The 72,089-nt window shown below is 42.6% G+C and overlaps 2 protein-coding genes across 3 annotated transcripts; both read right to left on the bottom strand.

Moving 5' to 3' along the window:
- Positions 1 to 36,178: 36,178 nt before the first annotated feature.
- Positions 36,179 to 45,655, bottom strand: LOC120058096 (nectin-1-like). Its single transcript, XM_039006571.1, has 3 exons — positions 45,601 to 45,655; positions 43,020 to 43,367; positions 36,179 to 36,516 (listed from the first exon to the last, which is right to left on the bottom strand). The coding sequence occupies exons 1-3, from the start codon at positions 45,653 to 45,655 to the stop codon at positions 36,179 to 36,181; spliced, it is 741 nt and encodes a 246-aa protein (XP_038862499.1).
- A 15,854-nt stretch (positions 45,656 to 61,509) lies between these two features.
- Positions 61,510 to 62,997, bottom strand: LOC120057967 (gap junction alpha-8 protein-like). Of its 2 annotated transcripts, none has more exons than XM_039006449.1 (2): positions 61,888 to 62,997; positions 61,510 to 61,596 (listed from the first exon to the last, which is right to left on the bottom strand). In XM_039006449.1, exons 1-2 carry the CDS (start codon positions 62,995 to 62,997, stop codon positions 61,510 to 61,512), a joined length of 1,197 nt encoding a protein of 398 aa, XP_038862377.1. The 2 variants fall into 2 exon arrangements, with proteins under 2 accessions (XP_038862377.1, XP_038862378.1); XM_039006450.1 differs by having other exon boundaries at positions 61,510 to 61,608; positions 61,909 to 62,997.
- Between the last annotated feature and the right edge of the window lie 9,092 nt (positions 62,998 to 72,089).

Below are 72,089 nucleotides of genomic sequence, written 5' to 3'. Positions count from 1 at the left end.
TATCTAAGGCGTGAATGGGGAAAGGCACATCCACGGGAACAATGGGGATCCCTAAACTATGGGCTAACGCTCTATTAATAAATGCAAAAAAATTCCGAAAACCAGTATATACAAAAATAATATAAAAGGGTACATAACCCGCCGCACACCAGAACATGACTTGCACAAAACATACAACAAACAATCACCGAACAAGACATGAGGGGAAACAGAGGGTTAAATACACAACATGTAATTGATGGGATTGAAACCAAGTGTGATGGAAGACAAGACAAAACCAATGGAAAATGAAAAATGGATCAGCGATGGCTAGAAGGTCTTGACTTCGACCGCCGAACACCGCCCGAACAAAGAGAGGGACTAACTTCCACGGAAGTCGTGACAGAATGTAAACTTCTGACCCACTGGGAATGTGATGAAATAAATAAATCATTCTCTCTACTTTTATTCTGACATTTCACATTCTTAAAATGAAGTGGTGATCCTAACTGACCTAAAACAGGGAATTTTTACGAAGATTAAATGTCAAGAATTGAAAAACTGAGTTTAAATGTAATTGACTAAGGTGTATGTAAACTTCCGGCTTCAACTGTGAACAATCAATGTTACAATTTTCTCAAGGCTTATTAAGAATCCGTCTTTAACCTGTCTCCTCCCCTTCATGTATACTGACTGAAGTTGATTTAACAAGTGACACCAACAATGGATCACAGCTTTCACCTGGATTCAACTGGTCAGTCTGTCATATTTCTAATGTTTTGTACAATCAATGTATATGTTTTTGGAATCGCCACCAAGTTTTTTTATTTCAGCTGTTCAGAAATATGAGGCAGAGACATAGGCTAAATCATCATGATCAAAATTGGTCGATTGTTTAGAAGAGGGTGAGTAGCCTAAAGCGTAGAGGAAGGAGAGCAACTTGAATGTGTGTGTAAAATATCGCATGGGCAGAACGTGATTTGTATCCTAAGTCTGGTTTCCACTAGTTACTACAGCCACAAAATGTGCTTGTTGGTCTTAATTTAAGCTTAGTTTTAAGCATAAGGTCAGCAATATGGTTAAGGTTAGGGTTAAGGTTCGGTTTAAAATCACATTATGACTTTGTTGCTGTTTTAATTAGTGACGACCCTATAGTTTTGAGAAATAACTTCCAGAGGGGTGTGACGGGGTATAAAACTCCGTATTCATATTCTGGCCTTTTAGAAAACGCAGAGGCTGCGCGACCTCTAATCGCCCCAACCCCAGGATAACTTTCTGAAACCCTTAACATTCTGTACATTTTCAAGACAACATAAACCTAAGCAGGAGGCTGCGTAAAGTGTTTAGTTTGTGAAAGAAACAAATGTACAGAACATAATGAGTTTTAGAAAACGGGAAAAGGCATCCTGCTGGTGGGACAAACACAACTCACACAGCCACTTCGTTTAGTAATGATCTAGTGCTGAATGGAAAGGGATAGAGGATACCTAGTCAGTTAGTACCACAACTGAATGCATTCAACCGAAATGTGTCTTCCTCATTTAACCCAACCCATCTGAATTAAGCTACTGACCTCTCCGTGCCTATCACAATGACTTGTCTGTTCCGGTATTCGTTTCCTGCAGAAACAAGGTAACATGAATTAGTCATATGATTGAAACTATAACTCCTAATCAGCTACAAACACAATATTAGACCACAGTGCTTTAGGCAATGCAGATGTGATTGAACTGAGCTGAGGTACACTACTTTGAGCTACTCACCTACACAGCCAGACCATACAGCAGATGTTAATGCAGAGAACCACTCCTCCAATAGCAGATGGAATTGTGAAGAGCATTAACCTCCGTATGCCATGTTCAGCATGATTTGTGTTAAGACAGAAACAATTGTGGTTTTCAGGAGAGTTGACAAGTCTAAAACCAGTGTTATATTCCTTTGCTTTATAACAATATAGTAAAAACAATGGGAGATAATAACAAAATAATAACATTCAGTATTGATTGTTTGCAATAATTATCACAATTGACATTTTTGTTTCTGGTCAAAATTCAACTTCAGAAATGTGCATATTTATATCTGGCATTACAGAGTACAGTTTCTTCTCCACATGTTACAGTATAAACAAAACATTACTTCCATTACCTGTGAGGTTATTAGTGATGGTCATATTCCACTCCATTGTCCGTACACCACTTTGATCATCTGTTATTTGACAGCTGTAGCTCCCGGTGTCATTTAGCTGTACATTAAAGATAGTCAGCTTCGTAGATGGATCAACACTCATCCTGTCAGAGGTGAATTTTCTTTCAGTTTTATTCAGTGTGTCACTATGAGAGAAAATGAGAACGGTGTCCTTCTTCCAGATGTATGATGCATTCGTCTCTGAGTTATTGCAAACCAAAGTAACAATTTCTCCCAAAGAAGCTGATTTATTTTTCTGATATTTTGTTGAGTCACCTGCTGACTCTATGGGACAGAAAACAAGAAAGACAATGTTGTAAGTACTTTACTTTAAAGGACAGTGTGAGATTTTTTTTATCCTTTTAAGAAATAAGAATGCAAACCGAACACAGGCAGGCAGGCACACACATACATACATACATACTGTACTATGGTCATCCACTGTAACTTACCTGTACAGACAAGGACCAGCATGATGACAACAGACACTAGGTCCCAGGACAGGAGAGTTTCCATGACGACCTTGGACGTGACTGACTGACAGAGAGAGAAATGGACAGAGTGGAGTGGAACTTTAGAGTCAGAGATTAGTTTCACATGTCGTTAGTCTGAGGAGGAGGGAGAACAGAGGAAGTGGTCGTATGAGAGAGAAGCACAGAAGTGAGTTTCTCTGAAACATCAAAGCCATTGAACTTCGAGACATCACACATACCCACTGAGCATTTTATTACTGAGTGATTTACTGTGTGCTCACATTTCTATTTCAAGATGACTTTCACATCCTAAACGTCCAAATTAATTATTTACAACTGTATCAATGATAAATGTCCATTGGGGGGTGGTGTCCATCGGTGGGGAACAGACACTGCCTAGTGCAGGCCTGGGCAACTCCAGTCCTCGGGGGCCTGATTAGTGTCACACTTTTGCCCCAGCCCCAGCTAACACACCTGACTCCAATAATCAACTAATCATGATCTTCAGTTAAAATTTCAATTTGTTTAAATCAGGTGTGTTTGCTAGGGATGGGGGAAACGTCTGACACCAATCAGGCCCCTGAGGACTGGAATTGTCCAGGCCGGAGCTCGAAGCATAAGAATTTCACTATACCCTGCAATTACATCTGCGACCCTGTGCATGTGACTAATAAACAAATCTAATCTAATATCTGTTAAGAAGCGGGGTAACTGTTGAGATTCGTACCACTGTTGTCTCGCTCCCAAAACCAACGTCTTAACCATTAGACCAAGACGCAAGTGCTACACCATGCCAGTGGTCTGCTCAGAAACCACAGATGGTGCTTATCCATCTAGACTTACCCCGACACAAGGATGTTGTCACGATCGTCGTAGTGAGGAGACCAAAGCGCAGCGTGATGTGAATACATCTTATTTAATGACAACGAAAGAACACCGAAACAAACTATTACAAACTATACAAAATAACAAACGAATGTGACGCTAATAATAACGAGTGCAGACATGCAACATCAACATAGACAATCACCCACAAACCAAACTGGAAACAGGCAACCTAAATAGGATCCCCAATCAGAGACAACGATAAACAGCTGCCTCTGATTGGGAACCAATCCAGGCCACCATAGACCTATGTATGCCTAGACTACACACACAACCTAGATATACAAAAACCCTAGACCAGACAAAAACACACATACCACCCTCGTCATACCCTGACCTAACCAAAATAATAAAGAAAACAAAGATAACTAAGGTCTCAGCGGACCCTCGCAGCAGGCCCCGGACTGAAGACCCTCGTAGAGGGTGCCTCTCGATTGAGGGGCGCCTCTGGACTGAGGGGCGTCTCTGGACTGAGGGGCTGTGATTCTGGCAGCTCCGGAGTGAAGGGCGACTCTGGCGGCTCCGGAGTGACGGGCGGATCTGGCAGCTCCGGACTGACGGGCGGCTCTGGCAGCTCCGGACTGACGGGCGGCTCTGGCAGCTCCGGACTGACGGGCGGCTCTGGCAGCTCCGGACTGACGGGCGGCTCTGGACTGACGGGCGGCTCTGGCAGCTCCGGACTGGAGGGAGAACCTGGAGGGAGGAGACGGAGAGACAGCCTGGTGCGGGGGATGCCACAGGGCCCACCAGGCTGGAGAGACCTACAGGAGGCTTGGTACGTGGAGGAGGCACCGGATAGACCGGGCTGTGGGGGACCACTGGAGCTCTGGTGCGCAGCCTTGGCACCACTCCTTCAGGCTGGATGACCACTTTAGCCCGGACCCTCCAGAGTGCAGGCACAGATCGAACCGGGTGTTGGGGGAGCACTGGAGATCTGGTGCATACCACACGCACCTCTCCCTTAGGCTCATTGCCCACATTCGCCCGGCACGGGCGGAGGGCAGGCATAGGGCGAACTGCACCCTCCCACCGCCCTGGAGACACAGTACGCAGCGGAAGCGCAGGTTACCCGGGACCGAAACGGCGCACCGGAGACCAAACGGGCTGCGCAGGCACAATCCGCCCTGGCTGGATGCCCACTCTCGCATGGCACTTGCGGGGGGCTGGCATATAGCACTCCAGGCTATGAGCGCGCACTGGCGACACCGTGTGCTTCATCGCATAACACGGTGTCTGACCAGTGCCACGCCGCGTCCGGTAAGCACGGGGAGTTGGCTCAGGTCTCTCGCCTGACTCCGCCAATCACCCCGTGTGTCCCCCCCAAAAAATGTGGGGCTGCCTCTCGTGCCTGTTGTGCTAACTCCTCATAGTGTCTTCGCTCAGCCTTCGCTGCCTCCAATTCCTCCTACGGACGGCGATACTCCCCAGCCTGTGCCCAGGGTCCCTTGCCGTCCAAAATCTCCTCCCATGTCCATGATTCCAGATAACGCTGCTGCTCCTTACCACGCTGCTTGGTACGTTTGTGGTGGGTGATTCTGTCACGATCGTCATAGTGAGGAGACCAAAGCGCAGCGTGATGTGAATACATCTTATTTAATGACAACCAAAGAACACCGAAACAAACTATTACAAACTATACAAAATAACATAGAACGTGATGCTAATAATAACGAGTGCAGACATGCAACATCAACATAGACAATCACCCACAAACCAAACTGGAAAATGGCAACCTAAATAGGATCCCCAATCAGAGACAACGATAAACAGCTGCCTCTGATTGGGAACCAATCCAGGCCACCATAGACCTACGTATGCCTAGACTACACACACAACCTAGACATACAAAAACCCTAGACCAGACAAAAACACACATACCACCCTCGTCACACCCTGACCTAACCAAAATAATAAAGAAAACAAAGAAAACTAAGGTCAGGGCGTGACAAATGTCACCAGAATTTAATGTTAATGATAGCTCCAGTGTTATTATGTTTCCATCAGGAGTGTGACACCAAAGACTTGTGGCAAGCAGAATCAACAACCTCTACATCATTCAAGACTGTTGCTTTTTTGAGAACGTGGTCAAATTCAGTTAGACGACATTGTTATGTAAATGCCAGCTGAAATGTACCCAGGTCTTGCCTTGGCTCCAAGTCTGAGCAGGTCCGCCGAAGCCATGGCCCAGTGAGACACGGGTACCGGCCCACGTAGATGGAAACAGAAAAGTCAGAGCCTTTTGAGAAAAACATTGTGGTAAATCATCAGTGGAAATGCACCAAGAGAGTGCAGGAGTCTGGCCTAGTGAATAACGGGGATTTGAGCCCTGTCTTGGCCACTCTGCCTGAGCCATAGAAATAGATTATATTAAATGTTTTATTATCTAAAGCCCTTCTATCTAACCTCTCTGTATTTCTCACTGTCATTTCATAAACGAAACCACATAACGTATTGCAACTCTAAGGGGTCTGACACCCCAGAACATACTACACTCTGAACTACCTCAGTGTAGAATGTAGTACATGACATTAACATCAGTTTCACATTGACTCAATCACATTAAATCACTTGGTGTTTTTCAATGCTTTTGACCATTTAGTTGAGTTTATTTGTCTTTACATTTGGGATGAAATTATCAACTTAAGAGTCTACCTATTTGTTCATGCGATCCATGGGTAACTATACGTTTTGTTAGTTTATGTGTGTACTTTCCCATATAACTGTTGACAACTGTATGTGAGACTAAGATACAGAGGGTATGAGACAATCATGCATAGAGTGGGAGGCATCAAACTGATACAGGATGTGTGGTTTCAGAGAGAGGGGGGTTTGTGTGGTTTTAGACAGATTTTCCCTCTTGTACTCGTTATAACACTGTACATAGACATAATATGACATTTGAAATGTTTCTATTCTTTGAAACTTTTGTAACTGTAGCGTTTACTGCTCATTTTTGATTGTTATTTCACTTTTGTTAATTATCTATTTCACTTTATTTGGAAATGTAAACATATGTTTCACATGCCAATAAAGCCCTTTGAATGTAATTTAATTCAGAGAGAGAGAGGAGAGAGGTCATGAGCAGATGAGCTCCAACATTTTTCAGCACGTTTGAAAAAAATAGCTATTTTTTACTTTCAAAAGCCAAGAAGAAAAATGCATTACAATAATATACACTGCTCAAAAAAATAAAGGGAACACTTAAACAACACAATGTAACTCCAAGTCAATCACACTTCTGTCAAATCAAACTGTCCACTTAGGAAGCAACACTGATTGACAATAAATTTCACATGCTGTTGTGCAAATGGAATAGACAAAAGGTGGAAATTATAGGCAATTAGCAAGACACCCCCAAAAAAGGAGTGATTCTGCAGGTGGTGACCACAGACCACTTCTCAGTTCCTATGCTTCCTGGCTGATGTTTTGGTCACTTTTGAATGCTGGCGGTGCTCTCACTCTAGTGGTAGCATGAGACGGAGTCTACAACCCACACAAGTGGCTCAGGTAGTGCATTTCATCCAGGATGGCACATCAATGCGAGCTGTGGCAAAAAGGTTTGCTGTGTCTGTCAGCGTAGTGTCCAGAGCATGGAGGCGCTACCAGGAGACAGGCCAGTACATCAGGAGACGTGGAGGAGGCCGTAGGAGGGCAACAACCCAGCAGCAGGACCGCTACCTCCGCCTTTGTGCAAGGAGGTGCACTGCCAGCACCCTGCAAAATGACCTCCAGCAGGCCACAAATGTGCATGTGTCTGCTCAAACGGTCAGAAACAGACTCCATGAGGGTGGTATGAGGGCCCGACGTCCACAGGTGGGGGTTGTGCTTACAGCCCAACACCGTGCAGGACGTTTGGCATTTGCCAGAGAACACCAAGATTGGAAAATTCGCCACTAGCGCCCTGTGCTCTTCACAGATGAAAGCAGGTTCACACTGAGCACATGAGCACATGTGACAGACGTGACAGAGTCTGGAGACGCCGTGGAGAACATTCTGCTGCCTGCAACATCCTCCAGCATGACCGGTTTGGCAATGGGTCAGTCATGGTGTGGGGTGGCATTCTTTGTGGGGCCGCACAGCCCTCCATGTGCTCGCCAGAGGTAGCCTGACTGCCATTAGGTACCGAGATGAGATCCTCAGACCCCTTGTGAGACCATATGCTGACACATGCACATTTGTGGCCTGCTGGAGGTCATTTTGCAGGGCGCTGGCAGTGCACCTCCTTGCACAAAGGCGGAGGTAGCGGTCCTGCTGCTGGGTTGCTGCCCTCCTACGGCCTCCTCCACGTCTCCTGATGTACTGGCCTGTCTCCTGGTAGCGCCTCCATGTTCTGGACACTACGCTGACAGACACAGCAAACCTTTTTGCCACAGCTCGCATTGATGTGCCATCCTGGATGAACTGCACTACCTGAGCCACTTGTGTGGGTTGTAGACTCCGTCTCATGCTACCACTAGAGTGAGAGCACCGCCAGCATTCAAAAGTGACCAAAACATCAGCCAGGAAGCATAGGAACTGAGAAGTGGTCTGTGGTCACCACCTGCAGAATCACTCCTTTTTTGGGGGTGTCTTGCTAATTGCCTATAATTTCCACCTTTTGTCTATTCCATTTGCACAACAGCATGTGAAATTTATTGTCAATCAGTGTTGCTTCCTAAGTGGACAGTTTGATTTGACAGAAGTGTGATTGACTTGGAGTTACATTGTGTTGTTTAAGTGTTCCCTTTATTTTTTTGAGCAGTGTATTTTACTATGCTAAGGCTACCAAACTTCATAGGACAAAGAGATACAACTTCATCTCTCTCTCTCTCTCTGCCTCTCTGCTAAAACACAATTTCTGAAATCTTCAAGCACTATTTACATAGCCTCTGACTCCTCTCGCAAAATGAAACATTCACCTCAAAACAGTTTTACCTATGTTCAAAATAAAACACTGCTCTCAAATTATAAACAAAGTGATCAAAATGATATGCACTCTCAAGCTGTCACGACTTCTACCGAAGTCGTTGCCTCTCCTTGTTCGGGCGGTGCTCTGCGGTCGACGTCACCGGTCTTCTAGCCATCATTTATCTATTTTTCATTTTCCATTGGTTTTGTCTTGACTTTAGCTAAGGACGTGAGGATTTATGTTTCCTCCTGCTCGGTGTGCGCCCAGTGCAAGGCTCCTAGACACCTGCCCAGAGGTAAGCTACAACCTTTTTCGAAGTCCTGTCGTCTCCTCCCTTTGCCCGGTCTCCCTATGGCCTTACAAACTGCAGAGGCCCTGTTTACACACGTTTTCCGGCACTATGGGGTGCCTGAGGATATAGTGTCTGATCGGGGTCCCCAGTTCACATCAAGGGTCTGGAAGGCGTTCATGGAACGTCTGGGGGTCTCGGTTAGTCTTACCTCAGGTTTTCACCGCGAGAGTAATGGGCAGGTGGAGAGAGTTAACCAGGATGTGGGTAGGTTTCTGCGGTTTTATTGCCAGGACCGGCCGGAGGAGTGGGCGAAGTTCGTGCCCTGGGCAGAGATGGCCCAGAACTCGCTACGTCACTCCTCCACTAACCTTACTCCCTTTCAATGTGTATTAGGGTATCAGCCGGTTCTGGCTCCTTGGCATCAGAGTCAGACCGAGGCTCCTGCGGTGGACAATTGGTTTCGGCGCGCTGAGGAAACCTGGGAGGCAGCCCACGTCCACCTTCAGCGCGCCATAAGGCGCCAGAAAATTGGCGCAGACCGTCGCCGCAGTGAGGCCCCGGTGTTCGCACCAGGGGACAGGGTCTGGCTCTCGACCCGAAACCTGCCCCTCCGCCTGCTCTGCCGGAAGCTGGGTCCGCGGTTTGTGGGGCCGTTTAAAGTCCTGAGGAGAGTGAACGAGGTATGTTATAGGTTACAACTGCCCACTAATTACCGTATGAACCCCTCGTTCCATGTGTCTCTCCTCAGGCCGGTGGTGGCTGGCCCGCTCCAGGAGGCTGAAGTGCGTGATGTTCCTCTGCCTCCTCTTGACATCGAGGGGGTCCCGGCGTACTCTGTTCGATCCATTTTGGATTCGAGACGTCGGGCGAGGGGCCTTCAGTACTTCGTGGACTGGGAGGGGTACGGGCCGGAGGAGAGATGCTGGGTTCCGGTGGAGGACGTGTTAGATCCTTCCATGTTAAAAGAATTCCACCGTCTCCATCCAGATCGCCCTGCACCTCGCCCTCCGGGTCGTCCCCGAGGCCGGTGTCGACGCGCTGCTGGAGCCGCGCGTCAGGGGGGGGGGGTACTGTCACGACTTCTGCCGAAGTCGTTGCCTCTCCTTGTTCGGGCGGTGCTCGGCGGTCGACGTCACCGGTCTTCTAGCCATCATTGATCTATTTTTCATTTTCCATTGGTTTTGTCTTGTCTTCCCACACACCTGGTTTCAATCCCATTCATTACCTGTTGTGTATTTAACCCTCTGTTTCCCCTCATGTCTTTGTCAGAGATTGTTTTATGTCAGTGTTGTTTCTTGTTGTATAGGTGCGCGACGGGTCCTCGTACCCATGTTTATTTTATGTATGTACATTTTAGTGTTTGGAGCATGTCAAGTGCACATATATTAAAAGACTCCATTTACACTCCGTTTGACTCTCCTGCGCCTGACTTCCCTGCCACCTATACACACGACTCTGACAGAATCTCTGACCAAAAATATGAAGTCAGCAGGAGGAGACACTTCGCTCATGGAGGTAGAGGAACGCGTCATGGAACAAGCGGAGGAGATTGACAGTCTGAGCGCCGCCATGGATCGCATTGTCCAGAATATGGACCGCTGGGAGAGACAGGGAGTTTTTCCAGCGCCTCCACCACCACAACCGGGATTTCCTTTGAACGCTTTTTCTCCTTCTGAACTTAACAAGATCCATTTATCCCTACCCACGGGATACAACGGAGATACTGCCAGCTGCCAGGGTTTTCTCCTAAAACTGAACTTGTATCTGGCCACGTTCTCCCCAGTACCATCGGACCGTGAGAAGAGTTGCGCCCTCGTCTCATGCCTCACCGGGAAAGCCCTGGAGTGGGCCAGCGCTGTGTGTAGAGAGGAGGATGCGGCGTTGGACCATTTTAAGGAGTTCACCCGCCATTTCCGGATGGTATTTGACCACCCATCCAAAGGCAGAGCGGCGGGTGAGCTCCTCTATCATCTGAGGCAGGAGACGAGGAGTGCACAGGAGTTTGCTTTGGAGTTTAGGACCCTGGCTGCCGGCGCTGGATGGAGCGACAGGGCCCTGATCGACCATTACCGTTGTAGTCTACGCGAGGACGTCCGTCGGGAGCTGGCCTGTAGAGACACCACCCTCACCTTTGACCAGCTGGTGGACATGTCCATCAGGCTGGACAACATGCTGGCTACTCGTGGACGTCTCGATCGGGGTCTGGTTGTTCCATCCTCCCGCACCCTCTCTCCCGAACCTATGGAATTGGGAGGGATGGTGCGCAGGGAGACCGGAGGGGGTTCCCGCTCGAGCACCATCTATGGTCGCAGAGGGCACACTGCTGGTCGGTGCCGGGTTGGTTCCTCTGGGAATAGAGAAGGCAGGCAGGGCAGTCTGGCATCACCCCAGGTGAGTAGGCACCATTCTCATCCAGAGCCCTCTGTTGCACTAATGTTTGTCTCTGTCACTTTTCCTGATTTTTTTTCCCTTCATTCCCAGTATAAGGCGCTAGTAGATTCAGGCGCAGCTAGGAATTTCATAAATAAAAGTTTATCTCATAGTTTAGGGATCCCTATTGTTTCTGTGGATATGCCTTTCCCTATTCATGCCTTAGATAGTCGACCATTAGGGTCAGGGTTTATCAGGGAGGTCACCGCGCCTTTGTGTATGATAACACAGGAGGGTCACAAGGAGAAGATTAGTATTTTCCTTATTGATTCTCCTGCGTATTCTGTGGTGCTAGGCCTACCCTGGTTAGCTTGTCATAACCGCACTGTTTCTTGGCCACAGAGGGCTCTCACGGGGTGGTCGCGAGAGTGCTCAGGTAGGTGTTTAGGGGTTTCCGTTGGTGCTACTACGGTGGAAAGTCCAGACCAGGTCTCCACTGTGCGCATTCCCCCAGAATATGCCGATCTGGCTCTCGCCTTCTGTAAAAAGAAGGCGACTCAATTACCACCCCATCGACGGGGGGATTGTGCGATAGATCTCCTGGTAGACGCTGCATATCCCAGGAGTCACGTGTATCCCCTGTCGCAAGCGGAGACGGTGGCTATGGATACATATGTCTCTGAATCCCTGCGTCAGGGGTTCATTCAGCCATCCATTTCACCTGTCTCTTCGAGTTTCTTTTTTGTGAAGAAGAAGGATGGCGGTTTACGCCCGTGCATTGATTATCGAGGTCTCAATAAAATCACGGTGAAATATAGTTACCCGCTACCTCTGATAAATACAGTTATTGAGTCAATGCACGGGGCACGCTTCTTCACAAAATTGGATCTCAGGAGTGCGTACAATCTGGTGCGTATTCGGAAGGGTGATGAGTGGAAGACGGCATTTAGCACCACCTCAGGTCATTATGAGTACCTTGTCATGCCATATGCCCCCCCCCCCTTAAAAGATTTAGATGCACTATTGTAAAGTGGCTGTTCCACTGGATGTCATAAGGTGAATGCACCAATTTGTAAGTCGCTCTGGATAAGAGCGTCTGCTAAATGACTTAAATGTAAATGTAATGAATGCTCCATCAGTCTTCCAATCATTTGTAGATGAGATCTTCAGGGACCTGCACGGGCAGGGTGTAGTGGTGTATATCGATGATATTCTGATATACTCCGCTACACGCGCCGAGCATGTGTCCCTAGTGCGCAGGGTGCTTGGTCGCCTGTTGGAGCATGATCTATATGTCAAGGCTGAGAAATGCTTGTTCTTCCAACAATCCATCTCCTTCCTAGGGCATCGGATTTCCACTTCAGGAGTGGAAATGGAGAGCGACCGCATTACAGCCGTGCGTAATTGGCCGACTCCAACCACGGTAAAGGAGGTGCAGCGTTTTTTAGGGTTTGCCAAATACTACCGGAGGTTTATCCGGGGTTTTGGTCAGGTTGCTGCTCCCATTACCTCACTGCTAAAGGGGGGCCCGGTGCGCTTGCAGTGGTCGGCTGAGGCGAACAGGGCTTTTGGACACCTGAAGACTCTGTTTACCTCGGTGCCTGTGTTGGCTCATCCAGATCCCTCTTTGCCATTCATAGTGGAGGTGGACGCATCCGAAGCTGGGATAGGAGCAGTGCTCTCTCAGCGTTCGGGTGTGCCACTGAAGCTTCGCCCCTGTGCTTTCTTTTCGAAGAAGCTCAGCCCGGCGGAGCGAAACTATGATGTGGGGGACCGGGAGCTATTAGCTGTCGTAAAAGCTTTGAAGGCGTGGAGGCATTGGCTTGAGGGGGCTAAACACCCTTTTCTCATCTGGACTGACCACCGCAATCTGGAGTACATCCGGCAGGCGAAGAGAATGAATCCTCGCCAGGCAAGGTGGGCCATGTTTTTCACTCGTTTTGTGTTTACTCTTTCTTATAAACCAGGCTCCCAGAACGTCAAGGCAGACGCATTGTCTCGGCTGTATGACACAGAGGAGCGGTCCATGGATCCCACTCCCATACTCCCAGCTTCGTGTTTGGTGGCACCAGTAGTGTGGGAGCTGGACGCAGACATTGAGCGGGCGTCACGTGCAGAGCCCTCTCCTCCTGAGTGTCCAGCTGGTCGTCTGTACGTTCCGTCTGCTGTCCGCGACCGATTGATCTATTGGGCTCACACGTCACCCTCCTCTGGTCATCCTGGGATAGGTCGGACGATGCGCTGTCTTGATGGGAGGTACTGGTGGCCCACTTTAGCTAAGGACGTGAGGATTTATGTTTCCTCCTGCTCGGTGTGCGCCCAGTGCAAGGCTCCTAGACACCTGCCCAGAGGTAAGCTACAACCTTTTTCGAAGTCCTGTCGTCTCCTCCCTTTGCCCGGTCTCCCTATGGCCTTACAAACTGCAGAGGCCCTGTTTACACACGTTTTCCGGCACTATGGGGTGCCTGAGGGTATAGTGTCTGATCGGGGTCCCCAGTTCACATCAAGGGTCTGGAAGGCGTCCATGGAACGTCTGGGGGTCTCGGTTAGTCTTACCTCAGGTTTTCACCCCGAGAGTAATGGGCAGGTGGAGAGAGTTAACCAGGATGTGGGTAGGTTTCTGCGGTTTTATTGCAGGACTGGCCGGAGGAGTGGGCGAAGTTCGTGCCCTGGGCAGAGATGGCCCAGAACTCGCTACGTCACTCCTCCACTAACCTTACTCCCTTTCAATGTGTATTAGGGTATCAGCCGGTTCTGGCTCCTTGGCATCAGAGTCAGACCGAGGCTCCTGCGGTGGACAATTGGTTTCGGCGCGCTGAGGAAACCTGGGAGGCAGCCCACGTCCACCTTCAGCGTGCCATAAGGCGCCAGAAAATTGGCGCAGACCGTCGCCGCAGTGAGGCCCCGGTGTTCGCACCAGGGGACAGGGTCTGGCTCTCGACCCGAAACCTGCCCCTCCGCCTGCTCTGCCGGAAGCTGGGTCCGCGGTTTGTGGGGCCGTTTAAAGTCCTGAGGAGAGTGAACGAGGTATGTTATAGGTTACAACTGCCCACTAATTACCGTATGAACCCCTCGTTCCATGTGTCTCTCCTCAGGCCGGTGGTGGCTGGCCCGCTCCAGGAGGCTGAAGTGCGTGATGTTCCTCCGCCTCCTCTTGACATCGAGGGGGTCCCGGCGTACTCTGTTCGATCCATTTTGGATTCGAGACGTCGGGCGAGGGGCCTTCAGTACCTCGTGGACTGGGAGGGGTACGGGCCGGAGGAGAGATGCTGGGTTCCGGTGGAGGACGTGTTAGATCCTTCCATGTTAAAAGAATTCCACCGTCTCCATCCGGATCGCCCTGCACCTCGCCCTCCGGGTCGTCCCCGAGGCTGGTGTCGACGCGCTGCTGGAGCCGCGCGTCAGGGGGGGGGGTACTGTCACGACTTCTGCCGAAGTCGTTGCCTCTCCTTGTTCGGGCGGTGCTCGGCGGTCGACGTCACCGGTCTTCTAGCCATCATTGATCTATTTTTCATTTTCCATTGGTTTTGTCTTGTCTTCCCACACACCTGGTTTCAATCCCATTCATTACCTGTTGTGTATTTAACCCTCTGTTTCCCCTCATGTCTTTGTCAGAGATTGTTTTATGTCAGTGTTGTTTCTTGTTGTATAGGTGCGCGACAGGTCCTCGTACCCATGTTTATTTTATGTATGTACATTTTAGTGTTTGGAGCATGTCAAGTGGACATATATTAAAAGACTCCATTTACACTCCGTTTGACTCTCCTGCGCCTGACTCCCCTGCCACCTATACACACGACTCTGACTCAAGCAGTCAGTAAACAATACACCGAAAAATAGAAAACACATTGCTCAAAACATACAATTCTCAGGGAGAAGAAGAAAAAAATGTCTCTAAAAAAATATTCATATCTTTCCGTCATTGTCTTTTGATGAACGAAAACATGTTCTATCATAGTAGCTCAAAATTGATCAGAAATTACTACTCTGCTTTGATCTTTGCAATTTTGTTTTATGTTCTTCCTCCTCCTTGTACCCCTATTTTTACAGTACTGTACCCTGCATCTCACAAACTTGTCCTTTGTCTCTGTGATACTGTAATTCTTGTTGTTTGTTGATATGAACCTGCAACCAGTCAAAATCTATTGAGCAGTCAGTACTGTTAATAAATGGAAAGCACAATGTTCAGCGCAATACAATTTGTCCATTGTACAGTATACAGCCTACAATGCACTGTACTACAGTATACAATACTAAAAGGGACAGAAATCAAAGGAGTAAACATGTGATCAATGTGCTTCTTCTTGTCTTTGGGCTGGGTCAGGCCAGAGCACTTCGTCGACATCACAAGCAATATTGTCCCTCCTGAGGCAACATGGAAGAACATGGTCTATAACTGTTGCTCGAATTTCATCAGATATTTCCACTCTTTGTCTTCCTCTTCCTCTTTCTTGCCCTCCTCCTCCTCTTCCTCGTCACCCACCTCGCATATGCACTCGTCCTCGTCCTCTCACAGTTTCTTCTATCCATTCTCAGACTTTCTCCTTCCCACCTTCAACAACCTGTTTGCTCTCTGAACTGGCTTATATTGGTTGTGTCGCATCATTTGAAACAGGTTAAATCAATTTTGAGTGGTTGTGTTCAATCAATGACATGTGTTCTCTATTTGTATTTGATTGTTGCCACTTGTGTTTAGCAGTATGGATGACATGTGCATTAGAGTGCAGAATGTGTTTTGAGAATGAGAATGTGTTTAGAGTTTTGCTGAAAAGTCTAAGTGAGATCTGCAAATTGTGTTTTACCATGTGAAATGGTTTAAGGTATTGACAACAGACTGCATAATTAGCTAAATGAGTCCAGGCAACTGAGAACTTTGTTCAGCCAATGGGTTTTAGTGTTTTAGCAATTGAGAAAAACTGTAACTCTTTGGTCCTATCACAGTTTACGTACTTACTAAAAGCACTGCCTACTCCAGATGACTCGTTTTTTAAAATCATATGAGCAAAAAATATTTAATTTTATTTGGAATGTTAAGCCAGACAAAATTAAATGTGCCTATTTATATAATGAATATGAGATTGGGGGCTAAAATGATTAAATATTAAAGCTTTTAACCTCTCACCAAAAGCTTCACTCATACATAAGTTATACTTAAACCCAAAATGGTCCACCAATAGATAATTAAGAAAGGCTAATTCTTTGTTCAAATATTGCCTTTTTGCCTTCATACAGATTATAACTTCTCATTTCCGACTAATTGAAATGACATTTTGTTTAGAGTTGCCCTTTCTTAAACAAGCCATACAAAGTTGGTAACAATTTCAGTTTTATCCTCCTGAAAAGATAGAACAAATATTACAACAAATGTTATGATTAAACTCAAATATACTGATTCATAAAAAAACATTCTTTATGGATTTAAAAAAAGATATGTTATTATATTTATTAATGATATTATGAATAGAAACAGAGGGGTTATGTCTAGAAGGCCAGCTTCGCGGAGTCGCCTCTTCACTGTTGACGTTGAGACTGGTGTTTTGCGGGTACTATTTAATGAAGCTGCCAGTTGAGGACTTGTGAGGTGTCTGTTTCTCAAACTAGACACTAATGTACTTTTCCTCTTGCTCAGTTGTGCACCAGGGCCTCCCACTCCTCTTTCTATTCTGGTTAGAGCCAGTTTGCACTGTTCTGTGAAGGGAGTAGTACACAGCGTTGTACGAGATCTTCCGTTTCTTGGTAATTTCTTGCATGGAATAGCCTTCATTTCTCAGAACAAGAATAGACTGACGAGTTTCAGAAGAAAGGTCTTTGTTTCTGGCCATTTTGAGCCTAAAATCGAACCCACAAATGCTGATGCTCCAGAAACTCAACTAGTCTAAAGAAGGCCAGTTTTATTGCTTCTTTAATCAGCACCACAGTTTTCAGCTGTGCTAACATAATTGCAAAAGGGTTTTCTAATGATCAATTAGCCTTTTAAAATTATAATCTTGGATTAGCTAACACAACGCGCCATTGGAACACAGGAGTGATGGTTGCTGATAATGGGCCTCTGTAGATATTCCATTAATCATCAGCCATTTCCAGCTACAATAGTCATTTCCAACATTAACAATGTCTACACGGTATTTGATCAATTTGATGTTATTTTAATGGTAAAAAAAGTGATTTTCTTTCAAAACAAGGACATTTCTAAGTGACGCCAAACTTTTGAACGGTAGTGTATGTAAATGAGATATTTCTGGATTTCCTTTGATACATTTTCCCCAAAACATTTGAACATATTTTCTCTTTGTCATTATGGGGTATTGTGTTTAGATGGGTGAGACATTTTTCTCCAATTTAATCCATTTTGAATTCGGCTGAACCAAAACGTTGAATAAATCAAAGGGTATGAATACTTTCTGAAGGCAGTGTATATGTTTTGACAAGGTTTGTATCACAACTAAAGTGGCCAAATAACTCCAAACGTAGCCTATAGGCGAACAGTAGGACCCCTGGAACACGGTGGGAGAGCACAGAGCCTAGTGAAACGTGTTCTTATAAACCCAGTTTTATAAGTCCATTGGTACTTAGACTGGCCACTATTTAAAAGAGGATTACAGCTTTCTCACGCTGCTGTATTTTTTTGCTAAATTCTTAAAATAAAACACATTAATTCCCTTTACAACCAGTGTAGCCTATAATCTTGTAATGAATACTCAGGGAGAAAAAGGTGTAGATTCACGCGCAGATTGCGCAGGTGTTTATTTCGCCTTTGCAGAAGGCAGGAATCGTGGTCACAGGCAGGCAATGGTCATACACAGGTATTCAAACAGGCAGGTGAAACAAAACTAGGACCGAAGGCTATAACTGATTCTCACAAACGAGCTAGGAAAAGGCTTAGTAGAGTCAAAACGAACAATACCTCACAAAGGCACGAACAGAATGAACTGAACTAATAAGGAGCTGATGAGACCAGGTGAGTAACTAACACAGGTGAAATCAATTAACAAAAATGAAAGACAGGGCTACGTTCAAGAACACAACGAAACAGATCACAAGGTTGACTAAGAAAACGAATACATAACCTTACAAATCTTGTCTGCTAAATGAACTAGTGTAGCCCACAGTCATATGGCATAGCCAGATCAGGGCGTAACATAAGGACACCTCAGAATATGCTATTCTGTTCTGCTGACATTTTCTTCATATCATGTTTCTTTAGACCTGTCTAAATTAAATAATGGATGTATTGTGATGGTGTGGGCTATATTAAATGGATTTATTAAACTTTTTAAAATGTAGATGTTCCAAAGTTCTGCATCTGTGGCTTGTAGGATATACGTGGAAGCCAGGAGATGCTAAACGTGTTTATATCAATTACAGTGAGACCGGCAGTTATGTGCATGACATTCATGGGCTGACAAGATTTCAGGTCCGCCACAAACCTGCCAAGATGTTTGACCACCATTTGGCTCTATTCCATGGAGATGGGGTGTTTCCCTCCCTGTGATGTGCAACCAGTAACAGAGGCGTGATACTGAGAGGCTGAGGAAGTTTTTACAAAATATCACAAGAAAACACAGTACATCAGACACTGTAATAACAACAAAAAATCCTCCCCTCAAAGAAGTTACAGTTTACATCCTCCGCTCTTTACATCAGATTCAGAACACTGCCTCTGCCCAGACTCCTAACGTGATTGCTATCCTATTACACTGAGAACAGACCATGTAACCACAGACTAGCGGCTGAGAGGCTGTCACTGGAAAGTCCCCATGGAATGATCCTCATGGGAATGGCTGAAATTGGAGTGCTTCAACCCAACCCACACGGCTTCATGGCTTTGAAGCATTCAGCTGGTCCACAGTTCAGTAATTGTTTTCAACACGAAGGAGAAAGAAGGTAAGAGCAGTTGTACTACATGGAAAAAAAGATTACAGATTTTTTTACAGGGTTGGGGAGTAACTAGGGCTAAAAATGTCGATACATTTTGCTGCTGACTAACCAACCCCCATTTACTAAATAATAAATGGTTAAATTCGTTTTTAAACAGTAAAATTACATGACCAACAGAAAAACATGCCACAATAGCAAGCCTATCAACTACTGTAATGAAGCAGACAATGTAATACACCTTTTTGAAACATTTGCCAAAATGTAAAAAACACTGTTGTAAAAAACACATCTGATGTGAGCCGTTTCATATAACAGAGATGAAAATCTCCATTAGAAAAGTAGGGACAGATCGAAATTAACTAGGGCGGAGGAGTAGTCCAAAATAGGTGACGGTTGTCAAACATTTTTTTGCTTTGGAGAGGGTTGTGTTGTTTTTTATTGGGCACAAGGGAGGGTAGTGCATTTTTTGAACAGGGTAGTGTGTTTTTTCAATGGACATGGCTGCAAGACTTGCAAGCCTTTTCTGACCCATTGTCTTATGCAACCAGGAGTGCAGCCGGTGCAGTGGACAAAAGGACCTTTCACAGGAGCAGCTGCTCACATGTGAGGGCAACCTGAATGATTTCCTTCAGGGAAGGAAACATATGATCATCTAGGAGGTTATACACAGCAAGCATATCTTTGGGAGGACATCCAGCCTCTCTTTTCCAGCCAAGAACGTTTCTGGCCACCAACATCTCTTCTGTTATAACATCAATACCGTAGTGCTTGGCAAACTCATTTAAGCATGTATCTAGGATGGTTTTTGAGTTGGGGCTGCATGCCTGTATGCCTTTGAGCAGACCTGCATCTACAGTCGAGAATCGCTGGTCAAGCTCACAAACCATCCTGTTCAAGCAAGGGAGCAACAACTCTGTTTTCATTGTTTGGGAAATGACAATTCTGTGCCTAAACCCCAAGGAGGTCTCCACCACAAAATCTCCCATTAAACTTTGTTTGTGCTTCCTTGCTGCATCTGCCTCTAGAATATTGTGAATTTCAGTGCTTTGGTTCTGTCATAAAGTTCTGTGGCAAATGCATCTGTGCGTTTGCCTATCAGTGTGTCACATACAGCTTGTTTGCCGAAACAAGCTTCTGCCAGGTCTCCAGTCTCTTTCTGGAGGAACTTGTGTAATCCCTCAGTTATAGAAAGAAGGGACTGAAACATCAGGAGCAAATACACGGTGGAGAACATATGAAGCTTTGCTCTCAGACCAATAGCCATGGGGATCCAATGGCAGACAATCAAAAATAGCAGTTAAAATGTCCAGGACTGCATTTATGGACCACAGCTGGCATGCCCAGCGAGTCTTTGAGAGCTGCAGACGTTCAGCTGATGCTATTCTAAGTTTGGACTGAGCTTCTTCGAACTTGTGGTGGTTAACTAGAGATGTACTGAAAAACAAATACACATTCTCCAAGAAACTGAAAAACTCAGCAACCTCCGGAATAGCCCTGCAAGTATGACACAACACCAAATTAAGCTCATGAGCATACAATAGCAATGTATATAAATTGCCTCCGGATGCAGCACTCTGAAATGTGCTGCACACCTCCTTTAGATAACTCTCATGACAGCTGCACCATCATAGGTCTGTGCAACGCACTTTAGGCCTGCTACCCCTCTCATTTGGAGCTGCTGTTGCAACTCATTTGCTATTGATTAGGCATCAAATGACTTGATTTCTGCTGGTGCTAGTAAACGCTCCTTAACTGTCCCCTCTGTCACATACCTATCACACAGAGCCAACTGTTCAGACTGCCCATCCCTGGCCTCATCCACCATAATGATACACTCCACATACCTAACACACAGAGCCAACTGTTCAGACTGCCCATCCCTGGCCTCATCCGCCATAACGGCATACATTCAAGACTTTGACATCTCAGAAACTATGGTTTCCGCAGTCTCTAGAGCACAACATGTCATTCTGAGATTCTGGAGAGAGATACGTCGCATTTTAAGGAGTATTGTACCGTTGCAGGAAAGAGTCAAACTCCTTCAAAAACTCCATACATTCAAGAAAGTTCCCTCTATTTGTGCTTTCACTAGATTCATCATTGGCACAGAAAGAGAGTGCCTGTCTTCCTAACATTGAGGTGACCGCAACAATTCTCCTCACATACTCCCTTCTCTCTACAATATCACTAGCATGGGCAGATGTTAAAATCTAAGCAATGTTCCCATGATTGCTAGTTGCCTGGTAGCTTTGCCATGCCACAACACTGTCTCTGTGTGTTTGCGCCATTTCATGTTTACCGAAGATAAACAAACTTTTTTCAAATTTTTGCAGCCATTACTGTCAAAATAATCAAATGTATTGTTTTTGCTAAAAACTCTACATGGAAAGCAGAAAGCTGTGTTTTTGTAGACAGAGTACTCTACCCAATTGTTTTTCTCAAACCAGCCGTGCTGAAATGCCCTTTTCTGTGTACCAAAACTGTTGTGTGGGTAGCTATTCAGCTTCAGTGTCTTTGTCACCTGAAATCGCTCTCATTTCTGGAAGGGGTTGCTGCAGCTGCTGGTTCTTTCTCTGGATCTGTTTGTTGTCCCTCCCTCTCTGGATCTGTTTGTTGTCCCTCTCTCTCTGGATCTGTTTGTTGTCCCTCCCTCTCTGGATCTGTTTGTTATTCCTCTCTCTCTGAAATCTGTTTGTTGTCCCTCCCTCTCTGGATCTGTTTGTTGTCCCTCCCTCTCTGGATCTGTTTGTTGTCCCTCTCTCTCTGGATCTGTTTGTTGTCCCTCCCTCTCTGGATCTGTTTGTTATTCCTCTCTCTCTGAAATCTGTTTGTTGTCCCTCCCTCTCTGGATCTGTTTGTTGTCCCTCCCTCTCTGGATCTGTTTGTTGTCCCTCCCTCTCTGTATCTGTTTGTTGTCCCTCCCTCTCTGGACCTAACGCTTCAATATAGTCTAAATATTTAGCATTTAACAAATGTATTACCTTTTATATGTGGAGAGAGAGAGAGAGAGCGAGAGAGAGAGAGAGAGAGAGAGAAAAGCCTTGTCCTTGAATGCAATGGAGGCTTTTTTTATTGAAGTTTTTAAAAAGTTAGAGGAAAAAGAGTATGCCTTTTAGTGAAAAGCCTACAAGAGGAATTTAATATTACGTTTTAATATTGTAGTGGACTAAGATCAGAAGGACGTTTATGCGGTCAAATGCAGGCTACTGTACAACTTGCTATTCAGTAGGATGCAATTTTGGAACATATATTCATACATTTTTGTATTTATAATAATTTGTTTTATTATTATTGTATGTCATTGTTATTATTGTAAGCTTATTTATTAATCGAAACCATATATGCAAAACATGTTTTGTTTATTTCTATTGAGACATTTTCATTGGCTAAATTAAGTTAGATCTGTCTTTTTAGACAGACACCGGCCCAGTGCAATAAGCCTACATGCTATTCAAACCCCTGGACAGGATATCGGCAAGCTCCCCCTGGAACGTAATCGATAAGTGGCTTCCATTTGAATACAACTACTTTAATTACCGTGTAGGATTGATCATGTCCAACCCAGATGGGTCACAATGTACATTGAGTAAAAATAAACCTGGATCTTTGTTAATTCTTGAATTTAACATAGTACTCAATTCAAAAGAGATTGTTTTCCAGTAAATGCTATGTTTGGGCAAGCCCAGAAACAGTGCAAGTAAGACCCAATGCCTGGTTTGCAAAATGGGGGAGATCTTTGGGTCGAACTTGTATGATTTTAAGCTGGGTTTCTCTGAGCCTATTGCAGGAGAAAGTAGTGTTCATGGAATTGATAGCTTTATTCCATTCTTCATCCTCGAGTACAGTCCCCAGATCTCTTTCCCAGTGCTTTTTTGTTTTTTCTATGCAGTCTGGGTTAAACATGTACAGAATTGCATAAAAACGAAAGAGGAACATTGACTTATTTCTATACTTAAAAACTTCTTTGGGATCAGTGTCCCTTCCACGGGATGGTTGAACTAACGTAGGCTAATGCGATTAGCATGTGGATGTAAGTAATCCAAGATGGCGTAGCAGTTGGACGTGTGTTTTGTCTTGTACCGTCTTGTCCTGTGTAAATAATAGTTTTCCTCGTATATATTTTGCATATATTTTAATCTCACTTTCCATCTACGGACTGAATATACTCTCCTGCAACCCGCCTCACCCAATGTGGTACGGATCTGCTATTTTATACTTTAGAACTTTAGAACCGGAACCCCAATCAGAGGCTGGCCAGCTAACTAGCTACTAGCTAGTAGTCAGTTAGCCACTGCTAGCGGTCTTCACCGTTAACTCGGACACCAGCCAGCCTCAGCTCAGTCAATACCTGCTTTTTCTCTACCACATCTCCGGATTCCTACCGCAAGCTCTGGACCTTTACACCGGATCATCGCAGCTAGCTAGCTGCAATCCAAGTGGCTACTCCTGGCTAACGTCTCTGTCCTGTAGCAAGCACCAGTTAGCCTTGAGCTAGCCTCGAGCTAGGCCCATCTCCCGGCTAGCCGAAGAAGTCCACCAGCTAATTCTTGGGCTACAATACCTCTTTTCCAATTGGCCTGGACCCTTTATTGCCGCCACGGAGCCCCGCCGATCCATCACGACTGGTCTGCCGACGTAATCGTCCGAGGTGGTTTCAACAGGCTTTTTCGCTGCGACGTCGGCTTAGATCCATATGCTGGCCACGACCAGCTAGCTTTCTGAGTCACCATGTCTCCAGCTCGCGTAGTGCAGCAGCGACTACCGAACGGCCCCCTGATCACTCGGCTACTCATGCCTCTCCCTAATGTCAATATGCCTTGTCTACTGCTGTTTAGGTTAGTTATTATTGTTTTATTTCACTATAGAGCCCCCACCCCCGCCCTAAATGCCTTAGATAACTCTTTTGCAGCACCCTTCACACATGCGGAGACCTCACCTGGCTTAACCGGTGCCTCCAGAGACGCAACCATTCTCATCGTCACTCAATTCCTAGGTTTACCTCCACTGTACTCACATCCTACAATACCCTTGTCTGTACATGATGCCCTGAATCTATTATACCACGCCCAGAAATCTACTCCTTTTATTCTCTGTCCCCAACGCACTAGACGACCAGTTCTTATAGCCTTTAGCTGTACCCTTATCCTACTCCTCCTCTGTTTCACTGGTGAGGTTAACCCAGGCCCTGTTGCCCCCAGCACCACACCTATTCCCAAGGTGCTCTCATTTGTTGACTTCTGTAACCGTAAAAGCCATGGTTTCATGAATGTTAACATCAGAAGCCTCCCCCCTTAGTTTGTTTTATTCAATGTTTTAGCACACTCCGCCAACCCTGATGTCCTAGCCGTGTCTGAATCCTAGCTTAGGAAGGCCACCAAAAATTCTGAAATGTCCATCCCCAACTACAACATTTTCCGACAAGATGGATCTGCCAAAGGGGGTGGAGTTGCAATCTACTGCAGAGTTCTGTCATACTATCCAGGTCTGTGCCCAAACAATTCAAGCTTCTACTTTGAAAATCCACCTTTCCAGAAATAAGTCTCTCACCGTTGCAGCGTGTTATAGACCCCCCTCAGCCCCCAGCTGTGCCCTGGACAACATATGTGAATTGAATGCCCCCCCCCCCCCCCCCCCCATCTATCTTCAGAGATTGTTCTGTTAGGTGACCTAAACTGGGATATGCTTAACACCCCGGCTGTCCTACAATCTAAGCTAGATGCCCTCAATCTCATACAAATTATCAAGGAACTTACCAAGTCCGTAACCATGGGCACCCTCTTAGATATCATCCTGACCAACGTGCCCTCTAAATACACCTCTGCTGTCTTCAACCAGGATCTCAGCGATCACTGCCTCATTGCCTGCGTGCGTAATGGGTCCACGGTCAAACGACCACCCCTCATCACTGTCAAACACTACCTTAAACACTTCAGCGAGCAGGCCTTTCTGATCGACCTGGCCCGGGTATCCTGGAAGGATTTTGACCTCATCCAGTCAGTAGAGGATGCCTGGTTGCTCTTTAAAAGTGCTTTCCTCACCATCTTAAATAAGCATGCCCCATTCAAAAAATGTAGAACTAAGAATAGATACAGCCCGTTGTCACGATCGTTGGAATAAATGGACCAAGGCGCAGCGTGCGTAGAGTTCCACGTAGAGTTTAATAAATGAAACTCACCAAAACAAATACAGAAACAAACGAAACGTGAAGTAATGGATTGCTCACAGGCACTACACAAAAACAAGATCCCACAAACAACAGGTGGGGAAAGGCTGCCCAAATATGATCCCCAATCAGAGACAACGATAGACAGCTGCCTCTGATTGGGAACCATACCAGGCCAACATAGAAAACGAAAACTAGAATGCCCACCCTAATCACACCCTGACCTAACCAAATAGAGAAATAAAAGGATCTCTAAGGTCAGGGCGTGACACCCTTGGTTTACCCCAGACTTGACTTCCCTTGACCAGCATAAAAACATCCTGTGGCGCACTGCATTAGCATCGAATTGCCACCGCGATATGCAACTTTTCAGGGAAGTCAGGAAGCAATATACATAGTCAGTTAGGAAAGTGAAGGCTGGCTTTTTCAAACAGACATTTGCATCCTGTAACACTAATTCCAAAATGTTTTGAGACACTCTAAAGTCCATGGAGAACATATCCACAAACTTCAACGTGTTTCCTTTCAAATGGTAACAAGAATATGCATATCCTTGCTTCAGGGCCTGAGCTACAAGCAGTTAGATTTGGGTATGTCATTTTAGATGAAAATTGTCTACAGTGTAGACATTGTTAATTTTGTAAATCACTATTGTAGCTGGAAATGACAGATTTTTTATGGAATATCTACATAGGCGTACAAAGGCCCTTTATCAGCAACTATCCCTCCTGTGTTCCAATGGCACATTGCATTAGCTAATCCAAGTTTAGAATTATAAAAGGCTATTTTATCATGAGAAAACCCTTTTGCAATTATGTTAGAAAAGCTGAAAACTGTTGTCCTAATTTAAGAAGCAGTAAAACTGGCCTTCATTGGACTAGCTGAGTATGTGGAGCATCAGCATTTGTGGGTTCGATTACAGGCTCAAAATGGCCAGAAACAAAGACCTTTCATAAATACCTGCATTGTAACTATTAATGTAGTGAAAAGACCTGCATTGTAACTACTAATGTAGTGAAAAGACCTGCATTGTAACTACTAATGTAGTGAACATAACTGTATTCTAACTACCTACAGTAACTACTGGTGGCCAAAAATGCCATGCTACACTAATGCTAGGCTAAAACAACAAATAATACAGGGTTAATCAGGGATAGGATTCATGCAGCTGTTAGTGGAGGCAGCTGTTAGTGGAGGTTCTATTCCCAGTGGATCACTAGCCACACCCTTGGTTTCATGGCTCCTCTTATAACTGCTCTCTGTACCAACACTACATAAGCCTGCATAATATGAAGGAACACATTATGAGCAGCTACAAGTACCAGCATCAGTCAGGGTTTGGCTAGTCATTACTGACAAGATTCTCCATTTGACATGTTATTTACATTATACCTGGCCTCCCTTTAGTTGGCTTCAACATGCACCATACATACAGGAGAGTTGTTGTTCCCGCCGAAGTCACAACGCCCCTCCACCACGGCAAGGCAGAGTCCAGGAGAGGTGATAAAAAGCTGAAACGAGGGCCAGCACTGTGTAAAGCTGTGGTGGAGGAGTGGCCGAGCCAAGGTTTCTAATGTCACAGTGAATACTGCATAGGGTCTCTGTTCATTAGATGGTTGGAGAATTGGCATGTTCTTTGCAAATGGTTAGAAAATTGGAGAATGTGCAGACTGGAAATATTCCCACACCCAGTGCATGTCTGAGATTCTTCTGGCATCCGCTATCAGCCTGTCCGGCGATTTCTTTAAAATACCACAATAATCATACCTCATGAATAGACAATAGCACAAACAATATATATTTTTAATATCATACACAAAAAGATTTCCAAAAAATCAGTAATGTGTGTTCCTTACATCATGATACTTCTTCCTTATCTGCCATTCCTGGTTTAGAGTGTTAAAACCCAGACGCCCCAGGTTCATCTTCCTCAACCTTGTCATCAGACATTATAACATAGCAAAAAGTGTCTGATGAGATAGGTTAAGGAAGACAGTTGATTCTTCAAACAACAACTTTATTATAAGATCTGCAAAAATTGGAGCGGTTAACAATCCACTCAACAGTGCAGAGTTATGAGCCCAACAAACAGAGTTGTCTCTCTGCTTTTATAGAAAGTACAACCTCCTTTAACTTCTCTGCGCTACGAATTCCGTTAGCGGGATCACTTTCCTAAACAACCGCTAGAATTGCAGGGCGCAAAATGCAAAAATATTACAAAAAATATTTAGAATCATGCAATCACAAGTGAAATATACCAAAACACAGCTTAGCTTGTTGTTAATCCACCTATCGTGTCAGATTTTGAAAATATACTTTACAGTGAAAGAAATCCAAGCTTTTGTGAGTGTAGCAATCAATGCTAGAACAGTTAGCCTTATATTAGCTTGGTTAGCTTGGTCACGAAAGTCAGAAAAGCAATAAAATTAATCGCTTACCTTAGATAATCTTCGGATGTCTGCACTCACGAGACTCCCAGTTACACAACAAATGTTATTTTTGTTCGATAAATATTACTTTTATAACAAACAAAAAAACGCCATTTGGGTTGCGCGTTATGTTGAGAAAACTACAGCCTCGTTCCGGTCCTGAAAGGAAGAAGAAAATTCCCAAACGTATCAGATTAAAAAATATTACAAAAAATATTTATAATCATGCAATCACAAGTGAAATATACCAAAACACAGTTTAGCTTGTTGTTAATCCACCTATTGTGTCAGATTTTGAAAATATACTTTACAGTGAAAGAAATCCAAGCTTTTGTGAGTGTAGCAATCAATGCTAGAACAGTTAGCCTTATATTAGCTTGGTTAGCTTGGTCACGAAAGTCAGAAAAGCAATAAAATTAATCGCTTACCTTAGATAATCTTCGGATGTCTGCACTCACGAGACTCCCAGTTACACAACAAATGTTATTTTTGTTAGATAAATATTATTTTTATCACAAAAAAACGCCATTTGGGTTGTGTTTGCCCCTGAAAAAGGGGAGACATGATCACGAGAGTGGTACGGTATTGTTTACTCATTGAAACTTTTAGTGCAATCATTTTACAAAAGTAACACATTTTACAGAAACAGATCTACAGGAAATAGATAGTTTTGTAGGGTACAAGGCTTATTCAAGTCACAACAGTATACACTGTAATTCACTGAAACAGATACTAATTTCAATATAACTGTCAAGCACAAAGCTTTAACTCAGTAAACCATAACTCAATTTATCAACAGGTAATAAAGTGTTTGAAAAACCATTATACAAATAACACTGCAAAATATCTTATTAACAACGCACATGTTTATTCACAATCGACATAAAATGGCAGCTACTCTCAGTATGAAGCTATTCTTCGCTGCAATCGAGCAGGGCTCATATTACTCTCTGCAAACTTAACTAACTTCCTCAATATGTTACTAAGACACACCTTAAACACTCTTGACATGTTAGCGAGTTATTACATTTAAATTACTCTTTTTTATCATCAATAACGTACCTGAAAAAGGGGAGAAATGATCACGAGAGTGGTACGGTATTGTTTACTCATTGAAACTTTTAGTGCAATGAGAAAAGACCGCAATTTCTCCGGGAACTTGAGTGGAGACCAGAGCAATCGATCTCAGGCTCATAGATTAATTTATGACAGTTTAGTAGATGTGTGGAAAAAGGTGCAGAACAGATTATGAAAAGGCGTTTGGTTTGTCTGTGCAGATTCAGATAGCCCGAGGTTGATAGCACGAGGGCTCAACCGTCTAACTCTGTCACAGTTCACACAAAAATGTGCTCCTGCCTGCAAGTTTCCAAACAGCTGACTTTCTGCAGATAGTAAAACCATGGGATGTCTCACATGCTGCGTGTGCACACAAATGGATCTTAGCTATATGCCCAGTCTTATGACTAAGTCACACAAAGACAAGTTTGTGTCAGGTTAGAAAAAAACACTAACATATAACAAGAGACAATTCTCTAAGTAGTAAACACAGGATTGCATGAATATTTTTTTTATTTTCCTCCTACAATCCACAAAGACCAGGAAACATCTTGTCCCTGTGTGTTCCTAGTTCCAAGGACTTTACAGTGCACTAACCAAAGCACGGCATTGAGTAAACTTTGAATAAGGCATGACATAAGTCTCTTTCTAACCTGCATTCAAACTATTAAGTTAGTGAAAGGCCTGCATTGTAACTACTTATGTAGTGAAAAGACCCGCATTCTAATACTAATGTAGTGATAACACCTGCATTGTAACTACTAATGTAGTGAAAAGACCTGCATTCTCTGTAAACTGGTCATCTCTGAACACCCGTCGCAAGATCCACTGGTTATGCTTATTTATAAAACCCTCTTAGGCCTCACTCCCCGGTATCTGAGATATCTACTGCAGCCCTCATCCTCCACATACAACACCCGTTGTGCCAGTCACATTCTGTTAAAGGTCCAGAAAGCACACACAACCCTGGGTCACTTATCATTTCAGTTCGCTGCAGCTAGCGACTGGAAAGAGCTGCAACAAACACTCAAACTGGACAATTTTATCTCAATCTCTTCATTCAAAGACTCAATCATGGACACTCTTACTGACACTTGTGACTCCTTCGTGTGATGAATTGTTGTCTCTACCTTCTTGCCCTTTGTGCTGTTGTCTGTGCCCAATAATGTTTGTACCATGTTTTGTGCTGCTACCATGCTGTGTTGCTACCATGTTGTTGTCATGTTGTGTTGCTGTCATGTTGTGTTGCTACCATGCTGTGTTGTCATATGTTGCTGCCTTGCTAATTTGTTTTCTTAGGTCTCTCTTTAGGTAGCGATGTGTTGTCTCTTGTCATGATGTGTGTTTTGTCCTATATTTATTTTTTATTTTTTTATCCCAGCCCCCATCCCCGCAGGAGGCGTTTTGCCATTTAGGAGGCCGTCATTGTAAATAAGAATTTGTTCTTAACTGACTTGCCTAGTTAAATAAAGATTAAATAAAATAAATACAATTCTAACTAATAATGTAGTGTAAAGACCTGCATTCTAACTACTCTAACTACTGTTGGACAAAAATGCCATGCTACACTAATGCTAGGCTAAAACAACACATAATACAGGGTTAATCCGGGATAGGATTAATGCAGCTGTTAGTGGAGGTTCTATTCCCAGTGGATCACTAGCCACACCCTTGGTTTCATGGCTCCTCTTATAACTGCTCTCTGTACCAACACTACATAAGGCTGCATAATATGAAGGAACACATTATGAGCAGCTACAAGTACCAGCATCAGTCAGGGTTTGGCTAGTCATTACTGACAAGATTCTCCATTTGACATGTTATTTAGATTATAACTGGCCTCCCTTTAGTTGGCTTGAACATGCACCATACATACAGGAGTAATGTTGCTCCCTCTGAAGTAACAAAGCCCCTCCACCACGGCAAGGCGGAGTCCAGGAGAGGTGATAAAAAACTGAAACAAGGGCCAGCACTGTGTAAAGCTGTGGTGGAGGAGTGGCCGAGCCAAGGTTTCTAATGTCACAGTGAATACTGCATAGGGTCTCTGTTCATTAGATGGTTAGAAAATCGGAGAATGTGCAGACTGGAATTCTTCCCACACCCAGTGCATGTCTGAGATTCTTCTGGCATCTGCTCTCAGCCTGTCCTGTGATTTCTTTAAAATAGTACAATAAATATGCCTCATGAATAGACAATAGCACAAACAATATATTTTTTAAATAATATTTCAAAATAAATAACAATAATGTGTGTTCCTTACATCACGTTACTTCTGCCTTCTCCGCCCTCCTGGTTTGGAGTGTCAGAACCCAGACGTCCCAGGTTCATCTTCCTCAACCTTGTCATCAGACATTATAACAGTATTATTACATAGCAGAAAGTGGCTGATGAGATAGGTTAATCACACAACAATGGACTTTAACATAGTCACATACCTGTGGTGGTGCCTGGAACTGGTGATTGGCCATGATTGAACTCCTGGCATATAGTCCCCCAAAAGATATTATATGAACTTGAGCCAAATCAATATATGATCATCTAATGCCAATAAAAATGTTTTAAATGCAAAATTCTGTTCATAATATTACAGTAGTTGATATTACCAAGGAAACTGTCCGTATTTGCACAGGTACCATAAAAGTGCAGCCCCAGCAACAATCAAGCATAGAACGACAATGAGTAGAACCCAACAGGCAGCAGAGGTCTCTGTGAGGAGAGAGGGAATACAGTTACTATAAGTCTGCATTTACAATTACATATCATTTTGTTTTCCTAGCAGCTGCATTTATGTGTAATTTTGTTGCCCTAGCAATCAGTATAGCTTTGTTGTAAACCCTTCCCTGCAGAAAGTTAAGAGATAATACTAGGTTATAAGACATGTACATATGCAGTAAGAGATAAGTGTGTATCATGACCATCTTAGTAATGCTTATACAGTACCTTCCTGTAGAAAGGGGAATTAATTGAAACTAACACATGCAGTGAAAGATAAGTGAGCATCTTGCTCAGCCTTGTTATCCATGCTACATCACATTTCTCAACCTCATATATGTATTTTATGTGTATACCAGGAAAGCCTGTATCGTTGCCGGACAAATTTCCTTATGGAACAAGCAATCAAATCAACAAACCAATCAATCGATCGCATAACAATTATAAGCAACTTATAAAGCAGTATAAGAAACCAGTTAAGCAACCAGCAGTGGTGTAAACTACGTATGTAAAAATACTTTAAAGTACTACTTAAGTCGTTTTTGGGGGTATCTGTACTTTACTATCTATATTTTCGACAACTTTTACTTTTACTTCACTACATTCCTAAAGACAATAATGTACTTTTTCCTCCATATATTTTCCCTGACTCCCAAAAGTGCTTGTTACATTTTGAATGCTTAGCAGGACAGGAAAATGGTCCAATTCACACACTTATCAAGAGACCATCCCTGGTGGTCAATATATTGCCTCTGCCTCTGATCTGGCGGACTCACAAAACACAAATGTTTCGTTGGTAAATGATATCTGAGTGTTGGAGTGTGCCCCTGGCTATACGTTAAAAAAAAATAAACAAGACAATTGTGCCATCTGGTTTGCTTAATATATTGATACTTAAGTATTCTTTTGCTATTACATTTACTTTTGATACTTCAACCCAAATACTTAGACTTTTACTTATGTAGAAATTTGCTGGGTGAATTTCACTTTTATGTGAGTAATTTTTTATTAAGGCATGGTGTACTTTTTCCACCACTGTCAACCAGTATGAATAGTGTGTGTGTCTCAGGTGCTTCTCACCAGAGGATGTGTGTACATAGAGGGAGCCAGTTGCTTGTCCGTAGGGGTTGGAGGCCTCACAGACATAGAGACCATTCAGCTCAGAGCTGAGGAAGTGCAGTGTGTCTCCTTCCTCTGCTCTCACTGATGACCCAGGCCATGGCTGGCCCTCTCTGCGAGACAGAGAGACAGAGAGAGAGACAGAGAGAGAGACAGAGAGAGAGAGACAGAGACAGAGACAGAGACAGAGAGAGAGAGAGAGAGAGAGAGAGAGAGAGAGAGAGAGAGAGAGAGAGAGAGAGATATGATTTGACTGCCAGCACATTTCAACAACTGTCCTTTAGAAATGAACATACTGATGATTCAAGCTTACACTACCATTCTAACATTTGGGGTCACTTAGAAATGTCCTTGTTTATTAAAGAAAAGCAAATGTTCATATAAAAATAACATGAAATTCATCAGAAATACAGTGTAGATATTGTTAATGTTGTAAATGACTTTTGTAATGGAATATCTATATATGTAGGTGCAGAGTTGCAAAGAAAAAGCCATATCTCAGACTGGTCAATAAAACTAAAAGATTAAGATGGGCAAAAGAACACAGACACTGGACTGAGATATGGCTTTTTCTTTGCAACTCTGCCTAGAAGGCCAGCATCCCAGAGTCACCTCTTCACTGTTGACGTTGAGACTGGTGTTTTGCGTGTACAATTTAATGAAGCTGCCAGTTGAGGACTTGTGAGGCGTCTGTTTCTCAAACTAGACACTCTAATGTACTTGTCCTCTTGCTCAGTTGTGCACCGGGGCCTCCCACTCCTCTTTCTATTCTGATTAGAGACAGTTTGTGCTGTTCTGTGATCTTCCGTTTCTTGGCAATTTCTCACAGAGTAGCCTTCATTTCTCAGAACTAGAATAGACTGACAAGTTTCAGAAGAAAGGTCTTTGTTTCTGGCCATTTTGAGCCTGTAATCGAACCTACAAATGCTGATGCTCCAGATACTCAGCTAGTCTAAAGAAGGCCAGTTGTATTGCTTCTTTAATCAGAACAACAGTTTTCAGCTGTGCTAACATTATTGCAAAAGGGTTTTCTAATGACCAATTAGCCTTTTAAAATGATAAACTTGGATTAGCTAACACAACGCGCCGTTGGAACACAGGAGTGATGGTTGCTCATAATTGGCCACTGTAAGCCTATGTCGATATTCCATTAAAAATCTGCCGTTTCCAGCTACAATAGTCATTTACAACATTAACAATATCTACACTGTATTTCTGATACATTTCATGTTATTTTAAACAGACAAAAAATTTGCTTTTCTTTCAAAAACAAGGACATTTCTAAGTGACCCCACTCTTTTTAACGGAGTGTACATGTGCAGCTAATATTTACATTTACACTGGTTTGAACTAGTTTGCATAGGAGTGAGTACCTGCTCCAGGTGTAGTTGGGGTGTGGGTTGCCGTCTGCTACACAAAGGAAGACTGTGGTTTTAGAGGCCTCACTAAGGGTAATGTTCACTGTCTGAGGTGGATCTGAGAGAGAGAGAGAGAGAGAGAGAGAGAGAGAGACAGACAGAGAGAGAGAGAGAGAGAGTCAGGCTATAGGGATAAAGTCTGAGACATAGCAATGTGGTGCCAGGACAATCTCTCTCTCAATGTCAGTAAGACCAAGGAGTTGATCGTGGAGAGAAAGAAGGGAGATCACGCCCCCATCCACATCGACAGGGCTGTTGTGGAATGGGTCGCGAGCTTTAAGTTCCTTGACGTCCACATCAGTAATGACTTAACATGGTCGACACACACCCACACAGTCGTGAAGAGAATGGGTCCTCAGATCCTCAAAAAGTTCTACATCGAGAGCATCTTGACTGGCTGCATCACCTCTTGGTATGGCAATTGAACTGCCCTTGAACGTAAAGCGCTTAAAAAGGTGGTGCGGACTCTATATTAGGCGGTGTCAGAGGAAGCCCCGAAAAATTGCCAAAGAGTTCAGCCACCCAAGCCATAGACTGTTCACTCTGCTACTGTCCAGCAAACGGTACTGGAGCATCGGCTCTAGGACCAACAGGCTCAGAGACAGCTTCTACCCCAAGCAATAAGACTATTAAATAGCCAGACTGCTAAATAGTAAATTAATGGTACCCAAACTATCTGCACTGACTATCTTGATCTGACCCTACGCATACTCACTAGACTTTATATACAGTACACACCATCTACACACTCACTCACACACCCACACTACACTGTCCCTCACACATTCAAACACTACATATGCACACACACACACATAACAAATATGTATACCAACACAGAAACACACACACACTTCTACACATAATTTTCTGCAGCTACTCTGTTCCTTATTTTACTCTTATTATTATCTAGTCACTTTACCTTGCCTTGATGTACATATCTACATCAACTACCTGTACTTCTGCACATTGATCTGGTACTGGTACTCCCTGTAAATAGCCCCATTCTTGTGTATTTTTTTGTATTTCTTTTGTGTTAGTTACTATTTTATTTATTATAATGTTTTTTTTTAAACTCTGCATCGTTGGGAAAGGTTTGTAAGCAAGCATTTCACTTTAAAGTCTACACCAGTTGAGCTCAAATCAAATTTTATTGGTCACATACACATGTTTAGCAGATGTTATTGCGGGTGTAGCGAAATGCTTGTAAATTCGGCACATTTGATTTGATAGAGACATTGAGAGAGACAGCGAGTGAAAGAGAGACATCGAGGTGGTTACAGTTACTGCAGATATAGAATGTAAATAGAACTACACCCACACCAAGACAGATATATGACACCCATAACAATGACTCTACAGTCTCTGAGCAGTAGGTGGAACTTAAAACCTCTTAAGGATTAGCTCCTTTTTAAAATTTTCACCTAAAATGACATACCCAAATCTAACTGCCTATAGCTCAGGCCCTGAAGCAAGGATATGCATATTCTTGGTACCATTTGAAAGGAAAGACTTTCATGGAAATGTGAAAGGAATGTAGTAGAATATAACACAATAGATCTGGGAAAAAAATAATACAAAGAAAAAAATCACCCGTTCTTTTTTTTTGTACCATCATCTTTGAAATGCAAGATAAAGGCCATAATGTATTATTCCAGCCGAGGTGCAATTTAGATTTTGGTCACTAGATGGCAGGAGTGTCTTTGCAAAGTTTTAGACTGATCCAAAGAACCATTGCATTTCTGTTCAAAATGTTGTATCAGGACTGCCCAAATGTGCCTAATTTGTTTATTAATAACTTTTCATGTTAAAAATTGTGCACTCTTCTCAAACAATAGCATGGTATTCTTTCAGTGTCATAGCTACTGTAAATTGGACAGTGCAGTTAGATTAACAAGATTTTAAGCTTTCTGCCAATATCGAATATGTCTATGTCCTGGGAAATGTTCTTGTTACTTACAACCTCATGCTAATCGCATTAGCCTATGATAGCTCAACCGTCCGTGGAAGGGACACTGATCCCAAAAAAGTTGATATTCCACAGATGAGGCAACACTAAGAATTCAGTTGTTTGTGAACCTGGTCTTCCTTAATTTCAGTTTGATTACTTGCAGTAGAGGAGCAGTACAATGAAAGCCTTGTAAAGGTCCATACCTCTCTGTGCATCAGAACAATGTTTAAGATAAATAAAATAACATTTGATACAGGCTAGATCAAAGGCTTTGCTCTGTGGAAATGGTTTTACATGGAACCCAAAAGGGTTCTACCTGGATCTAATAGGGGTTATTCAAAGGGTTCTAATAAGGAGACAATCGAATAACCTTTTTTGGTTCTAGATAGCAGCTACAGTGAGTTTATACTTACAGTGGATGTTTATGCTGTAGTTGTAGGTCTTCTCTGTTACCAGGGCAGACTGGTTGATCACACACTGGACCTGCTGCTGATTTGCTGCTCTGGTTGGCACCCCGAGCAGGTGGCTGAGTACTGTGGTGGTTCCGTTGGTGTGCTGGGTGGAGTTAGTCACTGTCCTGAACAAACTGCCCAATGCACCTGTCTTCCATCTCACATCTGCCTGTGGCTTAGCACCAGCAGCCACACAGGTTGCCAAGATAACCTCATTCTCCCCAATGAGAGGAGGAACATCAACTGTCACATCCACTAGTGGAGGAACTATGACCAGAAAACAAACAATCAAACATACAGAAAGTAGACAGTCACCAATGATGAATGTGGAACTATACATGAAAGAACAACCCAAACACACACAGCCCGTCATGTGAAACTTATCCAAATGCTCATGTCACATGACCAACAAACTTTAAATAAACTCTATCATGTTCTCTATCTGGCCAATTGCAATATACACCATTAGTAGCTACACATTTACTGTATTAGAGGTATGGGCAATCAAGTTAACAGGTTTTAGCACACCCTGAAGAGAGGTACTTGCATCTCAGGTATTAAGTTTCACACACACATCCCAAAATCTGTTTTTCAGCTTCACCAGTTCCACTGAAAAGCATTCACAGCCCAGTGATTATGCCATTAAGGAATGCTGGATATAGTGGTCTATTCTGTATATTCCAGCATTTGTTCCACCATTAGGGAAACTATTGGTGCTTGTGCTCTCCTGGTTACAGATTGAGAAAGAGGATACACTCTTAGAAATAAAGATTCAAAGTACAAAGACATAGGGTTCTTGTCCCCACAGGGGAACCCTTTTTGGTGCTAGGTAAATCCCATTGTAAATGGTTCTGCCTAGAACCCTCTATAAATAATAATATATGTTTAAATGTTTTATTGTTACATACACCAGATACTTGCAGTGAAATGTGTTGTTTTACAGGGTCAGCCATAGTGGTACAGCACAGCTGGAGCAAATTAGGGTTAAAACTTCTTAGGGCTAGGGGGCCGTATTCGGAAGTTTGGATGACTGAGGTGTCCAAAGTAAACTGTCTGTTACTCAGGCACAGTAGCTAGGATATGCATATGCATGGTAGATTTGGATAGGAAACCCTCTAAAGTTTCTAAAACTGTTAACAGAATGTCTGTGAGTATAACAGAACTGATATGGCAGGCAAAAATCATAGGAGAATCCATTTTTTTTGGAGCTCACCACTGATTTAATGGTTGTCTGTAGGAATATAAAAGGAATACCTCTCAGATTGCAGTTCCTAGGGCTTCCACTAGATGTCAAAAGTATTTAGAAAGAGTTTCAGGCTTGTTTTTTGAAAAATGAGCTAGAATTTGTAGTTTTTCTAAGTGGCTCCCATTTTGGCTGTAGTGTTATGATGCGCTCCGGTGAGGGTGCGCACTTTGTTATTTATCTCCGGTAATGAACATACTATTTTCCGTCTTAAATTGTATTGTTTATTTACGTATTAGGGTACCTGAGGATTGATTAGAAACGTTGTTTGACTTGTTTGGACAAAGTTTATTGGTAACGTTTGGGATTAATTTTGTATGCATTTTCAACGAGGGGAAACCGGTGGATTGTTGAATGAAGCGCGCCAACTAAACTGACTTTTTGGGGAAATAAAGAAGGACTTTATCGAACAAAACGACAATTTGTGATATAGCTGGGACCCTTTGGATTGCAAACAGAGGAAGATCTTCAAAGGTAAGTGATTTATTTTATCCCTATTTCTGACTTTCGTGATGCCGCGGCTTGGTTGGAAAATGTTTTTAATGCTTTTGTACGCGGGGCGCTGTCCTCAGATAATCGCATGGTATGCTTTCGCCGTAAGCCTTTTTGAAATCTGACAAAGCGGTTGGATTAACAAGGAGTTAAGCTTTTAACCGATGTATAACACTTGTATTTTCATGAATGTTTAATATTACTAGTTTTGTTTTTGGAATTTCAGCCTCTGCAATTTCACCGGATGTTGTCGAGGCCGGGCACTAGCGGTACACCTTTCCCAAAGAGGTGTTAAGTGTCTTCCTCAGCCGGAATGAAGATATCCAACAATTGGAACGTTTAATCACCTTCAACATGTATTTTAGAAAGACTGCCAGGTTAGGAAAAATGTATAAATGATCTACCTAAACTGGAACAACTATCTCAGTAACGGGTGCAAGAAGTCCAACTAGTAACAGATTGGATTAGTTGAGAAATGTCTTATGTTATTTATATTTGTATAGAATAAAGTTAATCAAGTAATCATTGCACATACAAAAACACAGATATTGAAACAAACAAATCTACCTCCAATAGAGCATGCTTGGAAATATGATAATGATGCGCGTGGTTTTGAGTGTTTTACTGTACACCAGGGATGGGCAGCTAGTTATAAAAAAAATGCAAAATCTTGTCTATACTCTATGTCAAAATGTGTAGAATTGCAGCAAACTCTAAAACTGAAAACATTTCTCTCCACGAGCAACTGTGGCCCCTCACGATGAGTTCAGATTTTTGTGACCCCCATCAAAGTGCCCATCCCTGCTCCAAACAGAATAAATGCAACAATCACACTCAATTCTGGTTATTAACACCAACACTGATTTTCTTTTACACCACTGAGTGTTAACTTAATTTAACTCCTGAAACAACAATATAAATGTTACACTGGAAAATAAACATGAGTTAAAATTGTAAAATGTTCTGTGTACCATACAATTGGATCACTCATACTTCCTTCTATTCTCCCACTCTCTGCTCTATACAATTACAGAAAATACTCATTTAAAATACAGAACTCATTGCAAAAATATTGATTATGTCAGTATTGTATTTGTAAAATGATTAAGGGAATCATTGCACAAATCATATGCACAAATATTTAAAAATACTGTAGGTACAGTTTAAAACATTATCTTTAAAATGTATCAGATTACAGGAACTCCTGATGTTAAAAGGTTAAATTAGATTAACACTAATGCTCAGCAATATTTAAAAGAAAGAAAAACGTTATAATAAAACATTTATTCACATTTAGAAGGGTTTCTATGTGGAGCCCTTCTTGCCTTCCAAAGAATCACTGAAAAATGGTTCTTAGGATGAAAAAGGTTATACAGTGCCTTGCAAAAGTATTCACCCCCCTTGGCTTTTTTCCAATTATGTTGTGTTACAACCTGTAATTTAAATGGATTTTTATTTGGATTTCATGTAATGGACATACACAAAATAGTCCAAATTGGTGAAGTGAAATGAAAAAAAAAATTGTTTCAAAAAATGTAAAAGGAAAAGTGGTGCATTCATATGTATTCACCCCCTTTGCTATGAAGCCCCTAAATATGATCTGGTGCAACCAATTACCTTCAGAAGTCACATAATTAGATAACTAAAGTCCACATCTGTGTACAATCTAAGTGTCACATGATCTGTCACATGATCTCAGTATATATACACCTCTTCTGAAAGGTCCCAGAGTCTGCAACACCACTAAGCAAGGGGCACCACCAAGCAAGCAGCACCATGAAGACCAAAGAGCTTTTCAAACAGGTCATGGACAAAGTTGTGGAGAAGTACAGATCAGGGTTGGGTTATAAAAAAATATCAGAAACGTTGAACATCCCACGTAGCACCATTAAATACATTATTAAAAAATGGAAAGAATATGGTACCACAACAAACCTGCCAAGAGAGGGCCGCCCACCAAAATCCACAGACCAGGCAAGGACGGCATTAATCAGAGAGGCAACAAAGAGACCAAAGATAACCCTGAAGGAGCTATGGAGCTGCAAAGCCACACAGCGGAGAATGGAGTATCTGTCCATAGGACCACTTTAAGCAGTACACTCCGCAGAGCTGGGATTTATGGAGGAGTGGCCAGAAAAAAATCTATTGCTTAACTAACGAGTCTCCCTCCCGGCTCCGGGATCCTCCTCATCAAAAAAGCTGACTAGCATAGCCTAGCCTAACGCGACAGGGATATCATATAATATAATTTCATGAAATCACAAGTCCAATACAGCAAATGAAAGATAAACATCTTGTGAATCCAGCCATCATTTCCGATTTTTAAAATGTTTTACAGCGAAAACACAATATATATTTATATTAGCTCACCACAATAGCCAAACACACAATGCCATGTTTTCACCATGTTTCCACCGCATAGGTAGCTTTCACAAAACCCACAAATAGAGATAAAATTAATCACTAACCTTGAACAACTTCATCAGATGACAGTCTTATAACATCATGTTATACAATACATTTATGTTTTGTTCGAAAATGTGCATATTTGAGGTATAAATCGTAGTTTTACATTGCAGCCACCATCACAAATAGCACCAAAACAGACAGAATAATTACAGAAAGCAACGTGAAATATATAAATACTCATCATAAAACATTTATGAAAAATACATGTTGTACAGCAAATGAAAGATAAACATCTTGTGAATCCAGCCAATATTTCCGATTTTTTAAGTGTTTTACAGCGAAAACACAATATATATTTATATTAGCTCACCACAATACCCAAACACACAACGCCATTTATTCACCGTAAAGATAGCTTTCACAAAACCCACAAATAGAGATAAAATGAATCACTAACCTTTGGACAACTTCATCAGATGACAGTCTTATAACATCATGTTATACAATACATTTATGTTTTGTTCGAAAATGTGCATATTTAGAGCTACAAATCCTGGTTTTACATTGTGAATACGTAGCCATAATGCACAAAATTGTCCGGAGATATTTTGGACAGTCACCTAATCTAACCAAAGAACTCATCATAAACTTTACTAAAAAATACATGTTGTACAGCAAATGAAAGATACACTGGTTCTTAATGCAACCGCTGTGTTAGATTTTTTTAAATAACTTTAGTACAACATACAGCATGCAATATTGTGAGACAGCACCCTACAATTCTCCGCCTTGTTGGAGCCATCATTAACCACAAAAATACGAAATAACATCATAAATATTCTCTTACCTTTGTTGATCTTCCATCAGAATGTTGTGCAAGGAGTCCTAGTTCCAGAATAAATTGTTGTTTTGTTTTAGAATGTCCATTTCTTCTGTCGAATTAGCAACTTTGGCTAGCCATGTGGAGGGCACATGTCCAAGAAATGTTTGCGCATGGAACGAAAAATTCCAAAGGTCCCAATAAACGTTGAATAAACTGGTCAAACTCGGTTGAAAAATCCTACTTTATGATGTTTTTCTCATATGTATCCAATAAAATCAGAGCCGGAGCATTTCGTCGTGTATACGTAACGCATTTCAGAAGACAATGTGGAGTTCCCCTGTGCGCAGTTGAAAACTGACAAAAGAGCGGACCTGTCACTCCAAAAGCTCTCATTCGGCCTCACATCAAGCTAGACACCCCATTCAACCTTCTACTGCCTGTTGACATCTAGTGGAAGGCGTATGAAGTGCATACAGATCCATAAATATAAGCCAGTTGAATAGGCAGGCCCTGACACAGAGCCTCATTTTCAGAATTTTCACTTCCTGCATGGAAGTTTGCTGCCAAAAGAGTTCTGTTTTACTCACAGATATAATTCAAACAGTTCTAGAAACTTCAGAGTGTTGTCTATCCAATAGTAATAATAATATGCATATTGTATGATCTAGAACAGAGTACGAGGCTGTTTAATTTGGGCACGATTCTTTCCCAAAGTGAAAACAGCGCCCCCTATTAAGAAGAAGTTAAAGAAAAAACACGTTTGGTGTTCACCAAAAGGCATGTGTGAGAATCCCCAAACATATGGAAGAAGGTACTCTGGTCAGATGAGACTAAAATGTAGCTTTTTGGCCATCAAGGAAAATGTCTGGCGCAAACCTAACACCTCTCATCACCCCGAGAACCCTATCCCCACAATGAAGCATGGTGATGGCAGCATCAGACTGTAGGGATGTTTTTCATTGGCAGGGACTGGGAAACTGGTCAGAATTGAAAGAATAATGGATGGCACTAAATGGATGGCACTAAATACAGGGAAATTCTTGAGGGAAACCTGTTTCAGTCTTCCAGAGATTTGAGACTGGGACAGAGGTTCATCTTCCAGCAGGACAATGACCCTAAGCATACTGCGAAAGCAACACTCGAGTGGTTTAAGGGGAAACATTTAAATGTCTTGGAATGGCCTAGTCAAAGCCCAGACCTCAATCCAATTTCAAATCTGTGGTATGACTTCAAGATTGCTGTACACTAGCGGAACCCATCCAACTGGAAGGAGCTGGAGCAGTTTTAACCTTGAAGATTGGGCAAAAATCCCAGTGGCTAGATGTGCCAAGCTTATAGAGACATACCCCAAGAGACGTGCAGTTGTAATTGCTGCAAAAGGTGGCTCCACAAAGTATTGACTTTGGGGGGGTGAATAGGTATGCAGCTCAAGTTTTCAGTTTTTTTGTCTTATTTCTTGTTTGTTTCACACACACATTTTTTTCGCATCTTCAAAGTGGTAGGCATGTTGTATAAATCAAAAGATATTTTAATTCCAGGTTGTAAGGCAGCAAAATAGGAAAAATGGCTCGGGGGTGAAAACTTGTGCAAGCCACTGTAGATCAATCATATCCCTCTGGAAACCCATTTTTCTAAGTGTAGAGAAGATGGACTTTCTGTGGTAAGGAAAAACCTATAGATGAGGTTTCTGGTTTTGCTTCACTTAACAACTTTTTAGCTTTCGAGTATTGATTATCATACACAGGCTTTCTACACTGTCAAAAGTAGAAAGAGTGATGCAAAGAGTGAAGGAAGAGTTCTTACCAAGCACAGTCAGAGGTATCTCTGTATTGTATGCTCCACTGGGGAAAACACTGAAGATACATGTGAAGGTGCCTTCATCCAACAGTCTGACAGCTGTTATTCGAATAGATCCAAGGTTTTCTGATGGGTTCCCAATAAACTGGACTCTACCACTCAATCCATTTGGTGCAATAAACTTAGTACCCCCATTGGGATAAATCAGCATAAAATTATGGTTCTGTGTTTCTTCCAAAGTACTTTTCTGCCATGTTATCTGTTCGAGATCCTCGGTCGTCTCTGTCAGTCTGCAGGATAAGTCCACATCCTCTCCCTGTACCACAGTCATGCGTCCTCCAATCACACGTGTACCTGAAGAGAAAACAAGCCAAAAATAAAGTCCAAAAGATACCTGTAGAATAGATGCTTATGAACTCTAATAAACAGAGATGTTACCTAAACACACAGACAAGACCATTATTAGTATTTAGCTGTGCTTATCAACTATGATATCCTATTGAAGCTGAAATGTGGCTATTGCAAAAACAAATGTGCCAATTGCTCAATCTTTGACCCCCTCCCCATTTAGGTAGCCATAGTCAGAGATGGCTAAAGCACATACTGATCTGGGTCCAGTCTAGGCTGAAACTACTTAGTGAATTTGTTATTAGAGTTCAGTGTGTCAAATCGGAGGGCCTGTTGTCCGTACCTCTGGCAGTCTCTATGGCGGTACCGCAGGGTTCAATTCTCGGACCGACTCTTTTCTCTGTATATATCAACGATGTTGCTCTTGCTGCGGGTGATTCCCTGATCCACCTCTACGCAGATGTCACCATTCTGTATACATCGGGCCCTTCTTTGGACACGGTGTTAAAACCTCCAAACGAGCTTCAGTTCCATACAACACTCCTTCCGTGGCCTCCAACTGCTCTTAAACGCTAGTAAAAACCAAATGCATGCTTTTCAACTGCTCTCTGCCCGCACCCGCCCGCCCGACTAGCATCACTACTCTGGACGGTTCTGACTTAGAATATGAGGACAACTACAAATAGCTAGGTGTCTGGCTAGACTGTAAACTCTCCTTCCAGACTCATATCAAACATCTCCAATCCAAAATCAAATCTAGAATCGGCTTTCTATTTCGCAACAAAGCCTCCACTCACGCCGCCAAACTGACTATCCTACCGATCCTCGACTTCGGCAATGTCATCTACAAAATAGCTTCCAATGCTCTACTCAGCAAACTGGATGCAGTCTATCACAGTGCCATCCATTTTGTTACCAAAGCCCCTTATACCACACACCACTTCGCTATGTTCTAGTTGGCTGGCCCTCACTACATATTTGTCGCCAGACCCACTGGCTCCAGGTCATCTATAAGTCTATGCTAGGTAAAGCTCCGGCTTATCTCAGCTCACTGGTCACGATAACAACTCCCCCCTGTAGCACGCGCTCCAGCAAGTATATCTCACTGGCCATCCCCAAAGCCAACACCTACTTTGGCCGCCTTTCCTTACAGAACTCTGCTGCCAGTGACTGGAACGAATTGCAAAAATCGCTGAAGCTCGAGACTTACATTTCCCTCACTAACTTTAAACATCAGCTATCTTAGCAGCTAACCGATAGCTGCAGCTGTACATAGTCCATTTGTAAATAGCCCACTCAATCTACCTACCTCATCCCCATATTGTTTTTATTTACTTTTCTGCTCTTTTGCACACCAGTTTTACTACTTGCACATCATCATCTGCTCATCTATCACTCCAGTGTTAATCTGCTAAATTGTAATTACTTTGCTACTATGGCCTATTTATTGCCTTACCTCCTCACTCCATTTGCACACACTGTGTATAGACTTTCTTTTTTTTCCTATTGTGTTATTGACTGTATGCTTGTTTATTCCATGTGTAACTATGTGCTGTTGTTTGTCTCGCACTGCTTTGCTTTATCTTGGCCAGGTCGCAGTTGTAAATGAGAACTTGTTCTCAACTAGCTTACCTGGTTAAATAAACGTGAAATAAATAAATAAATAAAAAATAAGCCTAATGCCCTCCCTCTATTCTTACACTTAATCAAGAGTAAGACATTCAATACATTCCTAGATACTTGTGCATGTTTAGCATGTCTCAAAACTACTGAGTTAAAAACATAGTAAACATACCGAGTTAAAAACATAGTCAACATACCGAGTTAAAAACATAGTCAACATACTGAGTTAAAAACATAGTAAACATACTGAGTTAAAAACATAGTAAATATACTGAGTTAAAAACATAGTAAACTTACTGAGTTAAAAACATGGTAACATACTGAGTTAAAAACATAGTAAACATACTGAGTTAAAAACATGGTAAACTTACTGAGTTAAAAACATAGTAAACATACTGAGTTAAAAACATGGTAACATACTGAGTTAAAAACATAGTAAACATACTGAGTTAAAAACATAGTAAACATACTGAGCTGATGTGTGTGTCTTATTGTACCCTAAAAGGACCAGAACTACAATTAAAAGGTGGGATTGTGTGTTTGGTGGATTTATATTGCTTGCCTAGTGTCAATAAGAAAAAAAGAGACAAAAACATAACATCAATTGGAAACCTACTTTCTGTATCCCTCTGGATGATGAGTAGAATCACACAGCACAGATTCCGTAACATGCTTTGCTCTTCTCATTGCTAGGGTCATAGGGGGAAATGTAATAATAGAATTATATTGCATTTTGAGATTGCCGTTTCGTAATGAGGACCTATTCATTGTTTATGTAAGACAGTTATATAGGCTAAGCTATATGTAAAATAATGTTGAATGAGATGTAATTTATTCAATCAATGGTCTGCAATCATAACTCTTTGTTGAAGACTATAAACATCTTGCAATGTAGCCCAAACCTTTTCACAAAAATAACAAACAGGCCTACATTGGTCAGTAATAATGGAAGAGAACTGAGGCATCTGTAAATGTAATAGGCCACTAACCTTTGATGATTGTAAGTTCCTCTGCTGAAGTAGCCGAGACATTTGTTTTTTGCCGTAATGCTGACATAAAAATGTCCTACTGTAGGAAAGCCAGCTATAGGAGCCATGGGGTAAATCATGGATGAAAGAGTCTAGTCTCCACCCCACTTGCAGACTCCTGGCTTTTTATAGGTTGTGTGCTACCTCTTTGAAAGCCTGTACCACCATCTACTGGTTATAGAACATACCCATAGGTCCTCCTTGAACCTCAGGTTGTTGTCTTTAAAATATACATTTTTCTTTGCATTTTTCCATGTCCAACTATGTACAATAAGTACAATGCTTTTAGCACAAACTCATGACACATCGAGCTCACAACGATTGGTGTGTTTGTAAATTCAATCTGGATTGCCAGAGTCCACTCAAAGTGCAATCTGGGTGTTCGTAAATTCATGCATTGTCAGTATGTCCATTCTTAAATCCAGAGAGTTTTGCTCTTGAAGCGTTCAGAGCGCACACTGGATATGGAACAAAGGGGCAAAGGTAAAGGACGGCAGGCAGGCTCAGAGTCAGGGCAGGCAGAAATGGCCAACACCGGGAAAACTAGAAAACAGGAACAATCGAGAGACAGGAACAGAGGGAAAACCGCTGGAAGGTTTGACAAAACAAAACGAACTGGCAACAGACAAACACAGGTATAAATACACAGGGGATAATGGGGAAGATGGGTGACACCTGGAGGGGGGTGGAGACATTCACAAAGACAGGTGAAACAGATCAGGGTGTGACCATTGAACTATGTTAATACTGTCAAGGTAAATTACATACTAGCAAGATTGTTGCTTGAATGCAGGGACAGGCATACATAGATTAGACAACAGAGATACTCCAAAAACTTCCTGCTCAAAATCCTGGTAGTTGTTGATTTTGGACTATGTTGTCTCTATTTTGCTTTATTATTGACTAAAGGAAGTAAGCTACCTAAATGTGACTTTACTGCTAGTACTGAAGCAGGACATCGAGTTACGTTTTTAGCCCAAAGCCTTGTATTAAAGCAAAACAACCGCTGAAGGTAGGCAACTTCTTCTTCATTGAAATGACAGCCTAACTGGCTGATTAGCATGAAGACACTGAAAAGCTCACAAAGCAAATTTAGCCAGTGACAACCTTGTAAAACCTTTGCTAACATCTACAACATTTCAGATTTCGAACAGAGTAGACTTTAATGTGTACGTTCACTTGAGAATCTTGATCAGTTAGGTCATCTGCTGAAGCAAAATGTATCAGCCTCCCCCTAGCCCACTCAAGGCTCCTCTGCATGGTTTCCATTCTGCAAGATGACAGTTTTATGAAAATAGAGACCATGGAACTCCGATTCCTGTTCAAACCGTGCCATAGTACTAACGTTAACGTTCCTGGTTCATGCCTGAAGTTGTTAATTTCTACATCATAGGCTTAGATGGAATATTAATATTTCAAATGGTATTCAAAAGTAATATATGTGCTGTTAGAAAGCTGATATGTTGTAGATATTAGCAACGTTTTTACAGGGTTGTCCTAGGTCAAATTAGTTTTATGTGAGCTTTGTAAATGTTTTCATGCTAATCGTGAGCTAGCGCAGCTAAGACTAGGTAGCGTTGAAATTATAGCTAGCCAGCCAGCCTGCCTGAAGTTTTAGACCTTCAGCTGTTGTTTTGCCTACAAATACAAAAATATGTTTGACGTCAGTACTCCTCGATAATAAGTCACCTTTATGTAGCTAGTCTTAAAGCATAGCCATGTCATGTTTCAGTGGCTATAAAAGTGAACAATTTACATGTTTTTTGGAGCAGGGCTGTAAAAACTTCACAAGACGGTGCCGTTCACTGCAGCTATGGCCGGGGTTTGAGGCAAAGGAACGTTAGCAAGCTAACTGGTAACTCATTTAGCAATCCAGACGTTTAAATACCAGCATTCATTCAAATATATATATACTACATATACTAGCTACATATATAAAATACTCCCTTGGTCTAATCAGACTTACAATATTAGCGACACATAGGCCTAAGTTACTTACACACAACATAGTTGCATAGCCATAAACAGATCCGTCCTCTGTGTTAGCTAGCTGATCAACTTTATGATTAAGTAATAATAGTATTTAAAAATAATCAACCTTGTTAACGTGGACTGAAGGGCATCAAGTCCAGGATTATCGGAGAGCAGAAGCCGAGTGCAGTCATTTAGGGTCTGTTTGCAGCGGATAAGGAAGTTCCTTCACGCCATCTTCAATGGTGCACCTTTAGCTTGTGGTGTTGTTGCCTCAAACTGACTGTACACCGATTAATGAAATCTGGTTGAAACGAGGAGCCAGGGAAATTGTCTGGTAAAATTAGTATATTAAAGAATGCGTCAAGTTAGCGTGTGTAGGTGTATATTTAGCAGCTGTAGGCGTTAATTTGACGTGTGCAGGACCACTTGCAGTTGTTTATTTAGTGTGCAGGATCGCTTGCAGCTGTTTATTTAGCACGTTGGACTGCCTGCACTTATTTGACACATGTAGGCATTAACTTCTTATGGCTGAAGGGGCAGTATTGAGTAGCTTGGATGAAAGGTGCCCATTGTAAACGTCCAGCTCCTCAGTCTCAGTTGCTAATATATGCATATTATTATTAGTATTGGATAGAAAACACTCTAAAGTTTCTAAAACTGTTTGAATTACGTCTGTGAGATTAACAGAACTCATATGGCAGGCAAAAACCTGAGAAGTTCCACTTCCTGTTTGGATTTTTTCTGGGGGTGCCATATTTTCAACCAAGCTCTTATTCAAAATACAGAGAGTTAGGGATGGGTTTTCACTTCCTACGGCTTCCACTAGATGTCAGCAGTCAATATAACTAAGTCTGATTACTCTAATGTGAAGGGGGGTCAAAGGAGACAGAATTTAGTATGAGGTGCCATGAGGTGACCATGCATTTAACACGCGTGTTCACGTGAGAGGCAGCTCTGTTCCATCTCTCAATTGAAGTCGATTTAATTCTCCGGTTGGAACGTTATTCAAGATTAGTTAGGGTATTTGGTAAACAATTCGAAAGTAGCTAATTTGACATAAATAACGGACATGAACGAACAAATCAAGCATTTATTGTGGACCTGGGATTCCTAGGACTGCATTCTGATGAATTCATCAAAGGTAAGGAAACATTTATCATGTATTTTCTGGTTTCTGTTGAGTCCAACATGGTGGCTAATTTGGCTAATCATCTGAGCTCCGTCTCAGATTATTGCATGGTTTATATTTCCGTAAAGTTTTTTGAAATCTGACACAGCGGTTGCATTAAGGAGAGGTATATCTATAATTCTATGTGTATTACTTGTATTATCATTTATATTTATGTTGAGTATTTCTGTTGAAACGATGTGGCTATGCAAAGTCACTTGATGTTTTTGCAACTAATGAAACTAACGCCTCAATGTAAACTCAGATTTTTTTATATAAATATGAACTTAATCAAACAAAACATGCATGTATTGTGTAACATGAAGTCCTATGAGTGTCATCTGATGAAAATAATCGAAGGTTAGTGATTAAACTGAAGGCGCTGTGAATTATGGGCCTGCTCTGAAATATGTGATAGTTGGCTTCTAAACGATTTGGAAAAAGTGGGTTTGGTGTCAGATTGTATCAGTTTGGTGTTAGAATGATATCTAATTGACTGATGGATGCTGACTTGCTAGGTGACTTTTGTACATTTGCAATATGTTTAAACAGTGAGGAACCATCACCAAAATGACAGACTGAAATCAACACTAAAAATCGCATCACCATAGTCTCTAGGCCGTGCCGAGTTCAACAAGACGCCCCGCTTGACCATAGCTCGCTCTGAGCGCAGCGACCGTGAAAAAAGTAGGCCCAAAATGAAGCCTGGCCCTAACTTTCAGGTGCTTTTGGGGGACAGCGGCGGAACCGTTAGGGTTAGAAGGACAATTCAACCACAGGAATGTTCCTAAGGTCCTCCCGATCTGTGCAAGCCTAACCTTGATTGTGTGGAATTAACCCTTAAAACATAATAAAAACATAAAACACATAGTTACGTTCTAGCTGTGGGTCAAGTTCTGACATTATGTGTAGACCTATGTGAGGCAACCCTGAATCCCAAGTTTCGGCTCTATAGGTTATTCGGTACCCAAGCAACGACCTTAATTGGTGCTGAAAATCCACTTTTTTCCATGCCTTGCTACGGGGTCCTTGAATGAGCTATCGGACAGAAACGTTGGGGTCCGTCTCTATGGGCCGAGCCGGTTTCAATGCACCTAGTCTTGCTACGACTCTGGGACTTTTCTGAATGTCGTCATTTTGACCATTACGAAAATGACGACATTCAGAAATAATGGTCAAAATTGCAAATGTACGAGGCTGTTTCTCAGTCCGAGAACCTTCTAGAGCCACATAACCCAGCACGCACTATCGACCTGAGCTCTAGAACAGGTTTCTAAAGTTTCAGACCTCTAGGTCTGACGGTTCTTTAATAGTTTGAACAAAGGTAAGTATTGCAGGCTCTGTGTGTCTCTAAGCCCCACACTGTGTCCCTCCGTCCAAGCTGTGTGTGTGTGTGTGAGTTTTTCTTGGAAATTTGATGGGAGACATGCCTGATTTACAGTTCATGAGGGTTGCCTAATCACACATTTAAAGTTTTGGAAAGATCTCACTTTTTTAACCATTCAAAACAGCCCCTAACACCCCAATTTAAGGCACTTCTGGTTGGTACAGGAAGCTGAACGTGAACACATATCCTCGTTGGGGTAGGTTTTTACAGGATCCTGAGTTTAAAGTTTATACGTTAAGAATTGACTGATCTACACAGGGTTGAATGCAGTGATTTTCACAATTGCAGGTTATGTATATCAAGACACCTTTAGGGTGAATTTAACCACTTCCGGTTGCTCCAGGAAGCTTAGAATCAACACAGGTAGACCTCATAGTGGCCTGATGAGTTGTCATCGAAGACAGGTTCATAAGGCATTAATAACCTACATAGCCTTCAGGTTGAATTTAGGGGTGCAGGCAATGTATTCCTATGGGGAGAGAAGTCAATGCAAACTGTTTGATGTAAACACCTTCTTTTCACTGTTTAGGGGTAATGCCACACGTTCAAGGTTAGGCTTGCATAGATCGAGAGGACCTCAGGAGCGTTCCTGATGTCGAATTGTGCTTCTCACCCTAACGGTTCTCCCACTGTCACCCAAAAGCACCTGAAATTTAGGGCCAGGATATATTTTGGGCCTTCTTTTTTTCACGGTTGCTGCACTCAGACCGAGCGAGCTACGGTCAAGCGGGGCATCTCATTGAACTCGGCACAGCCTAGAGATTATGGTAATGCCATTGCAGGCTCTGAGTGTCTTTAACTTCTTTGGGGTAGGGGGCATGAAAAGCGGATGAAAAGCAAGAGTAAACGGCCTGCTACAAAGCCATAAAAGCTAGAATATGCATAATATTAGTAGATTTGGATAGAAAACACTCTGAAGTTTCTAAAACTGTTTGAATGATGTATGTGAGTAAAACAGAACTCATCAGGCAGGCAAAAACCTGAGAAAAAAATCCAACCAGGAAGTGGGAAATCTGAGGTTGGTCAATTTTCAACCCGGCCAAAACATAGAAACACAAATCATAGAAATAAAGAATATAGAATGCCCAACCGAATCACACCCTGACCAAACCAAATAGAGACATAAAAAAGGCTCTCTAAGGTCAGGGTGTGACAGTACATCCCCCCCCCCCTCAAAGGTGCGGACTCCGGCCGCAAAACCTGAACATATAGGGGAGAGTCTGGGTGGGCATCTATCCACGGTGGCGGCTCTGGTGCGGGACGTAGACCCAGCTCCCCCTCTGGCTCACCCCACTTTGGGGATGCCTCTGGTGCGGGGACCCTCGTCGCCGACCATGGACTGGGGACCCTCGTTGCGGGCCCCGGACTGGGTACCCTCGCTGCGGGCCCCGGACTGGGAACCCTCGCTGCTGGCCCCGGGACTTGGGACCCTCGCTGCCTGCCCCGGACTGGGGACCCTCGCTGCCGGCCCCGGACTGGGGACCCTCTCTGCAAGCCCCAGACTGGGGACCGTCGCTGGAGACTCTGGACTGCAGACCATCGCTGGAGGCTCCGAACAGGGGACCATCGCTGGAGGCTCCGGACTGGGGACCATCGCTGGAGGCTCCGGACTGGAGACCGTCGCTGGAGGCTCCGGATTGGGGACCGTCGCTGGAGGCTCCGGACTGGGGACCTTCGTTGGAGGCTCCAGACTGGGGACCTTCGTTGGAGGCTCCGGACTGGAGACCTTCGTTGGAGGCTCCGGACTGGAGACCGTCGCTGGAGGCTCCGGACTGGAGACCTTCGTTGGAGGCTCCGGATTGGGGACCGTCGCTGGAGGCTCCGGACTGGGGACCTTCGTTGGAGGCTCCGGACTGGGGACCGTTGCTGGAGGCCCCTTCCCCTGGATCGTCACTGCAGGCTTCGTGCCATGGATCATCACTGCAGGCTTCGTGCCATGGATCATCACTGCAGGCTCCGGGCCATGGATCATCACTGGAGGCTTCGGGCCATGGATCATCACTGGAGGCTTCGGGCCATGGATCATCACTGGAGGCTTCGTGCCATGGATCGTCACTGGAGGCTTCGGGCCATGGATTATCACTGGAGGCTTCGTACATGGAGCCGGAACAGGTCTCACCGGACTGAGGAGACGTACTGGAAGCCTGGTGCGGGGAGCTGCCACATCGCGCCCTGGCTGAATACCCCCTGTAGCACGGCAAGTGCGGGGAGCTGGCACAGGCCGCACTGGGTTGTGCTGGCGAACTGGGGATACCGTGCGTAGAGCTGGCGCAGGATATCCTAGACCGAGGAGACACACTGGAGACCAGGACCGCTGAGCCGGCACCATCCGTCCTGGCTGGATGCCCACTCTAGCATGGCAAATGCAAGGAGCTGGCACAGAGCGGACTCCAGCCCATGATGGCACCAGTAGACCAGTTGATCAGGGAATTGTGTCGCTGGAGCCAGGAGAATCCCAATGCCACAGGTATCTGAGGAGACTTGATGAGCAGGAATTCAATAGTCTCTCTGTGATTTTCTGACACCCGTAGGTTGATGGGAGTGGTAACATGAGTGACCCAGCCTACAGAGCGCCCATCCAGTGCTCTAACAACCATGGGAGTGGAGAGGGGCTGAGTGGGGATTTTCAGGTCGAAAGCAGCAAGGGTAGTGTTCAAAAAACTCATCAGCCCCAGAGTCAATGAGGACCCGGAGAGATTTAGACTGGCTACCCACAGCAGAATGGCATGAACAGGGGTGTGAGCAAGGGAAGCAGGAAAGTTCTCCATATGGCCCATCAGAGTACTCGCTCCTACAAGTGAGCCTGATCTCTTTAAAGGACAAGAGGACACAAATTGACCAAGAGTCCCACCATTCAGACAACTCTTCGTGTTGATCCTGTTTTGCCGTTCCGCTGGTGATAGCCCAACCCTACCTAGTTGCATAGGCTCGAGAAGCGGTGACTCAGCCGTCTCCGGCGACTAGCGGGGAAGGTCGGGAGGCCTCGGGTTCTCGGGATCGTCTGGGGCTTCCGCGATGACTCTGAGGCAAGATGGAATCCCTGGAAGTGCGAGCGAAGTCAAATTTCCAGGCGGGCGGTCTCAGGGTCAGGACAGGCAAGGGTCAAAACCAGGAGGACGAGAAAAGAGAGACTTGAGAAAAGCTGATACAAAAAACGCTGGTTGACTTGACAAACGAGACGAATTGGCAACAGACAAACAGAGAACATAGATATAAATACACAGGGGATAATGGGGAAGATGGGTGACACCTGGAGGGGGGTGAAGACAATCACAAAGAGAGGTGAAACAGATTAGGGTTGTAATGAATACTCAGGAGAAAAAGGTGTAGATTCACACGCAGAGTGCAGCAGGTGTTTATTTCGCCTTCGCAGAAGGCAGGCATCATGGTCACAGGCAGGCAATGGTCATTCACAGGTATTCAAACAGGCAGGTGAATTAAAACTAGGACTGAAGGGTATAACTGGTTCTCACAAATGAGCTAGGAAAAGGCATAGTAGAGTCAAAATGAACAATACCTCACAAAGGTATGAACTGAACTAAATAAGGAGCTGATGAGACCAGGTGATTAACTAACACAGGTGAAATCAATGAACAAAAAGACAGGGCTACGTTCAAGAACACAAAGAAACAGGGTTAGGATCAAGAACACAATGAAACAGAACACAAGGTTGACGAATAAAATAAATCCAGAACCTTACAAGGGTGTGACAGTTACTACATGATTCCATATGTGTTATTTCATAGTTTTGATGTATTCACTATTAATCTACAATGTAGAAAATAAACAAAAACCATTCAATGAGCTCCACTTGTATTGAATGGGCTGCCTACCCATGTGAGAGACGCAGACTCGGTCTCAACCTTTAAGTCTTTACTGATGACTCATCTCTTCAGTAGGTCATATGATTGAGTGTAGTCTGGCCCAGGAGTGTGAAGGTGAACGGAAAGGCTCTGGAGCAACGAACCGCCCTTGCTGTCTCTGCCTGGTCGGTTCCCCTCTCTCCACTGGGATTCACTGGCTTACTGGTGCTCTTTCATTGACTGCTAACAGTCCCTCTTTGTTATGGACAAACATTATTTATCATTATACAGAGACAGGGTAGAATTCTGTTAGTTATAGTTCTACGTTAAATGTATACATCATTTAGTCATTATTCATAAAATTCATAACAGGTCAATGTCATTAAGTAGTGCCATAAAATCTGACAGCTCTTTTTCCGTTCCTTTCCATATGCAAAAAATGTCGTCAATATATCGATACCACTTCAGGACTTTATTCAAAAATGGATTTACGTTTTCATTATTAACAAGAAGTTCTTCAAAAAGACCCACATTGTGGTTAGCATAACTCGGAGCGAATGTGGAGCCCATCGATGTTCCATTCGTTTGGAGGTAGTATTCATCATCAAACCTAAAATAGTTATACGTCAAAACATATTCAGCCAGCTCTAGAATGAAGTTTGTTGGTGGATATTCGTTAGTATCTATGTCTCCCAAATAGTGAGCTAGGGCTGCCAGCCCTCCCACATGGGGAATGCTGGAATATAGACTCTCGACATCTAATGTGACCAAAATATAATCTTCTGTTAAATCCGTTATTGGTGAGATCTTGCTTATGAAGTCTATAGAGTCTTTTACATATGATGGCAATGCTTGCATTGCCTTTTGAATTTTAAATCCTTCAAATTAAAAATTTAAAAATATCCAATGGACATTCCACTTAATGCCTCATCCCAATCATTTCTCTGCCTATTACCCTTTTATTTTGATTATGCATTGTACTTCAATTTAATATTTTTCTTCTTTACCCCTTTATCTCCCTCAACAACTTTAAACATCTGCTATCTGAGCAGCTAACCGATCGCTGCAGCTGTACATAGTCCATCGGTATATAGCCCACCCAATTTACCTACTTCATCCCCATACTGTTTTCATTTATTTACTTTTCTGCTCTTTTGCACACCAGTATCTCTATTTGCACATGATCATCTGATGATTTATCACCCCAGTGTTAATCTGCTAAATTGTAATTATTCGCTCCTATGGCCTATTTATTGCCTACCTCCTCATGCCTTTTGCACACATTGTATATAGATTCTCTTTTTTTTTTTTTCCCCTACTATGTTATTGACTTGTTTATTGTTTACTCCATGTGTAACTCTGTGTTGTTGTCTGTTCACACTGCTATGCTTTATCTTGGCCAGGTCGCAGTTGCAAATGAGAACTTGTTCTCAACTAGCCTACCTGGTTAAATAAAGGTGAAATAAAATAAATAAATAAAAATTCATCATCTGTTTCCTTCTTCTTTGTGTAAGTCTCCAATTATTTGTTTATCTCTCTTAAAAATCTGATTATGTTTTTTTGGTTTGGTTTTGTTTTATAAACATTAAAAGGGGGAGGTGCCTACAAGCCCCTCCTGCACATTTTATTTTTATTTACCTTTTAAACCTTCATCATATTGTTTTGTATTGATACAAATGATACACTATTTGTGTGCAAATAAATAAAAAATATATATAAATCAATACACACACACACACACACAGAAACACGTGCACAAACACATACCAAAATCTTTCAGTGGTGTGTATTCATGGATGCCAAGGTAAGCCAGTATTCCCCCCAAACATGTCCAATATTTTAAAGTTTTTGACATATAAAATAATTTGTCTTCCATCTCTATGTGTTTCATGAACTTCTCTATAAGTAGGGTGAGTCAACATGTTTTTCTACTTACACACACACACACACACAGGAAAGAAATCAGTACCATGGACAGCCACGTGATATTTAGCTTACATTGATTGGACTAAATTGTTTTTTGAATCTTTTAATTGTCACTCACTGTATTAGACTAAGTAAGCATAGGTGATTTGATGATGTTGAAGTTGCAGTGGTGCTGGAATAGTGGAGGCAGCTCCAGTTTTCTTTGCAACTTGCAGTAACTGTCCGGTGTTCTAAGTTGTTTAGTACCCCGAAAATTTCTGAAATTTTAACTTGATCGACTATGCTGTAGGTCATGTAACTGTTTACTACATTCAATATGCTTTGTGGACTCCACCGGACAGATGTTGCCGGTTTTGTGATGAAAGAAAAAGGTGTGGTTGAATTTATTATGCCACTGTGTCATCTTATTGTCTTGGCCTTAGGCTTATATACCATGGTGGCAAGGCATATGAACTCACAGGTTATAGAGCAAACAACGCAATTATCACAACCCATAGGTTGTAATTTAGCTTTTTTTCCTGGCTTGGCTTCTCCAGTGATTTTACCCACGTACCGCTACTGAAATCTTTGTACAGTGCCTTCAGAAATTATTCACACCCCTTGACTTATTCCAAATGTTGTTGTGTTACAGCTTGAAATCAAAATGGATTAAATATATGTTTTTTGTCAACCCTTCTACACACAATACCTCATAATGACAAAGTGAAAACATGTTTTTAGAAATGTTTGCAAGTGTATTGGAAAAAAACATCACATTTACATAAGTATTCACACCCCTGAGTCAATACTTTGTAGAATCACCTTTGGCAGCAATTACAGTTGTGAGTCTGGGTAAGTCTCAAAGAGCTTTGAACACCTGGATTGTATAGTATTAGCATTTTTTAAACTTATTTTACTCTTCAAGCTCTATCAAATTGATTGTTGACCATTGATAGAAAGCGATTTTTCAAGTCTTGCCATAGATCTTCAAGCCGATTTAAGTCAAAACTGTAACAAGGCCACTCAGGAACATTCACTGTCATCTTGGTAAGCAACTCCAGTGTAGATTTAGCCTTGTGTTTTAGGTTATTGTCCTGCTGAAAGGGGACTTTGTCTCACAGTGTCTGTTAGAAAGCAGAATGAACCAGGTTTTCCTCTAAGATTTTGCCTGTGCTTATAGCTGGATTCCGTTTATTTTTATCCTAAGAAACTCCCTAGTCATTGCCGATAACAAGCATACCCATAACATTATGCAGCCACCACCATGCTTGAAAATATAAAGTGGTGTGTTGAATTAGCCCCAAAAAGTGAATTTCTTTCCCACATTTTTTAAAGTATTATTTAAGTGCCTTGTTGCAAACAGGATGCATATTTTGGAATATTTGTGTTCTGTACAGGCTTCCTTCTTTTCACTCTGTCATTTAGGTTAGTATTGTGGAGTAACTGCAATGTTGTTGATCCGTCCTCATTTGTCATATCACAACCATTAAACTCTGTGACTGATTTAAAATCAACATTGGCCTCATGGTGAAACCACTGAGCAGTTTCCTTCCTCTCCGACAACTGAAAGAAGGACGCCTGTTTCTTTGTAGTGACTGGCTGTGTTGATACACCATCCAAAGCCAAATTAACAACATCACAATGCTCAAAGGGATATTCAGTTTGCTTTTATTTTCTACCAATCTGTGCCCTTTTTTTCAAGTCATTGAAAAACATCTCTTGTCTTTGTGTTTGAATCTGTGTTTGAAATTGACTACTCGATTGAGGGACCTTAACAGATAATTGTATGTGTGGGGTACAGAGATGGGTTAGTCATTCAAAAATCATGCTAACCACTGTTATTGAGCATGGAATGAGTCCATGCAACTTATTATGTGATTTGTTAAACACATTTTTTTACTCCTGAACTAATTTAGGCTTGCCATAACAAAGGGGTTGAATACATATTGACTCAAGACATTTCAGCTTTTAATTTTGTTATTAATTTAACATTTTTTAATAAAACCAAATTCGACCTTGACATTTTGGGGTATTGTGTGTAGATCAGTGACACAAAATCAAAATGTTACCCATTTTAAATTCAGGCTGTAACAGAACAAAATTTAGAAAAAGTAAAGGGGTGTGAATACTTTCTGATGGTACAGTAGTACAAACCAGTTCACACTTGTGAGGTGTGACTTAGCAGGATTTCCTCTGTTCCATTTGTTTTTTTATGGAGAGTTTTGTCAGTATTTTAGTACACTATTGACACTTTTAAAGTGTATATTCAACATGTGACCTGGTATGAGTTTGGTCTATACAGATCAGCGGTCACTTTTGATGTATTCATCATTCTCTTCAACTAATGTATTAAAGTAAGCTGATAACCAGTATATTAACACTCAGCAGGGCTTATTGTTTAGTATTTAGTGAAGCTGTTTTTAACGAAAATGACTGAGTCACTATCTTTACCAACAGAGGGCAGTAGATACTCACTAATACTTGATACAAGTTTAACCATGTACATTTAGAATACTCTGGATAGTAATGTACTGTGGCAATAGGCTGCAAAGCATCAGATGTCAGCATAGTGTGTGTGTGTGTGTGTGTGTGTGTGTGTGTGTGTGTGTGTGTGTGTGTGTGTGTGTGTGTGTGTGTGTGTGTGTGTGTGTGTGTGTGTGTGTGTGTGTGTGTGTGTGTGTGTGTGTGAAGTTTGTATAGATACGATGACACAATACTTCTTGGCCACGTGTGACCTTTTATTGCCTTGGTTCACTTTCCAAAAGATGATACTGCCACACAACTAGGAGCATAAGGACTACAAGTTAGTAAAAACACAACTAGGAGCATAAGGACTACAAGTTAGTAAAAAGGGTTATTTTCTTTCCAAAGATTAATCAAGAGTTTTTTAGAACAATAAAGCAAGGGGAACTGTTTTAAATCAAAAACTAACATGCCCCAGTTTTGGAATATATTTTACAGTGTTGAAATGTGCTAAACTATTCTGCAATTGTGAAATGCCTGTCGTCTCATTCACAAGGTTGTCACAGCTTTGGCTTATGGGAGGCAAAGGAGTATCTGGGGATCACAAAGTGGTCAAAGCTGCCTTTCTGTCAGAGTTTGTCTAGAGCCATTTGATCATACCCCCAAAACCAACACAGGAAGTGTGTTGCGTTTGCATGCACATGTGTATGCATGTGTGTGTATGCATGTGTGCATGTGTGTGAGTGTGTGTCTCTGTGTGTGGCTTTTCTGCACCATTTTATAATCTGTGCCACTATATAAACACACTTTTGCACAGAACAACCCCAATGCTTGGCTTTAAGGAACAGCACTGACTGGGAAGCAAGTACACCTGTTTGCAGACATACTCTACATTTCCCCCCAAAATTAAGGGGGATTTTACATACAGTACACAAAGGATTATTTGAATGCTAAAGATAAATATCTTAAACATGACATTAAAAACATGACATTCACAGTTTTCCCAGAGCTACGTAAGCACTTTAACCTTTACAAAGACATTTGAGAATGTACATTACAGATAAAGCACTGAAAAATGATACACTAGAAAGCAACATAGCCAAGCAATTTAAATAAAGCAGAGAGCGCAAGAGAAAAATAGATAAATATTTGGTCGTACTTTAAAGCATCCCTTTCATAGGGCATTGTTTTTGTTAGATTTGTTTTAAGTACTTGTAAGATAAACTTCTGCTCTTGTACAACTTAATAATACAAAAATAGAACATCTCTGGGACAGAGAGAAGACAGATCAAAAGGTTCAGAAATGCAAGTCTTTGGTAATTATGGAAATAATGCTCAGGTTTTGAAATGCACTTATTTCCCCTACTGAAACAGTGACTGTAGCAGAGTTATGGAAGTTTTTTCTAGTGTTTAAATAAATAACTGGTAGTTTCTCTATTGAATAAATGAACGATTGTCATCATAGTAATAATAATTTAGCTATAGATTATATCATAATTTAAACTAAGTGTTCTCAACATAATGTTTGCTATTAGACATCAGATACAATTATACTTTATGTACAATAAGATTCTCCTTTTCTAGTTTTTTTTTAGAAAATGTTGTAAACATTGCCATAACTATTTCATATTTGTACAGGGGAAAAGCCCATCAAGAGCAAATAAAATCAAGTAAAACGATTCCCCCCCACAACAATGTCAAGGATGCTTGTTTTCATATATGAGTGGTTTATTTTATTGTCTGTGGCTCAACAATACTTTGTGCTGATTGTGCGTGATCTTTATCGCCCTGACGCCGGTTTGTACAGCGCGGAAAGAGAGGATTTGCCCTGAGGTCGTTACTATGGTCCAGTCTGTGATCGGGCAAAACCAGCACTCCTCTCTTTTCAGACAGACAACATTTTCACAGTGCCCACTTATTATATAGGCAACGAAAGATATAAGCAATCCGAAAGATCAGATGTAAAATCACATTGAAAAGAGACCATTAACATCTGGTCCTTTTTTGGTTTGTTTTTCTCTACTACTCTGCTTTTTAGCTGTACTAGTCTGTATATAAACATGAAAAGGACAAATATGCTCTTGTACTTTATTGCAAATCTGCCTTCAATTGAAAGAAGAGTAAATCGATGTGTAGTTTAGGTGATATGAGGTTTATATAGGCCTTGCACAGTTCTATATCCTCTAAAAAAATTGTGCAAAAATAACTATTTTCAATCCAAAAATGGACTATCAACTTGGTGTTAAAGAGTCATACGTTTTCTGTGCAACGGACTTGGTGTGGAACAGCCCTTCCACCTGCAACATATTTGCAGCTACATATGAAAGTGATTGCCTGCCTACAGTCATTTTACTGCTGTGCAGACACACAAGAATATATGATCAATCTCTTCCCCCTACCCATTCAACCCCACAGAATATGTAAACATGAGTAATCTTTCATTGGTAATTGTTGAAAGTCTTTCGATAGAAAAAGGTCGACAGCATGGATTTTCATCAAGTAACAAAATATTTTTCCCCTCTTTGCATGTTTGTCCTTTCTACATTTGGTTTCATATAACATGCTTAATAAAATAAATCTATCCCTCCTCTCTTAAAACACAACTTTTTATAATATTCACTTATCTCACAAATGAGCACAGATGTTTTTGTTGCCTTATTGAGTGATGTTACCCACGTCCTAATGGTAATAAGTGTTTGTTGTCTTGAGCTAGATGTGTGTGTTCTCCTGTGTTCAGTGTTTGTGTGTGTGTGTTCTCCTGTGTTCAGTGTTTGTGTGTGTGTGTTCTCTCACAGGTTCATACGGTGAGATCGTCTGACCTGGCCCTGCTGCTGGCTTTGCTCAATCTGCTCAGTGGTCTTGTGTCCTCTATCGTATCCATCGTCTCCATCCCCACCTTGGTTGAAGGTCCCCCGTCCCCATCCACCACTTCCTCCTCCACCACCTCCCCCACATTCTCAACAACCTCCTCCACTGCATCCTCCTCCTCACACTCCTCTTCCTTTTTCTTCCTTTCCACCCCCCCATCTACCACTTTCTCTACCACTCCATCCTCCACCACCCCATCCACCACATCCTCTTCTGCCACTCCATCCACCACATCCTCCACCACATCCTCTTCTGCCACTCCATCCACCACATCCTCTTCTGTCACTCCATCCACCTCCTTCACCACCTCCTCCTCTTCATCCTCCACCTCCTCCTCCTGCTGCTCCTCCTTCTCTTGGTGTAGTGGTAGTGTTTCCTCCCCTATCTCTGTGGTCTGGACGTAGGAAGGCAAGGTCCCATCGTACACCTTCGAAATGTCCTCCATGTGCCCCAGTTCCTCCGCTTTCTCCTCCTTGCACTGAAAGGGCGGGGCCAGAGGGATTAGCCTCCCTGCCTCCATGCATGCCTCCGCCAGGGGGTAGGGGTGGGTCTCCTCCTCCAGCAGCCTGTAGCCTTTTGTCCTCTGGAAGGAAGGCATGGCCAGGGGGGGCAGGCTCTTGAGGACCCCCCCTGGAGAGGGCAGGGGGCTTGGGCCCTCACCCTGGGCTGGCCCCGGGGCTGGCTTGCAGAAGACAAAGCGGATCTTCTTCAGGCTCAGGTGACTAATCTCCACGAAGTTGAGGAAGAGGGAGACGCAGGCCACGGCCAGCATGAATATGATGAAGACAGTCTTCTCTGTGGGGCGCGACACGAAGCAGTCCACAGTGTTGGGGCAGGGCCAGCGGCTGCATTTGTACAGCGGCAGGATGCGGAAGCCGTACAGGAAGTACTGGCCCACGACGAAGCCCACCTCAAACAGCGTCTTGAAGATTATGTGGCAGATATAGGTCCTTAGCAGGGTGCCTTCCAGCCTGAACTTCTTGCTGCCCTTGGTGCTGGTCTCCTTGGTGGTGCGCACACTGCCCTGGTCGGGCGCTAGAGGCAGCCGCTCCTCACTCAGCTCCTGCTGGCGACTCAGCTCAGCCTCCTCACGCTCTTTGCGTTTCTCCTCCATGTGGACGTGGTGCACGGCATGGCCTACGTACACCAGAGATGGCGTGGACACGAAGATGATCTGCAGAACCCACAGGCGAATGTGGGAGATGGGGAAGGCCTCGTCGTAACACACGTTCTCACAACCGGGCTGCTTCGTGTTACAGACATAGTCCGACTGCTCGTCACCCCACACAAACTCTGCCGCCGTACCCAGGATGAGGATTCGAAAGATGAAGAGGACCGTGAGCCACACCCGGCCGATCACCGTTGAGTGCTCATTCACTTCCTCTAAAATATTACCCAGAAAGCTCCAGTCCCCCATGATAGGTCCGTAGAGCTGTAGATAGAATGAATGGATGGATGCAGGGGGACAGGGAGGGTGGAGGAAACAGAGAGCGCGAAAGGGAGAGAGAGATGCAGGGGGACAGGGAAGGTGGAAGAGAGAGAGAGAGAGAGAGAGAGGTGTTAAAAACAGATGGGTGGAAAGAAGCGAAACTTCCAAAAAGTCCTGCCCCTCACCACACAGTTATCACAATGTTTTCATTTCAGCTGAAAAGCTGTTGCATGTCAAAATCTAAATAATGCCAAAAGAACAGCCAGCCATCGTGGTAAAGTCAATTTACAGTCCATACACGAGGTCTGTACAGTACACAAGGTACACAGCTTAAAAATGAACCGCCTTTTAGAACTTTTGTACTCTGCATGTTCCCCTTTATTATCCATAATAATCAAACGCTGTAGCACAACAGAAACACAAAGCAAAATGGTCTTGTTGTAGTCTCGCTAAAGCACTGTTCCACTAGCCACCAAATGCTACCAAATCAACCATCCATGAAAACTAGCAATAACACACCCATAACCCAAATGTTTACATATGTAAGGTATGATGGTTAAACGTTATCAAATGGGCAACTTGCCACAGCTGCGGCTCCAGTGAACTTGTAGTGTCCTGTCCTGTTCTGTTGGTACCCGGGGAAAAGTGAACTTTATTCTGCCCTCTTTCCCACCTAAAGCCCTGTCCTTGTCGCGCCACTGAGCAGATGTGAATGAATCAGCTCTGATGGTTGGTTTTTAGTTTGCTGCAATATTGAAGCTTGGAGCCAGACGGCCTTTATTCACTGGGTGAGGCATGGTGACGCAGGAGACAATAGGGTCAACAGACCCAGAGAGGGGATGTATGGGAGCCGGCCTGAGGCTCCCAAAGTGACATGGACGCCGCAGAGCCAGGGCACCGGGTACATCTCCTCTGCACCCCGCCTCACTGCAGCCCTCCACACAGAGAGAGAGAGTTAGAGAGAGAGACAAAACAGCCACCGCAGCTGACCTACCACTGGCCACTGTCCTACTATCAACCTGCAGAGATAGAGTCAAGCTTTAACTCTGTGAGAAGTGCAGGGAGGGGGCAGAATGTCCTCATGGACCTACACTGGATTTTTGGTTGTTGTCTTTTAATCAATGGTCATATGGTTCTATTTTACAGCTGAGTGGGGATGTATTGTCATCGCTGTTCATTGCGCAACCTGAGTGGTAGCCTAGTGTTATAGTCTAGTGTGGAGCAAAATATTTTCTCTAGGCATACTTTTTGCAAATAACTTAAATTATGACCATTCATATTCTTATACAATTGACAGTATATTATATGTGGCATGCATTGGATTGACTTTGGAATAGTAAACTTAATCTCTTCAGAAAAAAATCTAGTTAACAATGAATTTAGTGGTCATTAAAAAAGTGTATTTACAGGTATGCTCACATTTTAGAAGGACCCAAGGCAGGAAGCAGAGTGACAACACAGTGTGACATCATAGTAGACAGGACGGCTATAGATGGTAAATACGAAAACAATACTGTAATGAGGATTCACAGTTTTCGTCTACATTACTTTGGTACATGTGTGACTGTTTATGAGCTGAATAAGAATCATGTCATGTGTATGTTCTACACATACCATAGCTCTAGTCAGTGTCATAGGTTGCAATTATCTGTCTGGAATGTGAAGAATTTCAACTATTGAATGAAAGGATGTGTAGACAGGACTCATCTTTCCAGGAATAGGTAACACAAATGTCAACCCTTTATGGCTTGGTTTTATCTTTCGATCTACAGTTTAACTTGTCTTGCAGATGATGTAATGTCTACAACATCATGACATCATATGCAAAAAAAAAAAAATGATGTATGAGCGCTGTAACATATTTGCAACTGATTTGTCAAATTAAATGACATTCCTTCATGGAATGCTTTTAAGGTCAAAACATAAAAAGGATATGTTGCATTCAGAAACTCTCCACAACATTCTCTTACAGTGTATTTATCTCAACCCAGTACCTGGCACAGGAAGATAAATACAATTACAATACAATACATAAACAATTGCATTGAGCTTCAAACAGTCTAACTCAAACACCCCCCACTCATTCATAACAAAGCAACTTTTCTCACACTCTGTTGTTGACATGATTCAGGAGCTCAGCTATAGAGCTGGTGACAAGAACAGGAAGGCAGTAAGAGAGGCCAGAGCGTCATCATTCTGAAGGTGATACAGCGGGTCTCAATGGTATGTTTATCACCTGTCACACACACGCAGGCACACACACACACACACACACACACACACACACACACACACACACATACAAACATGCACACACACATGCAACCAAACACACACACATTCACATGCTCACAGACTGGTATACACTAAAATATAAGACTTGTCAGTGGCAAATAGAGAGATATATTAGTGACTTGTCAGTGGCAAATAGAGAGATATATTAGTGACTTGTCAGTGGCAAATAGAGAGATATATTAGTGACTTGTCAGTGGCAAATAGAGAGATATATTAGTGACTTGTCAGTGGCAAATAGAGAGATATATTAGTGACTTGTCAGTGGCAAATAGAGAGATATATTAGTGACTTGTCAGTGGCTAATAGAGAGATATATTAGTGACTTGTCAGTGGCTAATAGAGAGATATATTAGTGACTTGTCAGTGGCTAATAGAGAGATATATTAGTGACTTGTCAGTGGCTAATAGAGAGATATATTAGTGACTTGTCAGTGGCTAATAGAGAGATATATTAGTGACTTGTCAGTGGCAAATAGAGAGATATATTAGTGACTTGTCAGTGGCTAATAGAGAGATATATTAGTGCCATAAACATGAGTATTTCAGTGGAGTCACTTTTTATGATCACAAATAAGTGACTGCATATTTTAATTTTGAACTTAGGTCAATTCTACACTTACACTGTGAGTGTCCTCCAACTTGGAAACCACAATCATACTTCTCACCGCGCCAAGACTTAAGACGGCAGATACAGTACATACAAACCACACTAAGAAGTGGGAGAGGTTTATTTGAAGAAAATAAGTGTTTGTCTTATCTAAACTGTTGAAATATTGTGATCCAGAGGGAGCCGTTGATGCATCGATTCAATGGAAGGGAAAAGTGGTTATGACGCAGTCAATGGGCAATGTTTCATGCAACCTAGACAGAACATTTATTTAGATTTATAAAATGTATTTCCTCTGCACAATCTCATTCTCATGACCCATAGTCACTCCATGTATTCAACAAGAGATTTACTGTATATTATTGTACATTTAGGGTAAAGTTTTTCCATTGTAATTTAACCCCATACAATATTACAAGCGAAATAGAGATGTACTGACAACCACACACACACCTGTAAGGAAAGGTAGAATTGACACCTTTGAGGAATCATTAGATAACCACAATACTTTATTGGGCCTTAAACGGATTGTCTTATTCAGTACCGTTAAAGCACTAGTCAATAGTGGAGACAAGCCACAACACCTTACTACACCACTACATCTCCTGTCTCATTTTACTAAGCCCTCCACTGGGATTTCCTCCAACCAGTAAATGATTATGCCCTGTGTGACATCATTTGTTTGTGGACTGGACCCCACAACCTGGGTCTTCCGTCTCTGGGGTGTCAATGAGTTAGGTATTTTGTCTCAAAGTCTGTATAGCAAGAGCAAACTGCCTGGAACAGCAGTACAGCAATAACCAGAATGGTTTTGACCCAAGACTAATGGCTATTTCCGGACAAAACCAAGAAAAAGAATGAATCCTGGTCTTCCTTTATCATATAGTGTTATTACTTATCAAATTATTACATCCACTTGGTACTGGTACTCCCTGTATATGGTCATGTTATCGTTATTCGTTATTCACTGTGTATTAATTCCTTGTGTCACTATTTCAATTCTTTTTTCTTTAACTCTGTATTGTTGGAAAAGGACTCGTAAGTAAGCTTTTCACTGTTAGTCTATACTTGTTGTTTATGAAGCATGTGACAAATAATATTTCATTTGATTTGATTCTTTGTCTATGTTACTGATGAGACTTCCAGAAAATCAGGTGTCAAGTTAGTGGATATTTTAGGAAATAGTTTTCTGTGCTTCCAGAATTAGGAGGCTAGTCGTGATGTGCCTGCCACTCATCCTCAGATGTGAATATCTTTGAAAAATCCCAAGCAAAAGGTTATGATGCACATTTCCTCTGCACCAACCCCAGGAGAACAATACCCTAAAGGAGATCACTGCAGACCAGCAACCCCAGCAGAACAACCCACTAAAGGAGATCACTGCAGACCACCAACCCCAGCAGAACAACCCACTAAAGGAGATCACTGCAGACCACCAACCCCAGGAGAACAACCCACTAAAGGAGATCACTGCACACCACCAACCCCAGGAGAACAACCCACTAAAGGAGATCACTGCAGACCACCAACCCCAGGAGAACAACCCACTAAAGGAGATCACTGCACACCACCAACCCCAGGAGAACAACCCACTAAAGGAGATCACTGCAGACCACCAACCCCAGCAGAACAACCCACTAAAGGAGATCACTGCAGACCACCAACCCCAGCAGAACAACCCACTAAAGGAGATCACTGCAGACCACCAACCCCAGCAGAACAACCCACTAAAGGAGATCACTGCAGAATACACAGGTGTGGTGGAGACCAAGGAGAGTGACCAGATCAGATGGGCCCATGGTGAGGAAGGGAGTCATGCTGTATACTCAGAGGGCAGGGTAGCTGGGGGACTGGGGCACAGGGGGACTCCCTTTAAAGCGCTGTGTGTTGCTATGGTGGCCGCTGGCATTCTAAGCCCTGCAGTGGGCCCGTGACACAAAGACATGATATCGTGATGGAGGGCACAAACTCTATTGAGCACGTGCGGTGAGGCGAGATGAGAGAGAGAGAGAGAGAGAGAGAGAGAGAGAGAGAGAGAGAGAGAGAGAGAGAGAGAGAGAGAGAGAGAGAGAGAGAGAGAGAGAGAGAGAGAGAGAGAGAGAGAGAGAGAGAGAGAGAGAGAGAGAGAGAGAGAGAGAGAGAGAGAGAGAGAGAGAGAGAGAGAGAGAGAGAGAGAGAGAGAGAGAGAGAGAGAGAGAGAGAGAGAGAGTTCATGTCATCTAATGGTTTTCATTATGAGTTCACTCATACCTTATGTATGATGGACAAACAATGCCCCTTCCCCTTTTACACACATACCTATGCACACCGCACCCTGACCAAAAAACAACCTCTCAGGTTTCTATGGTTACTACATTATCTTCCATCATTAGTCATTGCTGACCTTGCTGACAGTTGTGAACTCTGCAGCAATACCATTAAATAAACTATCCCTCTCAATGACTCCACATACATTTACCCAAAGCTAAGAATCTTACACAACCAGTTCTATGTATTGAGAACTTACAAGACTTACAAGACCAAATAAAATACATGCCAAATACATGCCATATTAATGCTGTGCTTACAGCTGCAGCCCATAAGACTGACTGAAGATTTCCTTTATTCTCAATGCGATTTACAAACACTGGATTTTAGCCTGACCACTGCTGTAAGTAATACAGTAAATTTACTCAGTTTGTTAGAAAATAAGGATTATATTGGGTTTGCCTTGAGGATGGCATAAATGGGCAGAACATATCCCAGTAGTCACAACAGTCCTGAAAATCCCAAGAAAGATTCCTCTCTCTTGAATAACAAACCCATGGCTAAGTCTCAGCCTCTCTACTCCTCCTCCTCCTCGCCACATGAGGAAAAAGGAAGGAATGAAACAAGTCTCATAGAACAGATACAGGATGAGTGTCATGAGAGGGCGATGAAAAAGGAGAGCAAAGAAAGAGAGTGATAGAGCTGAGTATAAAAAGAAGACTGAAAGCCCTGGGCTTGATCCTGTGAGCTTGTTGTTGTCCTAAGATAGCCTACTCACACACTTGAATACTTGATCAGGATCCTTATGGAACATTGCGCATGTAACAACCCACACTTTTCATACAGTACATGTCAGGTGAGGTATCGGTTCTTTATAAGAGGTCTACATAAAGCATCCTCTTTTCCATACAGACGAATGTGGATCTGAACACACACACACCACATGATCATACATAACTGTGTGGTTAGCACACGCAAGTCTCACCTGTAAGAAACATTAATGGGTTGAAAATCCCAAATTGTTTGCATAGTTAACTTACACACAGCTCTGATACACACACTTATCCCACCAGACATGCCACCAGGGGTCTTTTCATAGTCACCAAATCCAGAACAAATTCAAGAAAGCGTACAGTATTATATAGAGCCCTTATTGCATGGAACTTCCTTTCATCTCATATTGCTCAAATAAACAGCAAACCTGGTTTCAAAAAACAGATAAAGGAACACCTCGCGGCACAACGCCTCTCCCCTATTTGACCTAGATAGTTTGTGTGTGTGCAATGATATGTAGGCTACGTGTGCCTTTTTAAAAATGTATGTAGTTCTGTCCTTGAGCTGTTCTTGTCTAATGATGTTCTGTATTATGTTTCATGTTTTGTGTGGACCCCAGGTTAGAGTAGCTGCTGCTTTTGCAACAGCTAATGGAGATCCAAATAAAATACTAAATACCAAATACCTGTACAAAGAGGTTATTGACAGAGATAGTTAAGGCGTCCGCATACATACAGTGCATTCGGAAAGTATTCAGGCCCCTTGACTTTTTCCACATTTCGTTACGTTACAGACTTATTATAAAATTGCTTTAAAAAAGATATGTATTATCGATCTACACACATACCTCATAACGACAAAGCAAAAACAGGTTTTTAGAAATGTTGGCAAATTTATAAAAAATGAAATATCAAATTGACATAAGTATTCAGACCCTTTACTCAGTACTTTGTTTGTTTGGAAGCGATTACAGGCTCGCGTCATCTTGGGTATGAAGCAGTGGTGTAAAATACTTAAGTAAAAATACTTTAAAATACTACTTAAGTATTTTGGGGGGTATCTGTACTTTATTTTACTATTTATATTTTTGGCAACTTTTACTTTTACTTCACTACATTCCGAAAGAAAATAATGTACTTTTTACTCCATACATTTTCCCTGACATCCAAAAGTACTTGTTTCATTTTGACAAGAAAATTGTCCAATTCACACACTTATCAAGAGAACATTCATGGTCATCCCTACCTCATCTGATCTGGCAGACTCACGAAACACAAATGCTTCGTTTGTAAATTATGTCTGAGTGTTGGAGTGTGCTCCATCTGTCGGTTATTTTTTTTTTTTTATAAATGTATTGTGCCGTCAGGTTTGCATAATATAAGGAATTTGATGTGTAGTATTTACTTTTACTTAAGTATGACAATTTAGTACTTTTTCCACCACTGGCTGCTACTGGGTAGTCAGTGTTCTTACACCTGATTGAGCTGCAGTATTCAGCTATGTGTTTTTTTTGTTGTCTTTTCGTTTGTCCTACATAGGCTTTCTCACATGGACAGGTGATGAGATAGATGACTTTGTCTTGCATGAGATGACACCCCTAACAGGGATTTTTCAACATGTGTGTTGGTATCTGAAGAAGGATGTTTTCATAGTGCTGTTGCACTGTGCACATGAGCCACATGTAAATCCCATTTGGAATGCCAAGAATGTTGGAGTGAGCTCAGGTCAGCTCTCACTTGGCTGTCCCCTATTTTGTGGCCACGCTTGTAGACCACCAATAGGGGTTCCTTGAAGAGAATATGCCAGTGCTTTTTCAGGATTGCTTTCATTTTCTCAGAACACTTGGTGTATTTCGTCCAGAAGACTGTTGCGTTGTTTTTCTTCTTTGGTTTAGTTATGAGCAGTTCCTCTCTTGGTTTTTGGGACATTTTTAAAATTGCATCGGCAAGAGTTTATTTTCCTTGTAGCCTCTCATTTTGAATTTGTCTGTAATATTCTTAGCATTGGTGTCCAAATCTGACTGTTGGCCACAGATGCATTTAACCCTGCACAACTGGCTATATGGTAAACCATTCTTGAGGGGAAGGGGACACATACTGTCCACACATAGCAGGGTGTTGTGGTCTGTGGGCTTTGTGTGTAAGTCTGTGTGTAATGTATCATTCTCTTTAATGATCCATAACTCCAGATAGTTTATTTTTCTCATCTGTCTGCATGGTGAATTTGAGAAATTCTGTTTGGAATTCATTTAGCTCCTGCAGACTTCCTTCCCAGAGCACATAAGGCAATGGCAGTGCTGGCAACACTAGCTGCAGGAACCCATGGGGAGGGGGTCACACTCGAAAATTCAGAGAGTGTCACGACTTCCGCCGAAGTCGGTCCCTCTCCTTGTTCGGGCGGTGTTCGGCGGTGGACGTCACCGGCCTTCTAGCTATCACCGATCCACTTTTCATATTCCATTTGTTTTGTCTTTGTTTTCTACACACCTGGTTTCAATTCCCCTCATTACATGTTCATTATTTACCCTATGGTTTTCCCCATGTTTGTGTGCGCGTTTGTTTTATTATTATTACAGGCTATGATTCTGACGGCTGGTATTATTGTTGCCGGGTATTGTTGTTACGCCCGTTTATTCGTGGTTCCGGTATTTTTCCTGCACCATTGTATTGTGTTTGTTCTGGTGTTTACTTTATTAAATAGCTTGTCCACGCATCTCAGCTCTCCTGCGCCTGACTCCTTTTCACCAGTTACCCACAGCCTTGACAGAGAGGGGGCCTATTATTGTGACCCTGGGGGCACAAAATCAAAGGTCTGACTGCACGGAGATACTTGGGAATATGGTCACTACGGGGGACCATGTTGTGGGTGTTTCAGGGGAAGGGGGTATATCTGACCTCCATCATCTAGGACATGACAATGGTTAATCAAATCTCCCCATTCCTGACCATTTTTTTGCTCCGTTTTGCAGACCTTCTCATACAGCTGCAACTGTACAGTGGGGCAAAAAAGTATTTAGTCAGCCACCAATTGTGCAAGTTCTCCCACTTAAAAAGATGAGAGAGGCCTGTAATTTTCATCATAGGTACACCTCAACTATGACAGACAAAATGAGAAAAAAAATCCAGAAAATCACATTGTAGGATTTTTAATGAATTTA

This window comes from Salvelinus namaycush, chromosome 13 (assembly GCF_016432855.1).
Source record: "Salvelinus namaycush isolate Seneca chromosome 13, SaNama_1.0, whole genome shotgun sequence".
Lineage (NCBI taxonomy): Eukaryota > Metazoa > Chordata > Actinopteri > Salmoniformes > Salmonidae > Salvelinus > Salvelinus namaycush.
This window is presented reverse-complemented; position numbering and strand designations above follow the sequence as displayed.

Excerpts from the sequence above, each read along its gene's own strand:
- LOC120058096 (XM_039006571.1), bottom strand. The coding sequence starts at position 45,655 with ATGTTACGGAATCTGTGCTGTGTGATTCTACTCATCATCCAGAGGGAT. Across the intron at positions 43,368-45,600 it reads CATCCAGAGGGATACAGAAA|GTACACGTGTGATTGGAGGA; the intron begins GTAGGTTTCCAA and ends TTTTCTCTTCAG. Across the intron at positions 36,517-43,019 it reads GATACCTCTGACTGTGCTTG|TTCCTCCACTAGTGGATGTG; the intron begins GTAAGAACTCTT and ends TTCTGGTCATAG.
- LOC120057967 (XM_039006449.1), bottom strand. The coding sequence starts at position 62,997 with ATGGGGGACTGGAGCTTTCTGGGTAATATTTTAGAGGAAGTGAATGAG. Across the intron at positions 61,597-61,887 it reads TGGAGGATGAAGAGGAGGAG|ACGATGGATACGATAGAGGA; the intron begins GTGGTGAAGGAG and ends GTGGGGATGGAG.